The sequence below is a fragment of the Camellia sinensis genome, chromosome 4 (genome assembly GCF_055761805.1).
Source record: "Camellia sinensis isolate YWXY chromosome 4, ASM5576180v1, whole genome shotgun sequence".
Classification (NCBI taxonomy): Eukaryota; Viridiplantae; Streptophyta; class Magnoliopsida; order Ericales; family Theaceae; genus Camellia; species Camellia sinensis.
In genome coordinates, this window is record NC_138964.1 from 74,481,779 (window position 1) to 74,553,867 (window position 72,089).

At 42.6% G+C, this 72,089-nt stretch overlaps 1 protein-coding gene across 1 annotated transcript; it reads right to left on the reverse strand.

The window, feature by feature from the left end:
- Positions 1 to 22,182: 22,182 nt before the first annotated feature.
- On the reverse strand, positions 22,183 to 28,253 carry LOC114255913 (uncharacterized). Its single transcript, XM_082923370.1, has 2 exons — positions 27,572 to 28,253; positions 22,183 to 22,583 (listed from the first exon to the last, which is right to left on the reverse strand). Exons 1-2 carry the CDS (start codon positions 28,251 to 28,253, stop codon positions 22,183 to 22,185), a joined length of 1,083 nt encoding a protein of 360 aa, XP_082779496.1.
- Between the last annotated feature and the right edge of the window lie 43,836 nt (positions 28,254 to 72,089).

The window sequence follows — 72,089 nt, forward strand, 5'->3', positions numbered from 1 at the left end:
AGTGCGAACATACTCGCCGTCTCACGATCGGCAAGCGCGGAACTGATGAGCCGACTGGTAACCCTTTCTTCCACGATTGGGTTTCCGTGCCCGGCGATTTATGCCTGGGCTGCCTTGGTCTTCCTTAACTCGTGCTCAGCCACCTCCGCGCGAGCCTCTAAGCTTCGAATACGTTCCTCTTTCTTCTCCATTTCTCGGTGGGCAGCGCGCAACTGCATGCCGATTTCATAGGCAGTGGAAAGCCCCTTCACTGCCCCATGAATGCCCTCGCGAAATACTTCATAGTCTTGACGACCTACCATCGATTGCTGAACCTCAGGAGGGAAAATTTGTCGAGCAAACACGACCGCTACATTTCGGTCTTGCACGATCGAATCCACCTCTGTCATGGGTCTATTCCCCACAAACACCGCAAAGCTTAATGGGCACGGATTCGAGTCAGATCCCTTCTCAACTCGAGGTTAAGAAGACCTGCCCTGCGACTGCTTGTCCCGCTTGGGCGACCTGCTTCGACGTCGAGGAGACTAACGCCTCTCTTGATCCCTAGAACTCCTACCCCCGGCGTGCGAAGGGTCACCACCTCGATGCATGTCTCCACCCGGCTCAACTAGCGTTTTCGCTCCCCTCTGCTGTTAAAGAAAAGTCTGTTCGACATTCACACGATTCCTTCAAAAGATGGAGTCAGTTGTTTACTCTATTCATAAAAGTTGTACCCATAATCATTTATCCTTCATAGAGGCAACACCCTCGAGACAATTTGATTAATTGTGAAAACCTCAATTGCCCAGTAACGACTGGATAGACCCGCCGGCGCCCGAATGATCATGCCCAGCATGGGGCAAGGGCGGGATAGATTAATGAATCCATTCGGCTTAGGTGCCCCAGTCGGCTCACGAATCGACTTCAGAATGATCATGCCCGCCTGGGGCAAGGAATCTATTCGGCTTAGGTACCCCAGCTGGCTCTAAATCGATTTCAGAATGATCATGCCCGCCTGGGGCAAGGGCGGGATAGATTAATGAATCCATTTGGCTTAGGTGCCCCAGCCGGCTCATGAATCGATTTCAGAATGATCATGCCTGCCTGGGACAAGAACGGGATAGATTAATGAATCCATTCGGCTTAGGTGCCCCAATCGGCTCACGAGTCGACTTCAAAATGATCATGCCCCGCCTGGGGCAAGGAACTATTCGGCTTACATGCCCCAGCCCGCTCACGAATCAATTTCAGAAGGATCATGCTCCGCCTGGGGCAACAAATCTATTCGGCTTAGGTACCACAACCGGCTCGTGAATCGATTTCAGAATGATCATGCCCGCCTGGGGCAAGGGCGTGATAGATTAATGAATCCATTCGGCTTAGGTGCCCCAGCCGGCTCGTGAATCGATTTCAGAATGATCATGCCCGCTCGGGGTCAGACTCAAGTGGCTCAACGTCCATCTGCTCATAAGGAATTGGCAAGGCCAATGTCACCCCAGCGGCACCAAGGGCCTTGAGCCACCCGTGTTTGAACCCCCGATTCTCAAACCTAGGGACTTTATCTACGTATTCTTTGAAGGCGACACCTTTTCCTGCTTCGAATGCGGTAGAAGCCTCAGATTCTGCCTTTTCCTTGGCCGCCTTCAACTCTGCTAACTCAATCTCCATCTTGGTAAGCGCCTCCTCGGCTAGCCTAAGCGATTCTTTGCTCACGTTCGCCCTATCTTCGGCTTCAGAACGGTGCTGATCGGCAGACCGAGCCCTTTCCACTTCGGCTTCGGGTCGTGCAGTCTCCATAGCGGCCCTCATCATCTCAAACTCGGCCCTGCTCTTTTGATCGACCCCTTCCGACTGCAAACGGTTAATCCTCTCAAGGGCGTCGTGTAGGCGGCGGCCTAAGTCGGCGATCCTGCCGACTGTCTGCAAAACGAGTTGCAATCGTTAGATGCCATAGGCAACCAAAATCAAAACAAGTCAAAGTTCACCTACCAAAAGGGCCGACTGCGCAGATAGAGCTATGTCCACCAAATCCGGCACCGCATGAAAGGACGCCTTATTAGCTGGTAGGGAGACTGACGCTGCTAGGCTCAAGGCTACTACCGGGTCGGTAATGATGGATGCATCAGAAGGAATCGGCGTGTCTCTAAACTTTGGTTGAACAATAAAAGGAATAACCACGTCTGATTCTTCTAAGCAAGGCCTTTTGTCGGCAAGACTATCTTCTGAACCGGCCTCTCCCTCGGCGCTACGCTTCTTGCCCCGCTTTTCCGGAATCAACCGTTCATCAATGACCGGTTGTTCGACCTCTTTTGCCTTTTCGGCCTCAATAATCTTAGCCGGCTCTTCAATAACAGGTTCGGAAGACTCAACCAAGGCAGATCCAGAACGGGCGGCCTCGGACTTTTTCTGGGCGACCATACACTCTGCATTTTTCTTTCGAGCCATCTGCGTGAGGCTTTCCCCAGCCATTCCTTCAAAATAATCGCCGGGTAAATCTCCCAAACCTCCAAAAATATCTCCAAAAGAAAACTCGACCCGACCCGAAGTGGACGGCGAGATAGGCTAACTACGTCTGGCTGCCTCAAATGCCGAGTTTAGGGCCTCGTCAACCTCTTCGGCCTCCTCAGCGAACTCTCTGTCTGGTTCGGCGACTACCTCTACCACCGGCTCGACGTGTTGCCCCGAGTTAGAGGCTTTGAGACCAACATGTCTGAGACTCTTGAAGCTAGGGAAAATAAGAGCCGCAAGCTGTCGATTGCCGGATGGAATTGGAATATTGTCAGCGGCCGAAAAAGTAATGTAAGTAGGCTCGTATCGAAGGAGTATATGGGCCGCTCTCCCTTGCTTCTGTAAGTTCAGACGACCGAAGTATCCGAGTGCAGTCGCAACCTGCGAAAGGACCGTATCGTTGGCAGAAACCAGAATCTTCTTCAAATTACTGCCTGCAAAGGCAAGGGGTTAGACATAGGGGGAAAGCCGAGTAAAAGAAAAGTTCAGTAAAACACAAGGAGGCACACGGCAACCTGGTTCACCCCTCCGTCTGGGAATAGGGTCTAAGCGATCCTCACCTTCGCCAAATTCCCAATTCCCTCGGATATTGACCATTACGTCATCCACACACTTGCCAGAACTGGCGAGCATGGTTACCGAATGATGGTCAGTATCCTTGGCCCTAAGAAAGTACCGCCCAAGCTGACCGGAGGATTTGGCTAAAGCATAGCAGTGCCGAATGGCCGGAACCCCAAGGTCGATCCTGAGGTGCCGGTTCAACTCTACGATCTCCATTACGATCCGAAAAAAGTTCATGTTGAGCTGAGAAGGAATTAGACCCCAATAGCGGAGGACGTCCCTAAGGAATGGACGTATGGGAAAGCGGACCTCGCCCTCTGCAATGGATAAGAGAGGAAAGACGATTGAATTTTGATCCTCTCTCTCTATATCTACACTGTTGTCCGTCACTAGAGATAGATGAACATCGTCGGGGATGGAAAAGTGTCGCCGGAATCCGGAGACACGACCCTCAAAAAGGAGGTCTTTCAAGTGTTTGGCCATTTTCATGGGGAATAAAGGGTTCACCAAAATGAAAGTGATAAACAAAAAGTAAGATTGCAAAGAAAAGAGAAGAAGACTTACGAGGAACAAGGGAGACGAGGGAAGATGGAGAAGAGTTGCAGAGAATGCGAGTCAGAAAAGGGATATCTGCTGGCGTTCCAAGAGTCTCGAATACTCGACGAATTGTGCATTCGAAAGGACTGAAATTTCAAATCACAATAAATGCGAGACGTAAGGTTGAGGCGGGAAAGCGTAATGATGAACGAAAAGGTGTGCGCATCCTGACATCTATATTGGGGTACGCGAAGCCGCCTGACCTATTTTAACCTTTCCAATTCAAGACCAAACAAGCAGATTAACTTTCGTCAATGGGGAGTTCGGGGGGCAATTGTGGAGGCCGAATAATGGAAAGATCAGATGGTATGTATCTTTGGAAGACTGATATTAATCGGCTATATCCTACGAGAGCGGGGAGCCGAATAGAATATATGTGCCGAATAAAGTATAATTACTTAGGGCCGAATAAAGGAAAGGACAATGATTAAAAAGTAGGCCCTGGCCCCGATGATCAAGAAGAACAGGTATAAATACAGGAACAACGGTTATAGAAAGGTATGTAAGAATCACTTCACAAAGACTTAGAAAGTAAGCTATCCTAAGTGTCTGAACTAACTTATCCGTCGGAGTGCTAATTCCGGCACCCCCGACCGGAGTGATTGTATCTTTTCAAGTGACTAGCTGAGGATCGCTAACGTCTCCCAGTATCCAAAGGGTATTTCCAAACCATTTCCCCACAGTTATGAAGTGTTCATGGCTAATGGCTCTAAGGCCAAGGGAGATGGAGATTTTGTTTTTGAGGCCTAAGTTAAGGCTGGTCATGCCTAAACTTTTAGGGTCAGGTTTGGGTCATGACACCGGTACTCCTTATATTTTATCTCTTTTGTAATTTTAGTTCCTATATTTTTTATTGACTCAATTTTGACTAGTAATTTTAGACTTTGCGTCAATTTAGTCCAATTGGTAATATGGTTAGTGTTTTTTAAGATACATTATCACAAAATTTGTGAGATTAACTTATTGAGTTGAGTAAATTTATAATTTTACTTTTTAAAAAATAATTTTGCTTTTTAAAAATATGGTACATAACCCTTGTATGCATATTTCTTTTTTATAAAAAAAAAATACTATGAGTTATAATACATTGTATCAAATTAAAACAAAATTGTAAATTTAGTATCAAATCGAACCAATTAAATTAGAGGGGCTAAAATAACACATTGAATAAAGTATAGGAACTACCCCCATAATTTTGTCCAATATTAGGAGACGAGACAATTCGTGTGGGAAAAAATTACCATTCTAATTGCATATGGTCTTTAGTTGAATTTCATTATCATGGCTTGATAGCTAATCATAGGGAAATTCTACTTTCACACACTTAATTATCTCAGTGCATATTTTCTATCAGTACACACATTTATTAATTTGATTATTAATTAATTTTCTCAGTCCACATACTAAAAGTTACAATTATACCCTTCACTCATAATCATTGTATACATACCACTCAACCCTCATTTCCACACACTTATTGAATGACCCTGCTTCCAGATTTGTAGATCCATTGTAGACTCATGTGAAGACCATTCAAGACCACAGTGTGAAGTGAAGTGAAGACAAAGTCCTCCATTGAAGATCCTATTGAACATCCATTAAAAATATCATTAAAAACTCTCCAAAATATTGTTAAAAATGAGACATCTTTTCATTTTTTATTTTATTTACTATTTTGTTTTAGAGAAGAATCTGAGAAACTCTTTTGGTATGATGTAGTAAAATCGATATCATTAAACCTGAATTAGTGCCATGTCCAACATCCTTTTATGTAATTAATGATCATTATGATGTTCCAAAATTGCTGCATTATTGCATATACCTAAATCATTTGCCGTTTCATTTGCAAAGTTAGTCTCCTCAAATACCCACCATTTTATTCTTCTTACTCTAGATCCCTCAACACCGCGAGAAAAACCCATGTTGTTTCTATTCTAGCATCCGCCCCAGTGCATTCAATTGCCATTAAAAATATCTTTCCTTGCCATAAAATTCTTGTTTTTCTTAAAAAAAATAAATTTGTTTATGCTTTTCGGTTTGGAGATTTCGACACTGGTTTTTCTGAAATTATACATTTAATTGGAAACTTAAATTCTAAATAAAGGTAATTAGTTTGACAAATTTGTTGTGAAAAAAATAAAATAAAAATTTAGTAGTTGAGATTCGAATATAATGAAATCATTCGACAGTTGATATCCGAATATGATGAAATCATTCGGCACTGGTTATCTAACTGAAAACTGCGAAAGGAAGAAAAAAAAATATATGCGCAAAAAAACTAACATTTTCATCACTAATAGAGTATAAATCTAGATATTCAAAGCAATATAAGAGTTGTTATGAGATTGTTGCTTTGCAAGCAATAGAGAATAGATGTGTTGCAAGCAAAGTGACCACAATGGAAAACTTAGAGTTTATTTATTTAATTTTTTTTTTAACTCAAAAGGGGTAAATTGAGTTTTTTTTTTTTTTTTTTAAAAATGTATATAGAGAATATTTTCATATAATATTGTGGTTGTCCATTATAGTCATTTTAGTTTAGGATATAATTGCCATTAAAATAATATTTCATTAAGTGTGTGTACTGAGATAATTAGGTTTGTGAAAATAAAATTTCCGTAATCATATAACCTTGTCAAGTAACATATACTCCTTTGTAACCTTGCAAATTAATAAATTAAAAAAAAAAAAAATCCAGGTTATCACCAGACACGAGCTTGTCAAGATTATCACTGGACATGTGGCTATCTCTATATTATTTGACTAGTCTAACAAACAAATTGAGATTAGATCAATTTCATTAACAAAATGATATAGAAATTCACTTTTTAAACTTAGTTTCTAAATGAGATGATTGATTACCAATTAGAAATACATAAGAGAAAAATAATACATGAAAATGATTGATTAGTTAACCATTGAACTTAAAAAATAAAATCTAATTTTTTATTTAAATAACATTACTCATCCAATTCTGTTGCTTTCCTAGTCAACATTGTTATCTCTTTCGTCTCTAATCGCACTTCACACTTCACACTTCACTCACAATGACCTTCATGATCAATTGATCCTTAGCACTCTATGATTTCCCTAGTTTATTGCACATGTACAACGAGTTAGGGATTGCATGGTCTTATGAGAAATTTTAAGGGAACTAAAAGAGTGTAAATTTATACATCAAAGTGTACATTACACACTCTCTTATTAGTAAATGAATGAGACAGTTTCACATTTAACTTCATAAACAGCCAATAAGTATTAGAGTGCAATGTTCGGACGCTATAAAAGTGTATGAACAAATTTGCACTCAACTAAACATGGGTATTGTTAATTACTTGACATTTTTCTTTCGATTCCTTTTCTAATTTTATCTTGTCATAATATTGTTAACATCTAAAAATAAGCGTTGGCCACCAAACTGTTTTGTTTTTTGAAATGTAAATTTTGTTATAAAAAAAAAATAAAAAATTAAAAGACCACTTCATGTCGTTACTAAAATGTCTTCTAGAAAAGTGAAAAAACATGACCTTTAATGGCAATTTTTAAAATGTCGCTATAAACAAAATAATTTAATACAAAAATGGTTTACTTTTTGACATGAAAATTTTAACCTAAAAAAATATACTAATTCATTAATAATATCCAATTTGTCCCTAAAAATATAACAATGACACTTTATGCAATTAAGATATTTTGTACCTTAAAGGTGATTTTGTGTGTAAATTTTTGTCTGTAAAATCTCAATTTATTGTAAGGCCTAACCCTCATTTCTACCTAACCCAACCACTACCCTTCACACCCATCTTTAGTAAATACCACAGTCCCCTTCCTATATCCAACCGTCACCCTTGGTATTCTCTCTTACCATTCTCATCTTATCTTCATCCTTCTTAGGCCCACCACACCTTTCTCCGCCACTGCCCATTCCACTCTACTCTTATACAGTGCTTCATTTTTCCCGATAACCCTCTATATACCCATTCGCAATACCTTCAACAACCCGCTTTACACCCCACTACAATTACACAACCCTCTCCCAACCCCTTCATAATGTTCTTAACATGTTCTCTAACGTCCCTAGCAATCGCACAACCCCTAGCCCACTACATCTAGCTTTCAGAATTGCAACATTATGTAAAATTTTCTTCATCACTCAAGTGAAGAAATGTTCGCTCGAGTGGTCTCTGAGGTCTTCCAGTACTTTAGTTTGCAATCTATACTTCTGGGACTTCGCGTTCTATGCTCGAACAAATGTTTCATCACTCAAGTGGAGTTCTGCCTCTGATGTTCAAGCGCAGGTTCCATCGCCTGGTCTATCTGGGATTAGCACTTTAAAAAGTCATTTTGGGCCACTTTTCTTTGTTCTTTCCAAATTTCTCTCATTTCTCTCTCTCTCTCTCTCTCTCTCTCTCTCTCTCTCTCTCTTCAGCCATTGTTGAGCTCCAAGCTCATTAAACCCTAGATTTATTCTCCTTAGAGTGAGAATCTCACCCTAGTCCCTTGTGTAAAAATGAAGAGTATGAAGAGGGCTTCCTATTGATCTGAGCAGATCACGCATCCATCGGCATTGGGTTTTCGGGTCTCCTTCTCTCCTTGCTAGAGAGGAAGGGATTTTTTTGCTCCTCTTCAATATTTTTGTACAGATAGATGGCCGGTATATTTTTATTGCATAAATCTTTGGTTGAAAGCGATTTTTTTGAGATGCATGTAGAGAAATGTTAGGGTGTCTAACTCAAAAGAGATAACCCACGACTTAAAGTTGATTATTTAAGTTTTTCGCTATTAAAATTTGGTTATATCTTTTAAAATAAACAGCCCCAATTTTTGTTCATACCCTAGTTTTTATAAACTTTTAATTAGACATGGGGTTTTCTTCGATTGGCTTTTAATTCTTGAAATTGAATTGATGTTTTTTTGAATTAGGTATAAATGTGGGTTATTAAATGTAGTGAAAATAATCTTGAGCAATGGGTTCATGTATAGTAAATGGGTAGTGAGAATTGATATAATGTGTACGGAATTAAGTAGGTTGTGTGATTTGAAAAAAAAGGATTGATTTTGGAGTATGGGATATTTATGGAGAACACATTATGTTCTTGCAATAAGATAGATTTTTTCTTTAAATGTTATGTGTTGTTGACATAATTTAGTTTGAATTGAAATGATGGATTGTGGAATAAAGTTTGGAATGAGGGTCTGTTTCCTTCCAGCTCCTGACGGTAAAGCATGGTTCTTGAAAGAGGTTCAGCATTCCTTCCGAAGTAGTGCTCGGTAAAACGTATGGATTGTTGGGTTATGTAGAGGTTCTGCTTTCCTTTTGGCTAGCCACCGGTAAAGCATGGCACTTGAGAGAGGTTCCAATGTTCCTTCCAGAATATTTCCCGGTAAACTGTGTTAGTGTGGCTTGGTGAAACTGGTTATTGGCATGTGGATATGCATTGAGAATCTTATGATAATTCTGTTATGTAATTGTGAAAAGTGTTAGATGTAAAAGTTGAGGTGTGTAATATGGAATATTGTTGTTAGTGAATTAATTCTTATAACTCAAATATTTGAAATTTGTTGACTTATGTATGAGGCTAGTATTATGTGGACTATATTGAGATGAAGGGTTGTAGTAGAAATAAAAATGTGCAAATGAGATAAGATGGCAAATGAATCGAACTGAATAATTGTAATATGCGAAATGTGTTGTAGCGTGTAATTGTTTGGTGTTATGTGGATTAATGAGTGTGAAATATGGATTAGAGTTAGTGAATGATAAATAGGCTTAAAATCTTTATCTAAGGAAACAAGATTTAAGGGGATCATTGGATTGAATTTTTGCAAGATAAATAGTTAAAAAAGGGAGATTTATATGAAATGGCAGTTGAGGTTTTATGAAATGCAAATCTATTTATGTAATTTATTTTACATATAAAAGGACACACTATTTGTGTATGTATGACCTAATAGCATTCATGATCGCATATATCTACTGATCTTATTGTCAAGAGTCATCGTAAATCCATACTTGACCTAGTGTTCATCCCATGTTATTTAACCATTTTACAAGAATGAAGTCCGGTGTGACAGTTTGAAGATTATGAAGTCCTAGTTCATTAAGACTTCTTATTGTGTGAAGTGTAAATGAAGTGTTAGAAGACCGTAATAACAGTATTATTCTTCTATTGTATATAACTATTGTGTAATCTTTTATGTAAGCCTTGAGGCATGAATTGTGAACATTTGTGCAGGACATTTCCATCATTGTAATTATGAGAGAGAGAACCTTATTTATTCTATCTAACTCTTTTGCATTCTGTAATTATAATTTGGAAAGAGATGTTTGTAAGGAATTTGGTAATGTATCCAAGTAAAAAAATTTGGGGTGTGACAACTTGATATCAGAGTTAACTAGGTTTGAAAATCTTGAGCTCGTAGGAAGTGATTTTTACCACAATGGATTTGATTTCACTTGGTGAGGGGTTTTGCATGTAGAAAGTATGAGGTGTAGGAAATTATATGTTGCATTTGTGTGGGCATGGAGATAAGTTTCAGGGATAGCACTTGTAGCCAGTTAACTTGCTTCGAGATCTCATTGGAAACGCATCTGATCAACGTGGTTTCTGGTGAGAGTTCCATGGGAGTTCCGAGACAAGTGGTCATCCTTGTAAGCTTGGCTCGATTGTATGGTTGGATGTTTAAATTATTTATGTAGCTATGTGCTAGGCAGGTTTTGTAACTTGGTAGGAGTTAAGTAAGTGCTTAAGGAAAGGCAAGAGTTACATTTACCAAGTTTGGTGTTATGATTGATAGGATCTCAGCTCAAGGAAGTAAAGGTTATATCGGGACTAGAATTGTCGGTAGGCGCACAACAGGTCCAATAACACGCTCACCTGTAGCACTAGCTGTGGGCGATGAGTTTGCATATGAGATTGTAAGAGCCATAAGGGAGGCTACAACTCGCAATAAGGGGGCCGATTCTCGTGCCCTAAGGATCACTACGGAGTTCTTTCATTTTATTCCACTGAAGTTCACAGAAGGGTGTGAACCATTGGAGGTAGAGTGTTAGCTAGAGCAAATCACCAAGACTCTTGATATGCTTACACTCACGGATGAGGGGTTGAGAGTGGCATTAGCAAGTTTTCTACTAAAGAGAGATTTTGGGTATTTGTGGAAGTATGCAAGCCCCACTATAGACACCACCTGGGCTGCATTCATGGAGGCCTTTTGGGCCAAGTACTTTCCTTCTTTAGCTTGGGAAAGATTAAGGCAACAATTTGTTGAGTTGTCCCAAGGTACTACTCCTTTCGCATAGTTTGAATCGAGATTCACTAGTTTGTCTAGGTTGATGATATTCAATGGAAGGTTGTTAGGTGCATGCATAGGAATTATCACACATTGATAGAAGTAACGACTCATATGGAAGTCGCCAATGTTGAGGTCAGCTCAGACCTAAAGAAAGAGGCTATATTGGTGAGTCCTATGGTTCGAGAGTACGATATGCCTAACATGAGGCAGAGAAGAGTAGAATCCCAATCGCAAACATAGTTTCATTCCCTGTCTTTTCTTATTTTTTTAAATTCGTCCATTGAGAGGTCTAATGAGACTCAGGCTTCCTGGAGTTGGTCATAAAATAAAGGGCCACCATTTTGCTCAAAGTGTAATCAGCTAGATCATGTTAGACATCGTTGCCCTCAGCGTGATCAGAACCAATCACGGTAGGGGTAGAAATGTTATTGAAGAATAGTGGAGTGTTATGGTTGTTTTGGCATTGTAATGCTATGTAATTACATGTAAGGTCTTGTGCCTACTAATACTGTATTCATGTATTTCATTGGCTTGAATGTAGTAAACTTGACTTGTGAAACTACTTAAATTACAAAGTTATTGCTGTAAATATTAGTATCATTGCTAATGTGTTAGTGTTGTACAAGTTGACGTATGTAATGACATGTGAATTCTTCTCTAGTCGAGAGTTGTTATTAAGAATAATAATTGTGTATTGTTGCGAAGTAAGCCCAAGGGGTTTTGGGGACTGAGCCACCTTGATGTACGAGTAACAGTTTTATAACGGGTAGAGAGAATTTCTTGGTTGGGTATTGGGAGTGGTGATAGAGTTAGCCATGAATTGTGTTTGAGTCGGTGTGGATAAAGGTTTCGTTAGTGATCTCAACGGTCACGATAACAGGTGTAGAGTGCCTAATTATTATATAAAGTATAAAGGTCATTAGGTGTCCATTAGGAGTAGAGGTTAGGTAGTACGATTTCAAGAAAGAAATGAACTGAAAGGGCAGTCATATTGTAAATTAGTTTTTGGGAGTCTAGCATGGATTCCAGTGTTGTACAAGAATGTGGGCATTGAACCCCATGTAGGGGTGATTAGTGTCGGGAACTCATCGGTGTTTGAGTGCTAAGTGTTAACGGGTAATGATGTTCATTGTCTTGTGTCTAGAAGAGGATGACAAGTAGTCACCTCATAAGTTGTTTTTGCTTGGGGCAAGAAATTGTGTCGTTAAAGAATGCTTGGAAATGCGCTCTAAGGTGTTGAAATTAGATTGTGTGAGTGCGGTATTTAATGTGAATATGTGTGAAAATTCCTTGACTTGGTAGAAGAGAAATTTTGAAAATGAGAAATGTGATTGTTAATTGGTGATGACAAACCAAAGATTTATAAGTGTGCATGTACATTGATGTCCCTCAAGACGATTATTGCTTTTAAGAATTGCTGTTTTGGTAAATGTTAAGATTAATTGGTGGAATCACCCTGGCCATGATCATTGATCTTTGAGTGACGGTTGGTGGTCGCTAGTGGTCATGCCGAAAAGGGGATGTGGAAATGCAGTTTCTAATATTGTGGCCTTGGCTAGCATTGGAATTGAAATCACTGTTGTTGGTTCTTGAAAATTTTGTTGAGTCTGGAAATTTTGTTTTACATACGGTGTGAGTTGGAACGTTTCATGTTATGTTATGTTATTTAATTATTTATTTATTTTCACTTATAAAATTTTCTCTGTACTCAAAGTGGTATTTTCAAAACAAAGATAAATTTTTCGGTAAGCAACTAATTCCTTAATTTTTTAGAGTTGGCGTAAGTAATGCATCGAACCGAGGTTGATGATGGATAATTGAACATATTGTCTTGATGTGTTACTATTGTTTAAATATGTTATATCATAGTACAATTTGTGGGTCGAGTTTCTTTTGAATGGGAGAATTGAATGCGAGTTGGTTGTGAATGTGGGTTTATTCTTGAGTTTTGAGATATTAATTATCGGAAGTATTTGTGTTTTGTTTTGAGTGGGTTAACATAGTTAAAGTGATTGAACTAGTTTTTCCTTAGCAAATTCTATTTCTTTGTGAGAGCTCCTACGTTGTAGTGCATGATTGTTCTTGAATTCTGGAGTACTAATTGTCCAATGATTATTAGATGTTGAGTATACTGTGGAAGTAGGGGTGATGTGTCTTACGGGTATAGACGCTCTTCTTGATGAGTTTTAATTCCGTGAATCTGGGTATGTTGTCTGGTTCGTGGGGCTGTTAATAACCTCTGTTCGAATTTTGGTTCTAAAGTTGTTTGTTATGGGGGGATTCCATTTGTCTTGTCTATTGTTTATCTGTTATAGTCGGCGAGTCAAGGGTGACTCATTTTCTTTAACCTACTGTTCTTCAACTCGGAATCAAGAAGATATTATGGTATTGGTTTGGAATTTAGAAAGTTAGTCCGGGGATGAATTTAGGCCTCTAATTGTGGGTCCATCGTTGATGTTTTCTCTTTCTAAGTTGGGTATATTTTAAATTTCAGGGACTAAATTTTCTGAGAGGAGAGATTGTAACACTTAGTAAAATTTTCATCATCTCTTGAGCAAAGAAGGAGTAGTCTATAAGGTGTTCTAGTACTTTAGTCTGCAGCATGTACTAGGAGTTCACGTTCTACACTCTTGCGAAGGTTTCATTGGTCGAGCAGATTTCTGTCTCTGATGCTCGAGTGTAGGTTCCGTCGCTCGAGCGATCTGTTCAGGATCAACACTTTAAAAAGTCATTTTTGGGCCACTTCTCTTCATTCTTTTCAAATTTCTCTCTCTCTCTCTCTCTCTCTCTCTCTCTCTCTCTCTCCAACCATTGTTGACCTCCAAGCTCATTAAACCCCAAATTTCATCTTCTTAAAGTAAGAATCACACCCTAGTCCCTTCTAGAAAAATGAAGAGCAAGAATAGTTCGTGTTAATCTGAGCGGATCGCGATTCCATCAACGTTGGGTTTCCGAGTCTCTTTCTCTCCTTGCAAGAGTTAGGGATGTTTTTGTACCTCATCAATATTTTCATATAGATAGATAGATGACATGTTTTTATTGCATAAATCTTTAGTTGAAATTGATTTTCTTGAAACGCATGTAGGTAAATGTTAGGGTTTCTAACTTAAAAAAGATAACCCAGAATTTAAAGTTGATTATTGAAGTTTATGGCTATTGAAATCTGGTTATACCTTTTAAAATGAAAAGCCCAAATTTTTGTTCAAACCCTAGTCTTTTTTTTCAACTTTTAGTTAGAGATGGGGTTTTCTTCGATTGGATTTTAATTCTTCAAATTGAATTGATATTTGGTTGAATTGGGTATAAATGCTGGTTGTTAGATGAAGTGAAAATAATCTTGAGCAATGGATTCATGTATAGTAAATGGGTGGTGAGAATTGGCGTAATGTGTACGGAATTAAATGGGTTGTGCGATTTGAATAAAAATGAATTGATTTTGGAATATGGGATATTTATGGAGAACACATTATGTTCTTGCAATAAGACATATTTTTTCTATAAACCTATGTGTTGTTGACATAATTTTGTTTGAATTGAATTGATGAATTGTGGAATAAAGTTCCGAATAAGGGTCCGTTTCCTTCTAGCTTGTGACCAGTAAAGCGTGACATTTGAAAGAGATTTCATCTTCCTTCCGGAGTAGTGCCCGATAAAGCGTGTGTATTGTTGGGCTATATGGTGGTTTCATTTTCCTTCCGGCCAGCCACCGGTAAAGTGTGACTTTTGAAAGAGTTTCCAACGTTCTTTTTAGAGTATCGCACGGTGTAGACAACCCATTTTGACTACCCTTAAGACTTAGGCGCTTCACTTTGAACACTTGTTGATGAAATGTTATGTTGTGCAATCGTTCAAAATTTCAGCAAAATGATTCAGTTTCAAGCTTTAAAATCTAAACCTTGCAGCTCCTTTGGACTAAAATCTTATTTTTTTCTAGCCTAACCACTCAAAGAAGAGCTAGCCAACAAGTGGCCAACAGGCCATTTTCAGTTGGCCGGTCGTACCCATGTGCATGCCTTGCACCAACTGTTTGTTTACAGATATTTCCAACGTGAGAACCTATTTTTCTGTAAATACAAGGCTCCCCCCCCCCCTCTCATGGTTTGGGGTTACATAATTTTGCCAAGAGTCATAACTTGTCCAACACACTTCTCTCCTCTATTGAAATATACATGCACTATACATAAACCTTTTAAGCTTAAACTTGAGGCTTTTGTTGAGGTTCATGAAGATAATTTAAGATCCTAGAGTGTTAAGATTTTAGTTTGTCAGCCAAGAAGAAAATCCTCTCTTTAAAGGGCCAATCTTTGAACTCTTTAACCATCTTTTCTCCCACTTTTTATTGTATTTTCATAATGATTTCAGAGTGGTTTTTAGGCTTAAAATATGATTTAAAGTTACAAAAAGATGAGGGGTTAGCCACCCTTCCTTAGGCCTTGTTCCATAGCTTATTGCTTTGCCTTTTTTGTACTTTGTTTCTTTTGGTTTTGGCCAACGTTTTTTTGAGTTTAGGGGCTATTTAATGTGTTCATTAGTTTATACTTTGAATATTATAGTTGTGTTGTTGTAAGTCCTCATGGATTTGGTGTATAGGCCATAGCTTCCAATCCATTTGAGTTGATAGTCTTTTCTTTCATATTTTTTTTTATAGCTTTGAGGTACATATATTCACATCATTGTAATCATCCACCTTTTCGTTAGCACTCTGTTATCTTACTCCTTTCTTTATTTCTTTTGATTAAGAGTCGTATCAAACAAAAGAATACTGCTTAAGGCATAAGAAAGAGACCCCTCATGCTAAATGATTTAATCTCTTCGGAGGATCATTACCAGGGTATTACATTTCTCTTATTCTAAGCATCATCTCTTGTTTGACAAATCCCTTTATTGCCAGTGCATTACTTCTGAAGGACTAATTTTCTAGTTAGAGCCTTGAAAATCACAAAGGAAAGAGTCATTATAGTTCATTATCAAGTTCGGATTTGGATTCATTATTCCTCATTTCGGGTTTGACACCGAACTCATTATCACTTGTAAATGAGTTTGATTCTTCCTTTGTACTTTCCCCCATAGAAAAGTGCTTGAAACCTCGTTTCTTCAGTCAAGTAATGCTTGCTATTCTTTATTGCTTTAGACTTAGTGGATGTAGTCACCATCTTTGGACAAAAAGGAAGAAAATGGATAGGTAAGTAAAAATGCTAATAAAATTGGAGTAAAAATGGGTAAAAAGATAATAAAATCTGGTTAGGTTCAATCAGACGTTATGCTGAACCTATTGCATCTTGGATCATTGCATACTATTTCAATGATGCTCGATGATTCATAAAGCAAGTCCACCCCCTCCCTTGAGGTAACTCCATGATAGAGAAGAGGTATTGTTTATCTTTTGTTTCATTTATTAAGATCTTGTCCTATCATTTCTAAGATCATTACGCAACAAATTTGCGATGGTTGATGATTTCAGAATGGAATCTACTCATCCCTTGATCATCTTCATGATAGGGAAGGGCAAAGAGGATAAACATCTCTTTTAAACACTTTGTTTTGCTCTATTTCAGCTCTGTTGCAGCAGGCTATTCCCGAGAAGAAGTGGTCGGCCGGCCATCATTCTATGCGGCCGACCACTCTCTGAGGTCGGTCGGCCACCAATTTTTGTGCAAGCAATGGTATTTTTATGGTAGAGGAGAGCAGATCCTGAGGCCAAAACAGAACAATTTTCTGACTGCAAATAGAGCAGATTCTGGCAGCAAATAGAGAGGTTTCTGAAGGATGTTCTCAGTTGCGCACATGCGGTTCCTCTCCTCCCGTTCAAGTCCATTAGATTTGTAGATTTTAGATTCGTAAGTTGTAATTAATTAGTTGCTTCGGTTTCATTCAAATTTGTAATAATTAATTGATTAATTCATTCAATTGTGTTGTAATAATTAGTTAATTATGACATTCATTCGGACCCTCTTGTGCGAGGGCAAACTTGTAATATTTATATGTCTTTCAACCCCCATTTCTTTCTAACTTTTATTTATATACTTACCATGGTTGCATATATTGTCATGATTTCGTTTCATATCACTATTATGCTTTGTATCCATTTTTGCATGCATACATAAGGTTCAGTTCATCACTTTTCGTGAATATCATTATCATTTTCTACTTACTTGAATACTTGCGTTACCATATGCTCTAAATTAATCCATATGACATGTTAATAAGTAGAACCTATTAGTTGCATTCTTGTATGTGTTGCATTAATCACCTGCATATTAGAAATCATGCATTATTCTAACTATATTCTTCTCTTCGACTTGCTTCGGTTGAGTACTAGGTGAGCATTTTTGCTTTAGCATATTACATACGTGTTTGTGTTGCCATGTCAAGCATTCCACCATGAGGCTACATGCGTATTTGAAATACCTCTTTGAGTGCTTGTAGATGAAGGCTATTTCTCTTAAGCGAGAACGACTCCGATAATTGTATAACTCTTTTCAAAACAAACAAGAAATTAAAGCATTCCAAAGTGGGTGGCATAGTCTACACTTGCGTGCCTCACATAGTAAGTTAGCATAATAAACAGAATATGAGCATATACTGTCCATAAAAATCACATCATGATTAGTAGAGGCCGATCTTTGATTGGGTGAGTTGGGTGCTCAATTCACGACCTTCCACTCTCATGCCTAAGTTCCCGAGTTGAGACACTTAGGTTATAACAGACAAGTGGCCTTTGGCATGAGTCACTGATTTCCTAAATTTCCCAAAATATTTAGGTGGCGACTCTGAAATCTGGCAATGTAATCCATTTTTAGCATCTCTGATGATTAATAGATTTTCCAAGAGTTGTCGGATTTGGACTCTCATTCATTTTTTATGCTTCACATTGCATTTGTGAAACCAGATTCAAAACCACAAGAGTTCGAACTGTAGGGCTATCATATCCAAGGAGACTAAACGCCCTCGAGGAGCACGAAAAGCAAGCTACAGTTTCTGGCGACTCTGCTGGGGATATTTAGAGAACTTCACTTGGACTTCATGATATGACATTTTATTTGCAGATATATGTTCATTGCATTGCATTTGCATGGTGCTCTAAGTCACTGTGTTTACTATCTAATATCCCGGACAACTTGCCGGAGGCTTGCCAAAAGCTTGCCAGAAGACTGGCCGGACGTAGTCAATGTCACATTGGGAACACAACCCTTGGATCTAGGTTACTGCTGTACCGCTTGGTCCTCTTTTCACTTTTCAGTGTTAGGTGTGTGAGGTGTATTAGGTAACCTTGCTGAGGTACCCCTTTGACCAATTGGCTTAATGCATATAGTAAAGCTCTAGTGAGTGTTCCAACATAAGACAGGATGCTCATCCATATGCAGGATTTGTGAAACTACTCGCTTGAAGTAGTGAAACCCTAGATCATACCAAAATAAGGGCAGGGTAACCCTACCCCCTCATAGGGGTGTTTTGGCTCTCTTTACCTGGTATGTGCTCTATAGTGAAACTGTAGAAGGGTGCTTCATATCGAGGGTACATTTGATATCAGTTTATCGGAAAAAATTCAGTGGGAGTCCAATCCTATGGCTATGATCATATCTGTTCTAATAAAATCTTAGCTGAGGTGCTGTCCGATTTCTGATTGTTGCTTTTACTTTATTTGATTCGCTACGTAGTCTAAAAACATAGCTTTAGAAAGTTCTGATATTCCCCAAGTACTTTGGAGCCATGTCAGAAGACTCTGTAAGGTTGGAGATCTCGTTCGGGGATTGCTAGTGTTTGCCTCACTGTCACCAGTTGCAAGGCGAAGAAAGGTCAGGCGGGGTTCACCAGTTCAGTTATTTCAGCAATCACCCCTCAGCTCACCTATACTCAGTTCACCTTAAGCACAGTCACCAACTCCTAGAATGGCTCAGTATCCATTATCAGACTTGGATCAATTATTGATTCATCAGCAACAATCAGTCGACTCGCTCTAGCATGACATGGCCGGTCAAGCCTATGTCATGAATAGGTTGCAACATCAACAACATCATCCAGCTATGGCTTATGCTTCATATATACCTAACGTGGCTACTTCTATGCCCGGTACCAATGCCAATGCCACTGCTGCGCGAGATCTACCAGTTGAGTGTGTTCTAACTTTTTCCATCCAGGCGGACCCAATTCCAGTACAAATGTCTAGAGCTCTAGTTTACCAACTGAGGCACCTTTTGAATTCAAGGTTGACCTGACCATGCTTAAAGTCAGCAAACTTGAAAAACTATTCAAGAAGGCACATGGTGTTAACTCTATTCCGGATATAGAGGATGGATGTACTAAATCTACCGTTATTTTTCCAGAACGGTTCAAATTGCCGCATATTGATCGCTTCATTGGCTCGGTAGATCCAATGACGCATCTGCGCATTTTCCTTGATATCATATGACTAATGGGTTTGACCAGACCTCCAAAGTTGTCGCTCTTTGGCCGAACCATGTTAAGTATAGCTGCCATTTGGTATGCTAAATTGGAGGACTCTGTGAAACAAAGCTAGGAGGAGTTGGCCGAATCTTTTATTGCCTAATATTTCTACAACACGCAGATCGAGGTCACAATTTGTGATCTTGAGGCAACACGTCAGGAACCAAAGGAGGGCTTGTCAGAGTTTGTGACTAGATGGAGGGCCAAGGCAACGATTATGATAATAAAAAAAGGACCAAATCTAGATGGTTATCCGGAATCTTCACGGCAAGTTGCTTCAGAAAATGATAGTTCTCCCATTATTTACCTTCAATGAGCTTCATGAAATGGGTGTTCAAATTGAAGACACGGTGAAACAGGGTATCATATTATATGACAAGGAGTTGGCCAAGAGGCTTTTTACTCGCAGTTACAATGCTACCAGAGGTCGCACAGCTGCGAGGCCTTCAGAGGTGAGTGTTGTCATCACTACCAAAACCACCGACTCCTTTGCCAATATAAGCCCACAAACATCCAATCCTACCCAAAACCAAAGGACATTCAATCAGCTTCACATGATTCTATCTCAAGCTATGCAGGTGTTAATGAAAAGAGGGCATCTGAAACCCCTAGACCCTCGACCACTTCCAAACCCTCCCCCACCTAGGCATGATCGCACCAAGTATTTTGCCTTCCATCAATAACATGGCCATGAAACAGATAAGTGCTACCACCTATGTCATGAGATCCAGGATCTCATGGACAACAAAGTTATAGCTCCACCCCAAAGGCCAAACACCGTAACCAATCCACTACCCAACCATAACCAGGTATCGCCCCCACTACGCACCAACCACATCCATACACTACCCCTATCCTATGAGCCAAGCGCCTATATCACCCCCTCTCATATACCAAAGCCGGTGTTGTTGATCCTGATGGCATAGACTTGTGCATGATGAACACGTCCAACCTACAATCTGAGCCTCATAAACCTGTAGTCACAATGCCCCAAAGAAGATGAGGTTTCAACCTTGGAAGGAAGTGCCAGTCTGTCACTAAAAATTCTCAAGGAATTATCTGAGGGGAAATATGACCCGAGTCAATACATTGTTCCTCTTGCTCAACCCAAGCCAAAGGTAGTACTACCGAGCTCAGTTGATGTTAATGTGGTCAGAGAAGAAGGCGCAAGCCAAGGGTTAGATGATCTTTCAGATATCAAGGAAGAGTTGGACAACCTCCAATTCTTCAAAGAATAGGACCAATGCAATGTGCAGATCTGTTGGTTTGATCAAAGCCTATCAGTTGGTTTGGTCTAAGCCTGTCAGTTGATAATTGGGGATGGATGAGTAATGATGACAAAGAAGAGGAAACCAAAGTTTAGTCTGAGGGAAAGAAAGTTGTGGCAGCTATCGTAGCTGGGAAAGCTAAAGAGAAAAGGAAAGTGCCTAAGAGCAGTAGAACAAAAAAATAAACCCAGGAATTGGGTGTTGATGAAATTGCAGATGATAAACAGGAAACAGGAGAGGATCGAAGCTAGTCGGAAGACTACAATACCTTGTCCTGTGAGAGTGATTCAAATAGATCCAGACAGCTGTCTGTCGGTGAATAAAGGTAAATGGCGGGAAGTTAGCGATCTGCATCTTGCTCACATAGACGAAGATTGGGGAGATCACATCCCTGACGAGACTTGGTATGCCAAAGAGATAGATCACCTAACTAGGAGTGGATGGTATTTCAAACCTCCACACTTGAACCAAGTAGAACCTTTGGGATAGGACAAGGAGATTGAGAAATAGAAGGAGAAGAGATGGTTTTGAAATAGCTAAAAAAGATGACATTTCCATTTGGGGCCTCGTTATAGCTTCGCGAGTATATCGACAAGCAGTTTTGTCGGTGACGGATAAAGCCAAGTTATCCATTGATACAACACCAGAGCAGCTCATCTGCCTGATCTTCCCAGGTGGCACCAAGCCTATGCTCAGCTTTTATAATAAGGAACTGCCACCGGAAGGATAGGCTCACAACAAGCCACTGTACATATCTGTTGAGTGTAGAGGAAAACGGGTTCGAGTAGTTCTAGTGGACACCGGCTCGGCTAACAACGTATGTCCTTCTCACACCACCTATGCAATAGGCCTAACGCTAGTAGATTTCATCTCCACAACTCAGGTGGTCCGGGTGCACGACAATACGAGTAGGGAAATTATGAGGACGGAGAAAGTACACATCCAAGTGGGCCCTTCCGGGTATGACTTGAAGTTCCATGTACTCAATGTGCCGCTACCTTCAACTACTTCTAGAGAGGCCCTGGTTGCATTACATGAAGGCTGTTTCCTATACCCTCCATCAAATGTTGAAATACCATCATGAGGGAGGAGTTGCAACCGTTTTTGGAAACTCATCTATTCATCGACCACCAGAGGTTACTACACCTTTGCTGGAAATCAATCACGGTGAGAAGGATGTGTTTCTTTCGGGTTTCACTCTAGTAGAAGCCCAAGTGGTACAGACAATCCTAGCCAAGGACGAAGGCATGTATGTTAGTTAGTGGCGGAGCTAGGAATTTAATATAGGGGGGCACCTATTAATTATAATCTCAAAATTTTTCTTCTCCAATCAATAACAATAACATAATAATAATTTTTTGAGCTAATATTAAACATTAAAAATTAATATTCATTATAAAAAGTTTTTAATTTTAAACTTTTACAGTTGACCCCGACAAGTTTTCATCTTTGGAAATCTTTCCATGATAGTATCATTGTCAATGCCATCAAAAATATCTCTCTCAATGTAGACAACCAAGCTATCATTCATCTATTCATCATGCATTCGGTTCCACAACTGATTCTTTACAATATTCATAGCTGAAAATGCCCTCTCAACAGTAATAGTTGCAACAGGTAAGATTAATGCTAAAGTCGGGAGCAAATACACCAATGGATATACTTTGTCTCTTCTAGTCTCCACCATTTTCTTAGTAAGATCGACAATTCCATTCAACATTGAGAACTCACTACTAGATAACATGTCAATAATACATGTATCAAGTTGATCATTAAGTACCATGAGCTCCACTAAAGAAAATCCTTCGGGATAAAATTCAGCAAAATGAATTAACTTTTTCCTGTCAAAACTAGAGAAAGAGTTAGATGGATTCAAACATGCCACACAAAGTAACAACTCAATGTTTGACTCAGTGAAACGAGCATTTAGTTCTTGAAATTGCATATCAAAAACAGTGTAGAATAACACATCACAATAATGATGTAAGTCTGTAATTTCTTGAGCATTGTGCATTTTTGTCCCTCAATCTACAAACATATCATCCATTTGGGGAACATCAATTTCATGCTTTTCACAAAAAGAAAAAATATCATCAAGTAAAGAAGTCCACCTGTAGACTGCCCGAACTCACTCCACGCGCGAGGGCTCGAATTGGGTTCATGGCTACTACAGTTCGGACCCCTGCCATAGTTCTGAATCTAATCTCACTAAGTGCAATGTAAGACTGAGAAATCACTAAAGAGCCCAAATCCGACAATTGGTTTTGAAAAACAATCAATTTTGAGTCAGAAAGTGCCAAACATGGACTGCTTTGCCAGATTTTAGAGTCGCCACCTAAATGTTTTGTTTTGGGGAAATTGAGGAAACCCTGACTCGTGCCAAAAGCCACGTGTCCGTCATCACCAAAGTTGCCTCGGCTCGGGAACTTGGGTACGAGAGGGGAAGGTCCTGAAATGAGCACCCCCACTCGCCCGATCAAAGGATCGGTCTCTACTAAAATGATATGTTGTTTTGGAAAACACATGCATTCTTATCCCGGTTATTAATCTAATTTATTATGTGATGCGCACAGCATACAGGTATAGACTAAATTGCTCGATTTGGAACAAAGCATCTCATGTTTGTTTTTTGAAAGTGGTTTGAAGATGCCTTCAACCAATGCCTGTGGTTTGAAGATGATTTGGAACAAAACATCTCATACTTGCCAGTTCAAGCAATAATGCCTTCAACCATAGGCATTCATGCAATTAATCATTTAAGCAAATAGCCTCATGGCAAGCATGCTTTCATGGCAGTCACTTACACACATGCAAGGATGCTAAAGCATAAACACTTACAGTGTACTCTGAACCAAAACAAAAAACTAGTTAGAAATCATGCACGATCCTAGCTATGTTAAGATCTCTAATGCAACACATGCAAAAATGCAACTAAAATAGGCTCAGCTATCTAAGATGGCATATGAATGCAACACTTGATAACATGCTGTGAAACATGTATTCAAGTAAGTATTGAAATACAATACAGTTTGTATGATGCGCCGAACCCGGTGCATGCAAGGCAAATGAATGATGCATGCATGCAAAGCATAAGGTATGCTAATTGAAATATGCCCTAAACTAGCCATCAAAAGCTGATAAGTAAAAGGGAGAAAGAAATGGAGTTTGGAAGACATGCACACACACACGCACACTTACTACAACAATACGCCCTCTCGACGGAGAGTCCAAACGAATAGACAAAGCTATTCTAAGCTAAGCTAAGCTAACTAAGCTAACTAATCTAATTAAGCTAATTAGACTAATTATTACAAATCAATTGAATAACTAGCAAACCAATTACTAATTATTACAACACTTTAATTAATTAACAAATGAACTAGTCACGACATCTAACTAAGCATGTAAGATATGTAAACTAGGCTACCTTAGCTCTGCCTTGGACAATGGAGGATGCATGCTCTTGGTTGCCGCCTCGAAATGCCTTCCGGTTTGCTCTTGAGAGGCTCTGTTTGCAGGGTGTCTTTATGAAATTTCTGCTCCACCTTACCAAACCAACTCTGGGGAATCCACCAGTGGCCTGTCGGCCATGAGGAGTTGCTGCAGGCCACCTGCCGGCCAAGGGTGTGCACTACCGGCCAATGATGAAGCAGTGCCGGCCATCTGCAAGGCACTGCCGGCCATCTGCAAGGCATTGCCGGCCACTGGTGTGTTGCATCACCATTATGCAACATAGCACAAACTAGAGGAAAATGGAGGGTCTCCCAAGGACATGTGTGTATTGTACCACTCCTTATCATCTCAAAACATCAAAGGAGAGGCACCATTGGATCCAAAACCATCAATCAAGCCTGCAATGTGTGATGGCCAAGGATCCAACTTGCACAAATTCAATAAATGCATGACAAACAAGACTCTTGGACCATCACCTTATCATGGATGATCGAAGGCAATGTAGACGAAGGGGATTGGCTCATTTTCATCACTTTGAGTATGAAATGGACCAATCCACCTTATGTTCAATATAACGTCCGATTGAACACAATGCAATGCACACAAAACATGATTATCTTAGCATGTTTTACTTAGCTCAATTCTTGTTTACACATTTTAAGTTACCAAGTCATTCATTAACCAATTTGTCCAAAGGTGAAAATCCTCTTGAAGAGGAGGTTGACCAAGAGAATGGTTTAAGGCATGGGAGAAACCATGCCATTGACTAGGAGGAACCCTCAAAAGAGGGTTAAAGCCATTTAAGCACAAGTCTCAATCCCTTGCATTAAACTCAAAACTCAAGACTAATCAATGCCCAAAACAAATCAAAAGTGTAGAAATGAGGGAGATGGCATATTTTTCAGTGCTAAAGTGGCATGAAATACAAGACTCTAACATGCAAACACTTCATGTACAACATGCTAGAAGGCTTAAGCATTAAAACTAGTGAAGAGCTTTATACTAGAACTCTGCAAAATCAAAAACAAAGGACTAAACCAACCCTAGGCAGACCTCAAGAATGCCAAAACAGTGGCTAAAATAAGGTGAAATGATAGCATGAAAGGCAACAAATGCATGCTCATGCATTGGCTCAGAAACGAGGCATAAACGTACAACTCTCAAACACAATGAAGAAGTGATAAATGTGAGAGTGTGACAGAGGTACATGCTCTGAAATTACATGCTAAATGATGCTATGGCATGCAAACAACCCAAACAAAGCATGCAAAGGGCCTTAAAACTCAAGACTATGAAAGCCTACTATGCCATAGCTATACAAAGCAAGCCCCAAGAGGCCAAGACCACTCAAGACAGAGTTAAAGCATGCTAAAACATGAGTAAAAGCAAGCTGGAGTGTAGCCAAAATAAGCTAGAATGATAAGCCAAATCACCAAGTACACTAGGTTAATGAGCATGATTGCACTACAAGTGCAAAACCAATCAAGAGGTGACCCAACCAACCAAAACTAGAGTTAAATCATGTTAAATAATGGCCAAAAACATGCTGGAGTGGAGCCAATTCATGCTAGCATTATAGGCTAAGACATGAAGGATGTTAGGCTAGCAATTGGGATTTACACTACAAGTGCAAGATGCATGCAAGAGGTGACCAAACCAGCCAAAAATAGAGTTGTAATCATGGCAAATAAGCGGCAAAAACATGCTTAAACCGAGCTAAGACAAGTCACAAAAACATGTTACTTTGCAAGGCTAACTAGGCATAGCATGGAGAGACAAGGAGCGGAGGCCACCCCCTCCTATTTGAGACCTCAAAACAAGTTTTATACCACTGAAATTCCTCTGGAATTCAGTGGTTAAAGGGCCAAAAAAAGGTTGTTTGAAATGCCTTGAAAAATGGCTCAAAAGGTTTTACAAGCCAAGGAGCAAAGATGGGGAAACACCCCCTAGCCAAACAAGGCTTAAACCACCAATTTTAGGATTGAAAAATAGAGGCTTTTATAGTTCAATACCACCCCAAAAAACAGCCCCAAAGTAGTTGAAAACTATGGCAAAACTAGTATGCAAAACAAGCTAAGAGGGATAAATGATTACCTTTGAAGCATAGCACCAAAACAGCCACTTTCTTGGCTCAAATGGCCTTCCAACAGCCCAAAGATAAGTTCCAAAGGACCTCAGTCCAAAGATATACAACTTTGGTTAAGGAAGTGTATGCAAATATGTGAAGAAAAACCACTTTCAAGCACAATATAGCACAATATAGGGAGAGAGAATTTTGGAAAAAGAGAGAGTTTTCAGCTTTGAAAATTTGTAGAGAGAGAGAGGTTTTAGTGTGAGAAGCTCTCAAAATTTCTAACCCCCTCAAAATGAGAGATATAGCTCCATATATAGCAAAAACAAGAGCTTGGTCGAAAATATCTGAGCTGGCACATCTGGCACATTGTGAAAATAGCTAGAGGAGAAATATCTGCAAAAAATCTAAGTTTTATTCATTGTTGGCCGGCAGGGGATCAGTGATGGCGGGCACTACATCATTTCTGGCTGGAAAGGATCATTTTTGGCGGGCATATGGCCAGCATGCTCCATTTGTGGCCCGCACACTCCCATAGAGTCCGACAGCAAAAATTAGTCCCTGGTCCTGACTTCAACCATGCATAACTCCTTCATTTGTACTCCTTTTCAGGTCATTCTTGTGCCTAAACTGAAGGCCCAGAAGTCTTCTTTCCAATGGTGGAAGCATCACATTAAAATGCTAAGTATGCTAAGAGATATTCCTCTTTTAGTGAAGACTGCCCAGTTTCGGTCCAACCGGATTGATGCTTAACTTCAACCAGCCATATCTCCCTCATCCGGACACGGCTTGAGGAGATTCTTGAATGAAAAATGAATCTCCGGAAGTCTTCTTTCAAACGGTGGTGGCCTCATAGCTGAAATCCAAATGTACAAATGGATAGGCCTGATTTAGCGAGGATTACTTGACTCTCTCTCAACGGTTCATGCCCATCTTCTTCCCCAACTTGGTTTCTTCTCTATCCTCCAATTTTCCTCAACTCTAAACCTCTAAAAAATATGTTTTAAAGATCTTTTCAAAGATTTCACCTCTCTTTCATTCATTCCACTTTGTCCTTGCTCGGTTTACCGAAAAGCGCAATATTTAACAAGATATGTGCCTCGGAAAATATTTTGAAAGAGAGGGTTTTAAGATCTAAAATCTTTTTGATCCAAAAAATGAGGTGTGAGGTTTGGATTTGACGCTCTCCTTGCTAAAGAAATCAACCCTTGCATTGCACAACTTTCACCACGAAGTAAACCACCAGTAGCGCCCAAGTCTTAAGGGCGGTCAAAAATGGGGTGTCTACACCACCCACTCTCCCTCATCTTTTGGGGCCATACTTTAGAAATTTGAACGAAATTCATGGCATTAGCAATATCTTGATCTTTTCTTTGTAGTGCTTGCGATAACTCACTTGTAATAGGCAATATCATTTTCATCAAATGAAGGTTGAATACAAACTCAAATGATTGAATTGAGTCCAACAATACATTTGCTTCTGCTCGCTGTTCTGAATTTGAACCATCCTCTGAAATCATTTCAATCGCATCAATCACTATTGAAAACATACTAGCGAAGCTGACTAAAGCACGGTAGTGTGAACCACAACGTGTATCGCTAGCACGTTTAAGATTAGTTTCTTGATTTAATCCTTGCCCACTAGATAGCTCTCCAGTATTAAGTGCCTCAGCAACTTTTGCAGCTTGCTTCTCCCTAACAATATCCCGGTGTTTACATGGTGCTCCAACAACATTCACCACATTAGAAACCAAAGTGAAAAGTAAAGCTATTTGATAGTGATTCTTTCCCACGACTACAAGTGCTAATTGCAATTGATGAACAAAACAATGAACATAATATGCACAAGGATTCTCTTTTAGTATAAGTGTTTGAAAACCATTGAACTCACCTTGCATGTTACTGGCCCCATCGTATCCTTGACCTTGCAATCTGGAAATACTTAATCCAAGTCTAGAGAATAAATTTTCCATAGCTTGTTTGAGTGAGAGAGCATTCGTATTAGCAACATGCTTAATACCCAAAAAGTGTTCAATCACTTGGCCTTTCTTGTCGACATATCGTAATACAACTAACATTTGCTCCTTGATTGATATGTCATGGCTTCATCAATCAAAATAGAAAAAAATGCATCACCAAGATCTCTAATAATCACATTGATAGTTTCAAATGCGGCCACATTTACAATGTCTTTTTGAAAATCAAGAGCTGTCAACTTGAGATTTTATGGAGCATTGCTCAATGCAACCACTTTGACATCTTCATTATGATCAGTAAGAAACTTGAGAAGTTCAAGAAAATTTCCTTGGTTACTTGAATTTTGAGATTCATCATGCCCATGAAACGCAAGTCCTTGCCTTAGAAGAAATTTGACACAATCAACTGACGCATTCAAACGGGGTCAATACTCAATTGGAGCTTGATCAAATTGTTTGAAAAAAAATCATGAATATGTTGGTTTTGGTTTAACAAGTCTTGACATTTACTCAAAGCTTGATTATGAGCACTATTGGGACCTCCAACATGAGTCTAAATTTTTTCTTTTTTCTTCCAATTTGAGAAACCCTCACCAACAAAAGAATCACTACCAGATTGATCTCCAATATAGGATTTGAAAAGATAACAACATAAACAAAATGCTACATCTTTTGCTACGTTATACTCTAACTAATTAGGAAATTCACTAAACCAGGCCTAATTAAATCGCCGAAGTTTTTGTCCAAATGATTTTTGTGGAAAATTATGATCAAGAGGTTGACAAGGACCTTTTTGTAGATATTCCCTATGAATTTGGTCTTGATCATTAGCATTATAGTCCATAATCCGGGGTTGTAGTCCTGGATCTGCAGGAAGGTCTACTAAGTTGATTTCTATGCAACTTTGTTTTGTGGAAAAATAATTAACATCTTCTTCTTGAGGAAGACATGATTCCAACTTCGATTTTCTTTTGAAATACTTCTCCATGACTGTTTGAAAAAACAAAAAATCAAAATAAAAATTCATAATCAAAATCACAAACCCCAACAAATCAAAATCTCCAATTTTAATACAAATCAAAAAATTTAAATTTAGCACAAGTCAAAATTTCAAATTTTAGCACAAACTATAACAAATCAAAATCTCTAATTTAAATATTAATCACTGCAAATTAATATTTTTAATTTTAGCACAAATAAAATCCCTAATTTTAACACAAATAACAACAAACCAAAATCTCTAATTTTAATATAAATCAACACCAATTAAGATTCATAATTTTAGCATATCAAAATCTCTTATTTTAACATAAATAATAACAAATAAAAAAATTTTACAAATCAAAACTTGACAAATGACTATGAATTCATACTCATAATTTTTATTTAAAAATAAAAATAAATAAATAAAGTTACCTGTAAACAATGAAGAGAAGATGCCAAGGTTGTAGTGTGGTCCTAAATCTGTGTTGTGTGATCATAATCTAGTCAATCGTGAGTCGGTAAATTGCAAAACAGCAAAGGGAGACAAAGAAGACAGAGAAAATACGAAGACAGTTAACAAGTATTATGAATAAATAAATAAAAAAAATAAAGAATTTCATACACTTTTAGGGTTTTAGGGTTTTAACCTTACCGTAATTGGAGTTGTGTTCACTCATGAAAAAAAAAAAAAAAAAGTTGCATATCAGTGTTTGATTGGGATTCCCCCAAAAAAAAATTAGGATTGGTTTTCCAAAAAAAAAAAAAATATAGAAAACAAAAAGGTGGGTGCATGTGGTGTGTCAATGAGTGTGTTTGTATTATGTATAGAAAAGTGCTCTGTGTGTACTAGTAAGACACGCCCCCCCCCCCTGCCTCAAAAAAAAAAAATTGAAAAGTCAGGGGCCACGTGACCCCCCTTGCCCCAACGTCCCTCCACCACAAATGTTAGTGCTCAGTCCATTTATTTTATGAACAAATTGCGGCACATTCACGGGATGGGGCTTGGAAGAAGTGGAAGAAAAGGTTTTATGGTGCTAGCTGAGGTGCCACACAATCCACATGCCTTTAGGTTGGGCTATGTGCCCACCAAAGAAGACTGGAAAAGAAGGGGAGAAGAGTTTAGAGAAAAGGCCAATGCCAAGAGAGCTAGGAAACACTACGAGCTGGTCATAGGCCAATCTGGGAAACGTTGAATAGGCGCATTGTTAGAGAATGAGAGGATTTTCCCTTCTGCAGCTTTCTTGAGCCTTGGGTGGATTCCTTAATGAAAAAGCATTTCCTGGGTTTCGAAATCTTCTTTGACCATCAACTTCAAGACAGTGATGAACAACACTGGCCAGAGTAAAGACGATGAGTCAGATAACAGTAAGGCTAGAGTACAGGTAGCATTGACTGATCTCTTAACAGATCCTGAGACTAGTATGGAGAACACCTTTACAGTTTCTATGATCGGAGAAGAACCGATCGTGGACTTTGCCAGTTGCATTTTGAATGCGTCGAGGGCGCCAGGCCTCACTTGGCAGTTGGAGAAGGGCTTTATTGCTAGTTTTGAATCGAATGATGAGCCTGAGTCTGATTCCATTGAGTCTATTAAGTCAAACTCAGATTCGAGTTAGTCTGAGAAGTTTGAGTTTGGCACTTCCGGGGGTGGTAACCCGAATGCCAAAGTCCTGTCGAGGTCTGTAGCACGTCCGCGAGGGACCCCGCTACAGTTCGGACTCGATTTTGTGTCACGGTTCTTAATCTGAACCAAAAGAGTCCAAATCCGGCAAATCGTTTTGAGAAACAGATTTTTTGAAAAAAAGTGCCAAACATGGACTGCTTTGCCAGATACAGAGTCGCCACCTAAATATTTTCAAATGGGGGAATTTAGGAAACCTTGACTCGGTGCCAAAGGCCATGTGTCTGTCATCACCAAAGTTGCCTCGGCTCGGGAACTTGGGTACGATTGGGGAAGGTCAGCTATGAGCACCCCCTCTCGACCGATCCGAAGATCGGCCTCTACTAACCATGATATCCGTTTTTGAAAACATTATGTGTTCTTAAACCAATTATTAGCCTAGCATTACTATGTTATGTGCACGGCAAACAAGTATAGACTAGATTGCCTAATTTGGAAATAAGCATTGCGTATTCGTTTGTCTTGAAAAACATTTTGGAATTTGCTACTTGCAAGTAGGCTAAAATACGGATTTCAACGAGTTTTTCCAACTCAGACAATCCAACCTTCACCCACAGGCATCCAAACAGTTTATCACATAAGCATCTAGCCACATGGTAATCACACTGTCATGGCAACACTCGCACACATGCGGTATGCTAAAGCATAAATGTTTACCTAGTACTCCAAGCCAAAACAGAAACCAGCTAGTAATCACATGCATGATCCTAGTTCATGTTAAGATGGCTAATGCAACACATGCAAAAATGCAACTAAGATAGGCTCGGCTAATCTACGATGAGATGTGAAATGCTACAACTAACACGTATTCAATTTGGAATTGGAATGCAAATGCAGTTAGAATGATGCGCCGAGCCCGGTGCATGCAAGACAAATGTATGAATGCTCGCATGCATATCATAAGGTATGCTAATTTAAACATGCCCTAGTCTACCATCATAAGCGGGTAAAGGGAAGAAAGACGTGGGGTTGGAAGACATACACACACTCACGCACACTTATTACATAATTGCCCTCACTCGGAGGGTCCAAATAAAATATTACAGTCTGAATAATAAACACATTAATTATTACAAAATTTCTAATTAATTAACAGAATGAATGCAAAAAGAAAGGTGGCCACAGCCCCCGCCTCAGGATGCGCGAATGATGCATGCTCAAACCCGTCTCGCTCGGAAAGTTCGTACCATACCACTGCCGCCACTGTTTACACTGCCCTGCTTTTCTGAAAATTGCCAAAGTTCTGGGACAGGTCCCCTGAATACTGTGGAACACCATCTGCTGAAGGAAATGTCCACCGGCCATTGAAAATATCTATCGGCTGTTTATGAAGCTATCGGCCCAGGAAGGATTGCCGGTCGGCACTGAACACTGCCGGTCGGCAGAAAGTTCCTGCAGAATCTGGTTTTTGACAGCAACAAGGACAGACAGTGTATGGCATGGAATTTCAAGGAAGTGTATGCATGGCTACTCTCCCCAATCATGTAACGGACTCGAGGGAGCATGGCCCTTGGCCCTCGGGCTATCAATCGTCCATTTGATGCATGATAACCTAAGGAGCCAAGGTTGCAATTCAATGTACAAATGCATGCAACACACAAATGAGGACCAAAGGCCTATCATGCCAAAGTCAAGGGCCTCGGTGACCGAGGGTTGAGATGTGTTTTGTCACTTGAAGTACAAACACCCCTCACCCCTCACACTTGGTTTACACCCCAAACCAAGCAATGCTATGCATGTTATACAAACATGGCTCAAAATGTAACATGATATGAAGATGCAAAACATATCAAATATGATATAATCTATCATGTTAGGTATTGCAAAATGCTAGGCATGCAAGATGCAAATGCAATGCAAACATGGACGATTTAAGCAATAGGATCATCATGTTACAACACCTAATGAAGCAATCATGCAACAAACATGAGACAAGCATGCAATGGTGGACTTAAACCATAAATGGGCAGACCTCAATCCACCCCAAAACAGTGGCCAAAAGTGCCCAAAATGGTGGACAAACACTCATGCCAACACGCAAGCCAATGGACCTAAGGCTAAGGCACAAAAAGGGGGCACTTTACTTCCACTAACATGACCATTCATGGCATGAATTAGACAAGCAAAAATAGAATCCTAGCATGCAAAAATGGACTCCAAAACCCCCTGATATGGCAGCTTAAGTGGCTCCAATGAGATGCATGCACCAAAACTCATTTCTAGGCATAAAAGGGAACATCCTCAAAGCATGAAAGAGGTCACATATGCGAACATACAAACATGATTTATGGACTGAAATACGATCCTAAATGATGCCAAATCATGAGGATGGCCTAAGCTGCGCATGCTAGAGGCCAATATACTCAAGGCTTACAAGCCAAAACACAAAGAGATGACACCAAACATGGCAAGCATGACTGAAACAGATGGCCAACAGGCTTTAAACATGGTAAAGTAATGCCAATACCTTCATGAAATTAGGCTAACACATGCAAGAATCATGACCTAAACACAAGATACATTTCTAGGCCAAATAGAGGAATGTAAAGCAAGTATGTTAAGCATACAAAAGGGCACAAATCTGACCAAAAACAGAGATAACATGTGACCTAGAGACACCCAGAAACCTCTGAAATAGGGCCAAAATCAGTCAAGCATGCATGTTACCCTTTAAGCCAAAAGGCAAGGAAATGAGGCAATGAGGGGAGAGGGGTGTCCCTCCCCAATACAAGACTTCAAACCACCTTCCTCACCACTGAAAATCCACTGGTTTTCAATGGTGAGAAGACTAAGACACTCAAGCAAACAAAGTCTCACAAAGGAAACACCAAAAAGGCCAAATAAGGCCTAAGAGGGTGAGTTTGAACTCAAACCACAAAACACCCTTAATGAAAGTTCTTAAGCATGAAAATATAAGCTTTTTTTATGTTATGAACAAAGCCTAAATCAGCAAGAAAGATAAGTAAAAAACTAGTGGAAGTTTGGGGAAACTAAAGCAAGTGTCTCACCCTTGAAGAATCCATGAAGAACAGGTGATCCAGTCACTCTCTATTGATCAAAATCAGTCCAAAACCTCAACAAACAACCCTCAATGCCTCTCAATCTCGGAGCAAGGTGTAATGGTGTGTGTTTTAGTGCAAAAGTAAGGTCAAAATGCACTTTTAGGCTTCCAAACACACCCTAAGGATGAGAGAAAGGGAGATATATAGAGAGAGGGTGATATATCAGATGTATAGATATAGAAGCTCTGGTTTTTTGGTTCAAAAGCTCCAACCCTTAACAAAGGGAGAGGATCATTGCTTAAATAGGCAAAGGACCAAGACTAAACCTTCGTAAGGAAGCTAAAGGAAAGGGACAAAGGGTGCAAAGGAGCCTTGGCTTCAAGAAGCTTGGCCAAAGGGTTAAAGCTTCTAGAAGGAAATGGGGTTCAAAGGCTCACACCAACCAAAAACTGCACGGAGAGGAGTGATGGTGCATTCCAGCTAGCACAGCTGGCATGCACCATGCCTCAAGGGTGCAAAGGAGTCACACCGACCAGCAAAAGATGTCACCGGCTAAGTAAAGTGCCGGTTGGCAGAATATTGTGCCGACCGGCCATTGATTTTAGCAAACCATGGCCAGTGGCACCCCTAAACAGCCGGTGATGCTAGGGGAAGGCCGGTGGAATGTGGGGATGGCCAACAAGCCATTTCCCGCCCTTCAAGGCAAAGACACAAGTGTTTGGTGCCAAAACCAAACACGGAACAGTCAGGTCGAGAGATCCTGAGGCAAGGCGCGCAGCCAAGACTTCCGGGAACTCAAGACGAACACAAACATGGATAATCAGTGTTCAAACGGTGACATCCAAGTCTTGAAGACAGTCAAAAATGGGGTGTCTACAGTTGCCCCTCTTTGACAGAACTCGAAAGTCATAACAATGACGGGAGTGAATGTCAAAGCCCAGAGACAACCCATTTTTGACAAGGCCGAAGACTCAGACAAACATGCAAGGCAAACGAGGTATGCGCCTGAAGGCAGGGGCAAAATGCAAGACAATGTACAGAGCCAGACATAACTTATGATCATATAAAGAAAACTGTAACGAAGCATACATGTAACAGTTTTAAGCTAGCATACACCAAACTACACTACAATGCAGAAAGGATGTAAGAGAATTATGCAATTCTCGATACTTCTCACACGGAGGATACAAATACCTGCGCGGATCGTCTGGTTGCACCAACCCCAAATGAACCGTACATACAATATCGTGCCTGCAAAGAAGACAAACTTAACAGGTACAATATCGTTAGCAACATGCATAATAGTGTACTCGAAATGCGTGACAACGCAAAGCAAGTGGGAAGCATAACAATGCTGTGAAGGCACAGATACGTAAGTGGAGCACGCGGTCTACGCAGGCGACGAAATCGATCATAAGCATGCGGTCTACGCAAGTAATGAAATTGAATATGAGAATGCGGTCTACGCAAGTAGAACATGCGGTCTACGCAGGTAATGAAATTGAATGCAAACATGCGGTCTACGCAAGTTATGAATTTGATTAAACATGCGGTCTACGCAAGTAATGAATTTTGAACAAACATGCGGTCTACACAAACAAAACATGCGGTCCACGCAAGTTATGAATTTGATTAAACATGCGGTCTACGCAAGTTATGAATTTGAATGTAAACATGCGGTCTACGCAAGCAAAACATGCGGTCCACGCAAGTTTTGAATTTGAATGTAAACATGCGGTCTACGCAAGCAAAACATGCGGTCCACGCAAGTTATGAAATTGAATGCAAACATGCGGTCTACGCAAGCAAAACATGCGGTCCACGCAAGTAATGAAATTGAATGCAAACATGCGGTCTACGCAAGCAAAACATGCGGTCCACGCAAGTTATGAATTTGATTAAACATGCGGTCTACGCAAGCAAAACATGCGGTCTACGCAAGTTATGAATTTGAATGTAAACATGCGGTCTACGCAAGCAAAACATGCGGTCCACGCAAGTTATGAATTTGATTACACATGCGGTCTACGCAAGCAAAACATGTGGTCTACGCAAGTTATGAATTTGAATGTAAACATGCGGTCTACGCAAGCAAAACGTGCGGTCCACGCAAGTAATGAAATTGAATGCAAACATGCGGTCTACGCAAACAAAACATGCGGTCCACGCAAGTAGTGTGTATGAGAAGAGTTGAATGTACACATGTTAAGTAAAAAAAAAAATGTTATCCACGATGTGGGAATGTAAAGTACTGTAACACAGCATAATCGAAGCGATTTGTGGAAATCCTCAGGCCATGAAAAGGATACGGGAAGGGACGTTCTTCGTACGTATCAAGCATCGCTCGCAGAAGTTGTGGCCTAAGGTCAACTCGAAGATCCATGTTTCCAAAGTATGCTTTCTCGCATTGTTTCAAGTGATGAAGATTCCAAACCATGTAGTTGACCCGAACAAAGGCGCAGAAGGTGCGTTGATCGCAAGGGGAGTTTTACTGCTATCAATTCCGACACTTTGCTACCCTGCCATTCTATGCTTTACTTTCCTTTTTACTGGTAGTTTAAGCACATTGTACTGCCTCAGGCTGGTTTTGTTCTTTCTCAAAAATACACATTTTACAAAAGACGTGATGGGGATGAAACAACCATTTTGTTCAAAAGATGTTGTGTTTGTAAATTTTCTATGCATCGCATCGCAAGGTAACACCCCACAATGTGAACGAAATTGAACTTGTTTTGAATATTGAGTAATTGCATCGTAATAATCAGGTAGTGAACCGACTTACAACTCGATAAGCAAAAACAAAGGCACGATATAATCAAACATGTGTGAGCACAACTCGATAAACAAATCAAAGACTTAAGGAGAGTGAAATACAACTCGATAAGCAAATGTACAATAACCTAATAAGCAGACAGGTGTAACTCTGCAAGAATCGGTCACCGAGGGGAGATTGGAGGTGGTAGAGTTCCCCAACCCCTAGCATAAACAGCTCAGGGAACAAGGAGGAAGACCATCGGCCAGGGGGAGAGGCCATCGGCCAGAAGAAATGTCCATCGGCCAGAAACTTGTTCAGTCGGCAAAAACGTTATGGCCGGTCCGCACAATATTTGGCTGGCCGGCCATGAATGAAGGAATCACCAGAATGTTGACACCTGTCCTCCACCCAACCTTATCTCCTATAAAAAAAACCTCAGCATCGTAGTTTTTCTCAATTCCACACTGATTTGCTCTAATGGAAGAGTTTTTTGCTCAAAGTCTTACAGCTTGGATTGCTAGCTTGGATGGCTCGGAAAAGTTGAACTTCTGGGGTTTCGGCATAAATGCACTATTAACTCTGGGTCGTACCCCGTTGCACTTTCCGTTTCTCCATGCTGCGGCAAGGTTTTGGAATCCGGTGACACATGTCTTTAGCTTCGCTGGGCAAGAGATATGTCCTACCTTCGAAGATTTTCGAGCCTTAATGGAGTCCGAGCGCGACGAGGAGCTCCTTAATTTTGGCCATGCCCAATCCTTAGGGCAAATGTGTGGACTTAGTATGCGTGACGCTCGGTCTCTGATTTGTGACGGGATGCTGGATGTTCCGAGTTTGATCTATCGGTTTTCTGATGCTGGTGATCGCAACAACCATCGTTGGCAGGGCTTCCGACGACACACCCTCTGTTGGTGCCTGCTATCTTATTTCTTATTTGTCTCAGGTTCCGGAGGGTCTAGTGTCCGGCTAACCGAGGTTGCCCAGGGCTTGAAGGAGGGCAAGAGCTGTATTGCCATGATTCTGGCTAAGACGTTGATGGGCATAGACACCTTTTATCGTCGTGAGACGACTAGATTAGCAGCGAGTCCACTACTACTACAGGTAATATTTCCCACCCAATCTCACATATGTATCGCTCACATCACTCGGCCCTCAAGCTCGGTTTTTTCTCATAAAAACCCTATTCTCACTTTTCTCTTATCATACATCTCTCTATTCTTTATTCTCTCATTTTTCATCCCTTCCCAGGTACGGTTGATGGACAAACTGCAGGTTGTGGACTCTTGCCCAGCGTATTCAGCTCGCGACTACTTCTTCCGGCACCGTCTAGTCAATGCCCTTGATGAGGGATGGTGGTTCGCTTGGATGTGTCGCTTGTCCGCACACCGTATTGCTTGGCGGTGTCCTTGGCTGAGCCTTCCGGCAATGAGTTACAGTATGTTCTGGCAGACTGGGATTCAATTGATTGGTCTCACTCACTGTGTATTCTACTTCCCATTTCGGATTCGACGCCAATTCAGCCTTGATCAGACCTGCCCGCCAGAGGGGATAGAGTATCCTGCCGCATTTCCAGCCCGAGGCGCACAGCTTGCTCGGCAGGCCATCGCGTGGAGGATGAGAGAACTCCTGGCCCCCGCTCCCACTTTCAGTTATACTTTGTCTGACGAGTGCGTGGATTGGCTCAATGAAGAGGCACATATTGGGCCCAGTTTGGCATCAGAGGCTTCGTCCAGCTCTGGGAGGGGGCGCAGGAGCACCTGACTTGACTATGCCCCGGATTTATTGCTTTATTAGTATTTTCAAGTTTTCTTTATGAATGTAATAAAAAGCAACTTCGATTGTATGCAAGAGCAGGAGAACTCTGTTTTTAAATCAATGAAATTGAAGGTTGTGTTACCGAAAATTTTCTGTTTTGGTCCAAAAATGATCTTAGCTGTAAAAAGATTAATTTGAACAAAGTCGGCTTTTATTAAAACTTTTCAAAAACATCTTCGATATGGATCAGAACTGGACATGCTTGAGATCTGTCACTGAGATGCACAACCCCAGATCCCTGCAACTGGAAAGTTGCCCCTAGTCTGAAGAGTACCGCGGCACTGCATAGCAACAGAAAGTTGCCCCTAGTCTGAGTAGCACTGCCCTGGAGATTCCAATGGATGCTGATAGACAAAGATGACTGAGATGATCGAATGGATAAAATTGATCGGGGAAAAGTTTATGGCTGAACTTCAGGATGAAGTTGCCTACGTATCCCAAAGATGGGAATCAAGCCTTACGTAGTTCAGGCTTAGGTTCACTCGGGTATTTTCACTCTCCTTTTGCGCTCTAACTTTTGCCAAAGTCGCCCTTTACGGGTTTTCAACCTTGCGAGCTCAGTTTTTATATTTTCTAATTTTTTGTGCTCTAACTTTTTCCTAGGTCGCCCTTTCGGGTTTTCGGCCTAGCGAGCCTCTCAAGGGTAGTATTTCTTTAACTTGTCCATGTTGATCGGTTGGGAGAATTCCAGGTCATCTAGGTCCACTATTGTGCCGACCGGCCATTGATTTTAGGAAACCATGGCCAGTGGCGCCCCTAAATAGTCGGTGATGCTAGGGGAAGGCCGGTGGAATGTGGGGATGGCCAACAAGCCATTTCCCGCCCTTCAAGGCAAAGACACAAGTGTTTGGTGCCAAAACCAAACACGGAACAGTCAAGTCGAGAGATCCTGAGGCAAGGCGCGCAGCCAAGACTTCCGAGAACTCAAGACGAACACAAACATGGATAATCACCGAGTGTTCAAACGGTGACGTCCAAGTCTTCAAGACGGTCAAAAATGGGGTGTCTACAAGGTCTTCTATTAGGTTTTCTTTTGAGTCAAGTATAACAGAGGACCCAGACTTTATCAATGGGAATGCAGTAACTTTACTTACTTCTCTGTGCCTTTAGTTTGCTGTACTGATATTGATTTTCAAAATTTTGACTTAAACGAAGAGGAAGAAATCCCCTGGGCTTTGAAAAATTTGATTGACCAAGAGGAGGAAAGGCATGTCGAACCTTGCATAGATGAAATCATTACAATTAATATAGGTATTGGGAAGGCTCCACACTTAGTCCAGATCGAGTCCATGTTGCCATCGGAGGAACGCAAATGCTTAGTGGCTTTATTAAAAGAATTGAAAGATGTTTTTGTATGGTCCTATGAAGACATGCCTGGAATCGATCTTGTGATTGTACAGCACCGGATCCCTCTTGAGCTCGAGGCTTGGCCAGTCAAGCAGAAACTTCACAGAATTTGTCCAGATTGGGCTCTAAAAATTAAGAAGGAAGTCCCCAAGTAGATCAATGCTGGATTGTTGATGGTATCTGAGTATCCGACTTGGTTGCGCGACATTCTTCCAGTTCCAAAGAAAGACAACAGAATTAGAGTTTGCATCGTCTTCTAGGATTTGAATAAGGCTAGTCCTAAGAACGACTTTCTACTACTGTACATTGATAAGTTGGTAGACTTATCAAAACAGGATATCACGAGTTCGAGTCAAGCTCTCTAAGCTCCCCAGCAGAGTCGCCAAAAACTGTGGACGCGCCCACGTGGGGCCCTCGCTACAGTTCGGGCTCTATTTGTCACGGTTCTAAATCTGAACCAAAGAGTCCAAATCTAGCAAATCGTTTTGAGAAAACAGATTTTTAGAAAAAGAAGTGCCAAACATGGACTGCTTTGCCAGATACAGAGTCGCCACCTAAATATTTTATTTTGGAAAATTTAGGAAACCCTGACTCGGTGACAAAGGCCACATGTCCGTCATCACCAAAGTTGCCTCGGCTCGGGAACTTGGGTACGATTGGGGAAGGTCAGCTATGAGCACCCCCTCTCGCCCGATCAAAGATCGGCCTCTACTAACCGTGATATCTTGTTTTGAAAGCATTATGTGTTCTTATTCCAGTTATTAGCCTAGAATTACTATGTTATGCGCACAACAAACAAGTATAGACCAAATCGCCTAAATTGGAACGAAACGTTTCATGTTTATTTTGAAAATGGTTTGCTACTCGCAAGTAGGCTAAAATGCAGGTTTTGCCACCCTCAAGTAGGCTTTTAGAAAAAATGGTTTTGCCACTACTAAGTGGGCTTAAAACTCACAGTTTTAATGAATTATCCCAATTTAAGCGATTCGACCTCCATCCACAGGCATTCAAGCAGTTATATCACATAAGCAGCTAGCCTCATGGTAATCTTGCAATTATGGCAACACTCACACGCATGCGGCATGCTAAAGCATAAAAGCTCACCTAGTACTCCAAGCCAAAACGGAAACCAGTTAGTAATCACATGCATGATCCTAGTTCATATTTGAAACGGCTAATGCAACACATGCAAAGATGCAATCCAAACAGGCTCGGCTATCCTAAACATGGCATGTGAAATGCTGCAACTAACAACTACTCAACTTGGAATTGAAATACGAGTGCAGTTAGCATGATGTACCGAGCCTGGTGCATGTAAGACAAATGTATGGATGCACGCATGCTAAGCATAAGGTATGCTAATTTAAATATGCCCTAGTCTACCATCATAAGCGGGTAAATAAAAGGGAAGAAAGACGTGGGGTTGGAAGACATGCACACACTCACGCACACTTATTACACAATTGCCCTCACTCGGAGGGTTCGAAAGAATAATACAGTCCGAATAACAAATCAACTATCCTAGCTAATTAATTATTACAGACCCTTAATTAATTAACAAAATAAATGCAGAAAGAAGGTGGCCGCAGTCGTGCCTCGGAATGCGCAAATGATGTATGTTCGAACCCGTCTCGCCCGAAAAGTCCGTACCATACCATTGCTGCCTCTGTTTTCACTGCCTTGCTTCTCAGAAAAATTCCAAAGTTCTGGGACAGGTTCCTTGCACACTGCAGAATACCATCGGCAAGGGGAAATTCCCACCGGCAGTGTATAACTTCCATCGGCTGCTGATTGAGTCATCGGCCATTCACCAATGGCCGGTCGGCACTGAATTCTGCCGGTCGGCAGAAACTTCCTGCAGAAGACAATTTTTTCAGCAACAGAGGACAGACAGCATATGGCATGAGATTTCAGGCACATGTAAGCATGGTCATGTTTCCCATCATGTATTGAACTCAGGGAGGCATGGCCCTCGATCCTTGAGCCATCAATTGTGCATGATAGCCTAAGAGATCAAGCTTGCCATTTGATGTAAAGATGCATGCAACACACAAATGAGGACCAAGGCCTTATCACGTCAAAGTCAAAGGCCCCGGTGACCGAGAGTTAAGGCACGTTGCATCACTTATAGTATGAACGCTCCTTAACCCTCACACTTGGTTTGACACCCCAAGCCAAGTAATGCAATACATGTTATGCTCACATGGCTCAAAATGCAACATGATACTAATTATGCAAGGCATGCCAAATGCCATGCAACTACTATGGCAAATATGCAATGCTAGGAATGCAAGATGCAAATGCAATGCAAACATGGACAATTTAAGCAATAGGATCATCATGTTACAACACCTAATGAAACAATCATGCAACAAACATGAAACAAGCATGCAATGGTGGCTTAAAATGGTAAAGGGCAGACCTTAATTCGCCTCAAAACAGTACCAAAAAGTGTCCAAAATGATGGACAAACTCTCATGCCAACATGCGAGCCAACGGACCTAAGGCTAAGGCACAAAAAGGGGCATTTTACTTCTACCAATATGACCAATCGTGGCATGAATTAGACAAGTAAAAAAAGAATTTTAGCATGCAAAAATGGACTCCAAAACCCACTAATATGGCAATTTAAATGGCTCCAATGAGATGCATGCACCAAAGCTCATTTCAAGGCATAAAAGGGCATATCCTCAAAGCATGAAAGGGGTCACATATGCAAGCATACAAGCATGGCTTATGGACTGAAATACAACCCTAAATGATGCCAAATCATGAAGATGGTCCAAGCTACGCATGCTAGAGGCCAATATGCTCAAGGCTCACAAGCCAAAACACAAAGAGAGGACACCAAACATGGAAAGCATGACTGAAACAAATGGCCAACAGACCTTAAACATGGTGAAATAATGCCAGTACCTTCATGAAATTAGGCTAACACATGCAAGAATCATGGCCTAAACACAAGATGCATTTCTAGGCCAAATAGAGGAATGTAAAGCAAGTATGTTAAGCATGCAAAAGGGCACAAATCCAACCCAAAACAGAGATAATATGTGACCTGAGGACACCCAAAAAGCTCTGAAATGGGGCCAAAATCAATCAAGCATACATGTTGCCCTTTTAGCCAAAAGGCAAGGAAATGAGGCAATGAAGGGAGAGGGGTGTCCCTCCCCTATACAAAACTTCAAACCACCTTTCTCACCACTGAAAATCCACTGGTTTTCAATGGTGAGAAGACCACAACACTCAAGCAATCAAAGCCTCACAAAGGAGGCACCAAAAGGGCCAAATAAGGCCTAAGAGGGTGAGTTTGAACTCAAACCACAAAAGACCCTTAATGAAAGTTCTTAAGCATGAAAATATAAGCCTTTTTTATGTTATGCACAAAAACTAAATCAGCAAGAAAGATAGGTAAAAAACTAGTGCAAGTTTGGGGAAACTAAAGCAAAGTGATTACCCTTGAAGAAGCTTTGAAGAACAGTTGGTCCAGCCCTCTTCTCTTGATCAAAATCAGTCCAAAAGCTCAAGAATCAACCCTCGAAGCCTTTCAATCTCGGAGCAAGGTGTAATGGTGTGTGTTTCAGTGCAAAAGTAAGGCCAAAATGCACTTTTGGGCTTCCAAACACACCCTAAGGATGAGAGAGAGAGAGATATAGAGAGAGAGGGTGATATACCAGGTATATAGATATAAAAGCTCTGGTTTTTTGGTTCAAAAGCTCTAACCCTAAACAATGGAGGAGGAGGGCTCCATATATAGACTAAGCAAATGGTTCTTGGCTTCTCCAAGAAGCCAAGTGAAAGGGGCAAAGGGTGCAAAGGAGTCTAGGCTTCTTGGAGAAGCTAAAACAGCTGGCAAAGCTTCTCCAAGAAGCTTAGCCAAGGGTTCATCCTTCCAGAAGGAACCAAGGGGTTCAAAGGCTCATACCAGCCAAAACCGCACGGGGAGGGGTGATGGTGCATTCCAGTTGGCACAGCTGGTATGCACCATGCCTTAAGGGTGCAAAGGAGTCACACCGGCGAGAAAAAGATGTCACCGGCAAAACAAAGTGCCGGTCGGCAGTATATCATGCCGACCGGCCATTTATTTTAAGAAACCATGGCCGGTGGCACTCTTAAACAGCCGGTGATGCTAGGGCAAGGCCGGTGGAATGTGGGGATGGCCAACAAGTCATTCCCCGCCCTTCGAGGCAAAAACACAAGTGTTTGGTGCCAAAACCAAACACGGAAGAGTCGAGTTCGGAGATCCTGAGGCAAGGCGCACAGCCGAGACCTCGGGGAGCTCCAAACGAACACAAACATGGATAATCACCGAGTGTTCAAACGGTGACGTCCAAGTCTTGAGGACGGTCGAAAATGGGGTGTCTACAGTTGCCCCTCTTTGACAAAACTCGAAAGTCATAACAATGACGGGAGTAAATGTCAAAGCCCAAAGACGACCCATTTTTGACAAGTCCGAAGACTCAGACAAACATGCAAGACAATCAAGATATGCGCCCGAAGGCAGGGGCAAAATGCAGGACAATGCACGGAGCCGGACATAACTTGTGATCATGCAAAGAAAGCTGTAATGAAGCATACATGCGACAATTTTAAGCTAGCGTACACCAAACTACATGAAAATGCAGAAAGGATGTAAGAGAATTATGTAGTTCTCAATACGTCTCACTCGGAGGATACAATACATGTACGGCTCGTCTGGTTGTACCAACCTCAAATGAACCGTACATACAATATCGTGCCTGTAAAGAAAACAGACTCAACTGGTACAATATCGTTAGCAACATGCATAATAGTGTACTCAAAATGCGTGACAACGCAAGGCAAATGGGAAGCATAACGATGCTGTGAAGACACAGACATGTAAGTGGAGCACGCGGTCTACGCAGGAAACGAAATTGATCATGAGCATGCGGTCTACGCAAGTAATGAAATTGAACATAAGGATGTGGTCTACGTAAGTAGAACATGCGGTCTACGCATGTAATGATATGCGGTCCACGTAGGCAAAACATACGGTCTACGCAAGTGACGAAATTTGAACAAGCATGCGGTCTATGCAAGTAAGTCATGCGGTCTACGCAAGCAAAACATGTGGTCTACGCAAGTAATGAAATTTGAACAAGCATGCGGTTTACGCAAGTAAGTCATGCGGTCTACGCAAGCAAAACATGCGGTCTACGCAAGTAATGAATTTTTGAACAAGCATACAGTCTACGCAGGCGAGTCACACGGTCTACGCAGGTAATGAAATTTGAATAATCATGTGGTCTACGCAAGCAAAACATGCGGTCTACGCAAGTAATGAAATTGAATAATCATGCGGTCTACGCAGGCAAGTCATGCGGTCTACGCAAGTAATGAAATTTGAACAATCATGCGGTCTACGCAAGCAAACATGTGGTCTACGCAAGTAATGAAATTGAATAATCATGCGGTCTACGCAGGCAAAACATGCAGTCTACGCAAGTAATGAAATTGAATGATCATGCGGTCTACGCAAGCAAAACATGCGGTCTACGCAAACAAAACATGCGGTCTACGCAAGTAATGAAATTAACATGCGGTCTACGCAAGTAACGTAACTAACATGCGGTCTACGCAAGCAAAACATGCGGTCTACGCAAGTAATGAAGTTGAATAATCAGGTGGTCTATGCAGGCAAGACATGCGGTCTACGCAAGTAATGAAATTTGAACAAGCATGCGGTCTATGCAGGCAAGACATGCGGTCTACGCAAGTAATGAAATTGAGCAAGCATGCGGTCTACGCAGGCAAGACATGCGGTCTACGCTAGTAATGAAATTGAATAATCATGCGGTCTACGTAGGCAAGACATGCGGTCTACGCAAGTGATGAAATTGAGAAGAGTTGAATGTACACATGCAAGTAAAACATGTTACTCACGATGCTGGAATGTAAAGTGTTGTAACACAGCATAATCGAAACGGTTTTGTGGAATTCACAAGATATGAAAAGGATACGGGATGGGACGTCCTCCGTATGAATTGAGCATCGCCCGCAGAAGTTGTGGCCTGAGGTCAACTCGAAGGTTCACGTTTCAAAAGTGTGCTTTCCCGTATTGTCTCGAGTGATGAAGGCGTTAAACCATGTAGTTAACCCAAACGAAGGTGCGGAAGGTGTGTTGACCGCAAAGGGGAGTTTTATTGGTATCAGTTCCGACACTTTGCTACCCTGCCATTCTACGTTTTACGTTCCTTTTTACTGGTAGTTTAAGCACATTGTACTGCCTCGGGCAGGTTTTAGTTCTTTCTCAAAATTTCATATTTTGCAAAACGCATGACGGGAATGAAACAACCATTTTGTTCAAAAGATGTTGCATTTGTAAATGTTCTATGCGTCGCATCGCAAGGTACCACACCACAAAGTGAACGAAATTGAACCTGTTTTGAACACTGAGTATTTGCATCGTAATAATCAGGTAGTGAACCAACTTACAACTCGATAGGCAAAACAAAGACACAATATAACCAAACAAGTGTGAGTACAACTCTATAAACAAATCAAAAGCTCAAAGAGAGTGAAATACAACTCGATAAGCAAATGTACAATAACTTGACAAGCGGACAGGTGAGACTCCGCAAGAATCGATCACCGGGAGAGGGATCAGAGGTGGTGAAGTTCCCCAATGCCTAGCATAAACAGCTCTGGGAACCAGGAGGAAGCCCACCGGCTAGGGGTAGAGGCGATCGGCCTCAAGGAATGGCCACCGGCCAAAAGTTTGTTCGGTCGGCAAAATATAATGGTCGGTCGACAAAACATTTGGCCGGCCGGCTCTGAATGAGGGGATCACCAGAATGTTGACACCGGTCCTCCACCCAACCTTGTCTCCTACAAAAGACCCCAGCTTCGTAGTTTTTCTCAATTCCACACTGATTTGGCCTAATGGAAGAGTTTCTTGCTCAAAATCTCACATCTTGGATTGCTAGCTTGGATGGCTCGGAAAAGTTGAATTTCTGGGGTTTCGGCATAAATGCACTATTCACTCTGGGTCGTACCCCATTGCACCTCCCGTTTCTTCATGCCGCGGTAAGGTTTTGAAATCCGGTGACGCATGTCTTTAGCTTCGCTGGGCAAGAGATATGTCCTACTTTTGAAGATTTCCGAGCCTTAATGGAGTCCGAGCGCGACGAGGAGCTCCTGCCCCAACTTAATTTTGGCCATGCCCAATCCTTAGGGCGAATGTGTGGACTCAGCATGCGTGACGCTCGGTCTCTGATTTGTGACGAGATGCTGGATATTCCGAGTTTGATCTATCGATTTTCTGATGCTGGTGATCGCAACAACCACCACTGGCAAGGCTTCCGGCGACATGCCCTCTGTTTGTGCATGCTATCTCATTTTCTATTTGTCTCCGGCTCTGGAGGGTCTAGTGTCCGGCTGACCGAGGTTGCCCAAGGCTTGAAGGAGGGCAAGAGCTGTATTGCCATGATTCTGGCTGAGACATTGATGGGCTTAAATGCCTTTTATCGTCATGAGACGACCAGATTAGCGGGGAGTCCACTACTACTACAGGTAACGTTTCCCACCCAATCTTACATATGCATTGCTCACATCACTCGGCCCTCAAGCTCGGTCTTTTCTCACAAAACCCTATTCTCGCTTTTCTCTCCTCGTACATCTCTCTATTCTTTATTCTCTCATTTTTCATCCCTCCCCAAGTATAGTTGATGGACAAACTGCAGGTTGTGGACTCTTGCCCAGCATATTCAGCTCGCGGCTACTTCTTCCGGCACCGTCTAGTCAATGCCCTTGATGAGGGATGGTGGTTCGCTTGGATGTGCCGCTTGTCCGCAGACCTTATTGCTTGGCGGTGCCCTTGGCTGAGCCTTCCGGCAATGAGTTACAGTATGTTCCGGCAGACTGGGATTCAATTGATTGGTCTTACTCACTGTGTATTCTACTTCCCATTTCGGATTCGATGCTAGTTCGGCCATGACCAGACCTGCCCACCAGAAGGGATAGAGTATCCTGCTGCATTCCCAGCCCGAGGTGTACAGCTTGCTTGGCAGGCCACCGCGTGGAGGATGAGAGAAGTCCTGGCCCCCTCTCTTACTTTCAGTTGCACTTTGTCTGACGAGTGCTTGGATTGGCTTAATGAGGAGGCACAGGTCGGGCCCATCTTGGCATCAGAGGCTTCGACCAGCTCTGGGAGGGGGCGCAGGAACGCCTGATTTGACTGTGCCCCGGATTTACTGCTTTATTAGTATTTTTAAATTTCTTTATGAATGTAATAAAAAGCAACTTCGATTGTATGAAAGAGCAAGAGGACTTTGTTTTGAAATTAATGAAATTGAAGGTTGTGGTACTGAAAATTTTCCGCTTTGGTCCAAAAATGGTCAAAGTTGTAAAAAGATTATTTTGAACAAAGTCAGCTTTTGTTAAAACTTTTCAAAAACATTTTCGATGTGGATCAGAACTAGACACGCCTGAGATCTGTCACTGGGATGCACAACCCCGAATTTCTGCAACTGGAAAGTTGCCCCTAGTCTGAAGAGCACTGCACCGGAGATCATAACCGAACCCTTGAGTGCTGAATAGACACAGATGAGCCAGATGATCAAATGGACAAAGTCGATCGGGGAAAAGGGTTATGGCTAAACTCCAGGATGAAGTTGCCTACGTATCCCAAGGATGGGAATCAAGCCTTACGTAGTTCAGGCTCAGGTTCACTCGAGTATTTTAACTCTCCTTTTACGCTCTAACATTTGCCAAGGTCACCCTTTGCGGGTTTTCAACCTTGCGAGCTCAGTTTTTATATTTTCCAATTTTCTATGCTCTAACTTTTGCCTAGGTCACCCTTTCGAGTTTTCGGCCTAGCGAGCCTCTCAAGGGTAATATTTCTTCAACTTGTCCATGTTGATCGGTTGGGAAAATTCCAGGCCATCTAGGTCCATTAGAACCGCAGCTCCACCTGACCAGATAGCTTTGATGATGTAAGGACCAGTCCAATTAGGTCTGAACTTGCCCCTTGGGTCGTGGATAGGAGCTCGGTTGTCCTTGAGCACCAAATCTCCTTCCTTTAGATTCCTGGACTTAACTTTCTTGTCGAAAGCCCAGGCAATTCTGTGCTGATAACCTTGAACATGGTACAGTGCCTTTAGTCTTCTCTCATCAAAGAGCATAAGTTCCTCAAACCTGCTCTATTGCCAATCCGCTTCGGCTATTTGACACTCAGCCAATACTCGTAATGACGGAACCTCAACTTCGATAGGTAGAACGGCCTCCATCCCATAAACTAATGAATACGGAGTCGCTCCAGTAGAAGTTCTAATTGAAGTCCTGTAGCCCCACAGAGCAAACGGCAGCTTATCTGGCCAATCCCGATAGGTTTCCACCATCTTCCGCAGTATATTCTTGATGTTCTTATTGGCGGCCTCAACTACTCCATTGGTTTGCGGCCGGTATGCGGATGACTTATGAAAAGCCACGTTATATTTCTCCAGCAAGTCAATCACTTCCTTCTTAAAGTGGGAATCATTATCTGAAATTATCTCGTTTGGGACCCTGTAGCGACAGATGATGTTGTTCCTGATAAACTTTGCAACGTGCGACGCCTTCAACACGGCATATGATTGGGCCTCGACCCACTTTGTAAAGTAATCTATCGCGACTAGGATAAACTCATGCCCATTCGATCCCTTCGGAGTAACAGCCCCGATCACATCAATTTCCCAAACTGAAAATGGCCATGGTGAAGTCATGTTGTACAGCTTCGATGGCGGGATATTCATGCGATTCGCATGGATTTGACATTTGTGGCATCGCCGAACAAAGCCGATGCAGTCCTCTTCCATGGTAGACCAGTAGTAGCCCTGTTTGAGGATCTTTCTGGCCAGCATTACCCTGTTCATATGTGCCCCACACTCTCCTCCATGGATGGCCTCCATCAGGCGATTCGATTCTTCGGCTTCAACACAGAGTTTGTGCATTCCCAGATGGCCTCTCTTATACAGCTTACCCCCGCAGATGATGAACTGAACAACCATTCTTCTAATTGCCCTTTTATCCTTGGCATTTGCCCCTGGTGGATACGCCTCCTTCTCCAAGAAGTTCCAAATATCGTAATACCAGGGGTTGTCGTCCTGAGCTTCATCTATGGCGGAAATTGACTCATAGGCTGGCGCAAATTTCTGGTCGATGATGATTGGACGCATCCGGACTCCGGACGGGATGTCTATCATGGAAGACAGAGTTGCTAGTGAATCTGCGAACCTGTTGTTCTCTCTCACTAGGTGAGTGAAATTTAGCCTCTCAAACCGAGGAATTAACAAATTCAAGGTCTGGTGGTAAATTATCATCTTCTCCCCTTTGACTTTCCAGTCTCCTCTTGCTTGAGACACAACAAGGTTCGAGTCCCCAATGACATCCAACCGCCTTGCCCCTAGTTCTAGGGCTGCTTCTAGGCCGGCAATACATGCCTCATATTCTGCTTCATTGTTCGAGACTTTGAACCGGAGCTTGAATGCTAAGGGGATACGGGAATCGTCAAGCGCTATCAGCAACACTCCTATCCCATACCCGTACTGGTTTGACGCTCCGTCAAAGTACATCGTCCAAGTTTCATCTTCGATGTGTAGAATGGCTTCATCTGGGAATAGGTACTCAACCGCTTCATCCCCCTCAACCGGGTGGTCGGCAAGGAACTCCGCTACCGCTCTTCCTTTTACTGACTTGCGTGTTACATATTTTAGATCAAATTCAGAAAACAACAACAGCCAACGAGCTAGCCTACCCGTCAGCGCTGGTTTCTCGAAAAGATATTTGATGGGATCCAAGCGTGAAACCAACATTACAGAGTGAGCTAACAGGTTGTGCCACAGTTTTCTGGTAGCCCATACCAAGGCCAAACAAGCCTTCTCCAACGGCGTATAGCAAGTCTCATACTCAAGCATCTTCTTGCTCAGATAGTAAATGGCTCTCTCCACCTTGTCCTCTGACTCTTGCGCGAACATGCAGCCCATGGTAGTCTCAGTCACTGAAAGGTATAATATCAACGGTTTCTCCGGCTCTGGTGGCGACAACACGGGCGGGTTCTGTAAATATTCTTTGATCTGTTCGAAAGCTGCTTGATATCGGCCGTCCCATTGGAATTTCTTTCCTTTCTTCAGGAGACCAAAAAGTGGTTCACAAGTCAAGGTTAGTTTTGAGATAAACCGTCTTATGAATTGCACTTTACCCAGAAAGCCTCGCACGTCCTTTTCAGTCATTAGTGGTGGCATTTCTAAGATGGCCTTGATTTTGGAAGGGTCGACTTCGATGCCCCTTTGTGTAATCAGAAACCCTAGTATTTTTCCCGCTGTAACACCGAATGTACACTTCGGAGGATTCAACCACAGCCGAAACTCTCTGATCCTTTGAAAGAACTTTTGTAAGGCGGTGTAGTGGCCCTCTCTTTCTTTGGACTTGACGATCATGTCGTTCACGTACACCTCCACCTCTATGTGGATCATATCGTGCAGTATTGTGGTCGCTGCCCGTTGATAAGTAGCTCCAGCATTCTTCAACCCAAACGGCATTACTCTGTAGCAATATGTACCCCACGGGGTAGTGAATGCAGTCGTCTCCCGGTCTTCCGGTGCCATTACTATCTGATTATAGCCTGAGAAGCCATCCATGATCGAGAGCAAGGCGTGCCCCGCCGTGAAATCTACCAGTTCGTCAATGTGTGGCAAGGGAAAGTCGTCCTTCGGACTAGCCTTGTTCAAATCTCTGAAGTCTACACATACCCGAATTCTGCCATCCTTCTTCGGCACCGGGACAATGTTGGCCAACCAAGTCGGGTATTCGGATACCAGCAAGAAGCCTGCATTGATTTGCTTGGTGACCTCTTCCTTGATTTTAATGGCCCAATCAGGGCGGATCCTTCTGAGCTTCTGCTTGATGGGTCGGGCTTCGGGGTCGAGAGGGATCCGGTGCTGTACAATCTCAGGATCGATTCCAGGCATGTCTTCGTAGGACCACGCAAAAACGTCTTTGAAATCTTTTAATAAAGCGACTAAGCGCTCGCGTTCCTCCGAAGACAACGTGGACCCGATCTGGACCAGCTGCGGGTACTTCTCAGTACCAACATTCACAGTAGTGATTTCATCCATTAAGGGTTTAACAAATCTTTCCTGCTCTTGATCAATTAATCGTTGCAAAACCGGAGGAATTTCTTCCTCGTCGTTTTCATCAAAATTTTGAAAATCCTGATTTAAGCAATAAATCAAAGGCACAGAAAAATACTCAGAAACCACATCCACATCATTCTCATTAGATACTTGCAAGCCGTCCGATTCTTCTGTTACAACAGACTCAAAAGAGAAAGAAAATGACGACCTAGACAGGACTGTGACATCCGGGTTATCACCCCCAGGAATACCGGACTCAGACTCAGTCGAGCTGGAACCTGATTCCAACTCACAGGACTCGGTGGAATCAGATTCCGGCTCACTACCTGACCCGGTGCTGCTGGACAAAAGTCCTTCCTCGTACTGGCAAATGAGAGAGGGTGCAATGGATGCATCCAAAATAGTTGATGGTAGGCCCGCAGCCGTTTCATTCCCGATCATGCATACCGAGGAGTTATCCCCCAAGCACTTCTGTTCGATCGGAGGATCTGAAAGTAGACATGCCAGCGCTACCCCCATTTCGTTTTCAGCGTCCTCAGACTGCACTTCCTTACTTTGCTCAGCCTCGGCTAATGGGTCTGTCTGCTCTTCGGCGATGTCATCCTCAGGTAACTGTAAATCAAAGAAGATCTCGAACCCCGGTACGCGCTTCTTCTCCGCGTTCAGCCACGGCTCTGGGAAGCCACCGAACGGAAAGTCCTCCCCCTCCCGGACGAAGCGTCCATTTAGGGTACCCTGAATGGGCCGGTGCATTAAGTCAAAGGGCTTCCCCATCTGTTTCGCTCTGGCTCTCCCGGCCATTTCCTTTCCTTTCCTTACCCTGTCCTCTTCGGTGGGTAGATAACCCAATCCAAAGGTATGAGGGTTGTGTGGCACTTCGGCCAATGCTGCGACGCCCTTCCGGCCGCTTTTCCCCAATCCCATCCCGGGGATGTGCTGGAGCTTGTTCATGAGATAGACTGCTTGAGCACTGACATATACCCCTTCATTAGCCGCCATAATGTCCTGTACAACCCGAGCCTCAGCCAAGGTAAAACCGGATATGAACACATCTTCCATACCGTGCTCGATTTCTAGAACAGGCGTAGATACCTCTGGCGGCGGATGAATTGATGAGTTTCCAAAAACAATGGCTACTCCCTTCCCATAGGGGTATTTCACCACTTGATGTAGGGTGGAGGAGACCGCCTTTACCTGATGCAGCCAAGGCCGCCCCAAAAGCAGGTTGAACGTTGCAGGAACCTCCAAGACATGGAAATCTATCTCATGCAGTCCCAGCCCAACCTTTGTTTGAATCTTAACTGTTCCCATTACTTCCCGGCTCGTGTTATCATATGCCCGGATCACCTGGGCCGTTGGCACAAAATCCGCGATTTTCAAACCGATCGCGTAGCCTGTTCTTGCCGGACAGACATTAATGGCGGACCCTGTGTCGACAAGCACTACGGGTATCCATTTATCTCTGCACTCCACAGAGATGTAGAGTGGCTTGTTATGGTTCGCACCCTCGGGTGGCAGTTCTTTGTCAGAGAAGGTCAGCATCGGGGGAGTTCCTCCCGAAAAGACTAGGCCCACCAGTTGTTCTGGCGTGGTGTCTATAGAAAGCTTGGCTTTGTCCATGGCTGAAAGGACAGCCTGCCTATGTACTCGAGAAGCCTTAAGCAGCCCCCAGATAGAGATGTCTGCTTGTATCTTATTCAATTGTCTCAGTACGGCCTCATCCTCGAGTTGCTTTTCCTTTTGCTTTTCTGCCTCCCTATCTTTTCCAGACGCCTCTGGTTGATCTAGGTGTGGAGGCTTAAAATACCGTCCACTCCTAGTCATGTGATCGACTTCGCCGATATACCAGGTATCATCTGGTTGGTTACTTCCCCAATCCTCGTCTGTGTGGGAAAGGCATAGGTCATCGTCCTCCCACCACATTCCATCCACAGCCGACAGGCACCTGTCTGGTTCTGGCATGACTGTTCTCGTACTCGCAGTACCTTCTATCCCTATGCTCGCGGCATTTTCCATTTCTGTGCTTGCGGCGGTCTCAACCCCCACGTGGGCTTTTGCCTTCCTGGTTCTCTCGGAATCTTCGAATCTTTCCTGTTCTGACTATGTCAATGCGGTTGATTGTTCAATAATCCCTGTACTCAAAATGCTCCAATCCCGAGCAAAATTCTTGACACCGGCTCTCTCCGGCGATGTACTCTGTTCTTCGACCCTCCCAACTGTTACTGACATTCCTGCCCCTGCCGGGCCTTGTCCTGATTGAAGCTCTCCTACCACGTCTGGCTGATCGTCCAACCATTCCATGGCCTCCGTTGATTCCTCATAATCGAACCAGTTGACGGCTGAGTCTCCTGGATCTTGGTTACTATAAAACTGGAGTTTGGCGAGGTCCTCTTCCACAGCCGTTAGATCATCCGTTCCCTATCCTAGACTGTCCCCTTGGATCGCACACAGCTCTCCTCCTACTGGAAATTCCACATTTGGTCTATTCTGGTCTATTGGCGAAATGTAGTCACTCGGACTATAAGCATTCCCGACATTACTCCCAGATTCCGCAGACTCTGGCTCGACAACCCCCTTCTCCTTTGGAGTCTTCTCTCTCCTGCTCTCGATGGTCACTACCGCTGGCTTGGGTTCGGTTATGGAGACGTCCATCATGCACAGATTGGTGCAATCGGGAAGGAAAACCTCCGGCTTAGGCAGGTGGGAAGGGGTGATGTAGATGCTAGGATCGTAAGGCACGACCCCAGCTTGGATGAAGTTGACTCTTTTGGGTGGTGGAGTTTGGTTATGCGTGGGGAGAGGGTTTGTAGTAATGTTGGGTTTCTCGGGAGGCAAAATCACCCCGTTATCGATGAGATCTTGAATCTCATGACGCAATCGAAAGCACACGTCGGTGTCATGACCGTGCTGTTGGTGAAATGCACAATACTTGGCTGGATTGTGGGCAGCGGGGAGTCTTTCTGGTAAGGGCCACGGCTCTAGGGGCTTCAGAAGCCCTTTTCTGATTAGAACCCCCAAAGCTTTGGACAGGGGCATATAAAGCGGAGCGAAGGTTCTGGTGTTTTTGGGAGGGTATTTGGCTGTTTGTGGATTGCTTCCGGACGCACCGGAGAATGGTGCTGCTGCCGTAGTTCTGGGGGGATGGTTGGTGGTGACCATACTCACTTCGGAGGTCCTGGTAGTTGTAGCGCCACTCGGGCCTGCATTAGTATTACGATTGAAAGTTCTGCGGGGTTGCTCCCGGTCATTATCAATCAAGCCTTGTTTTAAGGCGTCCTCAATCTGCACTCCCATTTCATGGAGATCAGAAAAGGTAGGGAAGGGGAGTACAATCATCTTTTGCATCAACTTCGGCTGAAGATTGCGCACAATCATCCGAATCTGGTCTTTGTCTGTGGGCCTTAAGGTCATCATCGAAGCCTTAGCCCGCCATCTGGTTACGAATTCTGAGAAGCTCTGTTTGGGTTCTTACCTCGTCGTCTCGAGATCTCGGGTCGTAATCTTGATTTGTGTATTGTATGAGTACTACAAGACGATGGCCTCAGCCATCTCATCCCAACTTCTCTTGACGTCATCCTCTAGTTTGGCATACCATATGGCCGCTACACCCGACAGGGTCTAGCCAAATAGAGACAGCTTCTGCAGTCTAGTGAGGCCCATTGGACTTAGGATATCCAAAAACAACCTTAGGTGCACCATGGGGTCTCCAGACCCATCAAATCGATCAATGTGTGGCATCTTGAATCTGTCAGGCAGTGTCACGGCAGCGTCGGTATCCCCATCTTCGATGTCAGGGATGGTCTTGACTCCCTGGGATCTTTTGAACAACTTTTCAAGCTTGTTCAACTTTAGAGCTGTGGGATCAGTCTCAAACTCAAAGGGAGAGTCTGGCAGGTTGGTGGGTGTCTTTGATAGTTGAGGATGGATTTGGGGGAGGATCGGGGGTGGAGGTGGTCCTGTGGGAAGTTCTGTATCATTCTGAGCATTGGTCGTCTCCTCGAGGTTTGGAATTCCTGGTGGGGAGGAACTTGTTGCGAAGCAGAGGCTCCGGCTTGCTATTGTAACCTCATGATTAACTCTGCTTGTTCATTCATAATTGTGGCTTGCTGTTTGGCAAACTCTGCCTGCTGAACAGCATCCTGCTGCATCATTTTCATGCTCTCTTGGAGTTGGCGCACCATCTCCTCTAAGCTAGCCATACTATTTTGCTCTGGTTGAATTACTGGTATATGTTCCCTCTCTGTAGGTGAAACAGGACCCTGATCCCTACTGAACTCAGGTGGGGTAGATAAGGCCCTCTGAACTGACTGTTGAACTGATGCTCTCTGCCTAGCTGTCCTCCGTCTAGTAACCGGGGGTAGGGAGTGGTACACTGGTTGTCCGTCTACCAGATCCTCAGATCAATGGAGCCGACGACCTCTAATCCAGAGTGCTTGGGGATTATCTACCGGGTTGGAAGCAATGGTGCTAAACTACCTAGTAAAAAGATAAATAAAGCAGTAAATAAACAAACAATCGAACGGCATAACAGCATAAAAATAAACACATACAACGCACAGTTGGGTATTCATACTACACAGTTGGTAAGCCGAACACACTGTTTCTCGATACTGACCACTGTTCCCCAGAATCACTGTTCCCAAAACTGAACCCGATACCCGCAGATAACTGATTCTCATAAACTGATACTGATGCCCTCAGGTCAAATACTCGATCTTGCAAACTATCGTGCACGCCCCTGTAGAGATACATTCTAAAAGCACATAGCAAGTAAAGAGAGTCAAAACACCGCTATGTTGGGGTAGGGTTTCCCTGTCCTATTTTGTCAGGAGCTAGGGTTTCACTATGCACGCAGCAGTTTTCAAACAACCTAACATCGGGTAAGCAACCTGTCCTAATTTGGAATGGTCACTATGGATCCGAATATGCACTAGGTCGAATGGTCGAAAAGGGTGCCCCGGAAAAACCGGGGTTTGTGTTCCCATACTGTCAGAGCCCATAACCGGTCAGCCTTATGGTCATGTCTTGACAAGACAAGCCTCCGGCAAACCGTTCAGGAATGGCAGATGGCAAACACGGTGTCCTAGGCGCACCAATGCACATGCAATGCAAAGAAACACATAAGTGAAATCAAAACAGGCTATCACGAGTTCGAGTCAAGCTCTCTAAGCTCCCCAGCAGAGTCGCCAGAAATTGTGGACGCGCCCGCGTGGGGCCCTCGCTACAGTTTGGACTCTATTTGTCACGGTTCTTAATCTGAACCAAAGAGTCCAAATCTAGCAAATCGTTTTGAGAAAACAGATTTTTAGAAAAAGAAGTGCCAAACATGGACTGCTTTGCCAGATACAGAGTCACCACCTAAATATTTTACTTTGGGAAATTTAGGAAACCCTGACTCGGTGCCAAAGGCCACGTGTCCATCATCACCAAAGTTGCCTCGGCTCGGGAACTTGGGTACGATTGGGGAAGGTCAGCTATGAGCACCCCCTCTCGCCCGACCAAAGATCGGCCTCTACTAACCGTGATATCTTGTTTTGAAAGCATTATGTGTTCTTATTCCAGTTATTAGCCTAGAATTACTATGTTATGCGCATAGCAAACAAGTATAGACCAAATCACCTAAATTGGAACGAAACGTTTCATATTTATTTTGAAAATGGTTTGCTACTCGCAAGTAGGCTAAAATGCAGGTTTTTCCACCCTCAAGTGGGCTTTTAGAAAAAATGGTTTTGCCACTACCAAGTGGGCTTAAAACTCGTAGTTTTAATGAATTATCCCAATTTAAGCGATTCGACCTCCATCCACAGGCATTCAAGCAGTTATATCACATAAGCAGCTAGCCTCATGGTAATCTTGCAATTATGGCAACACTCACACGCATGCGGCATGCTAAAGCATAAAAGCTCACCTAGTACTCCAAGCCAAAACGGAAACCAGTTAGTAATCACATGCATGATCCTAGTTCATATTTGAAACGGCTAATGCAACACATGCAAAGATGCAATCCAAACAGGCTCGGCTATCCTAAACATGGCATGTGAAATGCTGCAACTAACAAATACTCAACTTGGAATTGAAATACGAGTGCAGTTAGCATGATGTACCGAGCCTGGTGCATGTAAGACAAATGTATGGATGCACGCATGCTAAGCATAAGGTATGCTAATTTAAATATGCCCTAGTCTACCATCATAAGCGGGTAAATAAAAGGGAAGAAACACGTGGGGTTGGACGACATGCACACACTCACGCACACTTATTACACAATTGCCCTAACTCGGAGGGTCCGAAAGAATAATACAATCCGAATAACAAATCAACTATCCTAGCTAATTAATTATTACAGACCCTTAATTAATTAACAAAATAAATGCAGAAAGAAGGTGGCCGCAGTCGTGCCTCGGAATGCGCGAATGATGCATGTTCGAACCCGTCTCGCCCGGAAAGTCCGTACCATACAATTGCTGCCTCTGTTTTCACTGCCTTGCTTCTCTGAAAAATTCCAAAGTTCTGGGACAGGTTCCTTGCACACTGCAGAATACCATCGGCAGGGGGAAATTCCCACCGGCAGTGTATAACTTCCATCGGCTGCTGATTGAGTCATCGGCCATTCACTAATGGCCGGTCGGCCCTGAATTCTGCCGGTCGGCAGAAACTTCCTGCAGAAGACAGTTTTGTCTGCAACAGAGGACAGACAGCATATGGCATGAGATTTCAGGCACATGTAAGCATGGTCATGTTCCCCATCATGTATTGAACTTAGGGAGGCATGGCCCTCGATCCTCGAGCCATCAATTGTGCATGATAGCCCAAGAGATCAAGCTTGCCATTTGATGTAAAGATGCATGCAACACGCAAATGAGGACCAAGGCCTTATCACGTTAAAGTCAAAGGCCCCGATGACCGAGAGTTAAGGCACGTTGCATCACTTATAGTATGAACGCTCCTTAACCCTCACACTTGGTTTGACACCCCAAACCAAGTAATGCAATGCATGTTATGCTCACATGGCTCAAAATGCAACATGATACTAATTATGCAAGGCATGCCAAATGCCATGCAACTACTATGGCAAATATGCAATGCTAGGCATGCAAGATGCAAATGCAATGCAAACATAGACAATTTAAGCAATAGGATCATCATGTTACAACACCTAATGAAGCAATCATGCAACAAACATGAAACAAGCATGCAATGGTGGCTTAAAATGGTAAAGGGGTAGACCTTAATTCGCCTCAAAACAGTACCAAAAAGTGCCCAAAATGATGGACAAACTCTCATGCCAACATGCGAGCCAACGGACCTAAGGCTAAGGCACAAAAAGGGGCATTTTACTTCTACCAATATGACCAATCATGGCATGAATTAGACAAGTAAAAAAAGAATTTTAGCATGCAAAAATGGACTCCAAAACCCACTGATATGGCAATTTAAATGGCTCCAATGAGATGCATGCAACAAAGCTCATTTCAAGGCATAAAAGGGCATATCCTCAAAGCATGAAAGTGGTCACATATGCAAGCATACAAGCATGACTTATGGACTGAAATACGACCCTAAATGATGCTAAATCATGAAGATGGTCCAAGCTACGCATGCTAGAGGCCAATATGCTCAAGGCTCACAAGCCAAAACACAAAGAGAGGACACCAAACATGGCAAGCATGACTGAAACAAATGGCCAACAGACCTTAAACATGGTGAAATAATGCCAGTACCTTCATGAAATTAGGCTAACACATGCAAGAATCATGGCCTAAACACAAGATGCATTTCTAGGCCAAATAGAGGAATGTAAAGCAAGTATGCTAAGCATGCAAAAGGGCACAAATCCAACCAAAACCAGAGATAATATGTGACCTAAGGACACCCAAAAAGCTCTGAAATGGGGCCAAAATCAATCAAGCATACATGTTGCCCTTTTAGCCAAAAGGCAAGGAAATGAGGCAATGAAGGGAGAGGGGTGTCCCTCCCCTATACAAAACTTCAAACCACCTTCCTCACCACTGAAAATCCACTAGTTTTCAATGGTGAGAAGAAAAAAACTCTCAAGCAATCAAAGCCTCACAAAGGAGGCACCAAAAGGGCCAAATAAGGCCTAAGAGAGTGAGTTTGAACTCAAATGACAAAAGACCCTTAATGAAAGTTCTTAAGCATGAAAATATAAGCCTTTTTTATGTTATGCATAAAAACTAAATCAGCAAGCAAGATAGGTAAAAAACTAGTGCAAGTTTGGGGAAACTAAAGCAAAGTGATTACCCTTGAAGATCCTTTGAAGAACAGTTGGTCCAGCCCTCTTCTCTTGATCAAAATTAGTCCAAAAGCTCAAGAATCAACCCTCCAAGCCTCTCAATCTCGGAGCAATGTGTAATGGTGTGTGTTTTAGTGCAAAAGTATGGCCAAAATGCACTTTTGGGCTTCCAAACACACCCTAAGGATGAGAGAGAGAGAGATATAGAGAGAGAGGGTGATATACCAGATATATAGATATAAAAGCTCTGGTTTTTTGGTTCAAAAGCTCTAACCCTAAACAATGGAGGAGGAGGGCTCTATATATAGACTAAGCAAATGGTTCTTGGCTTCTCCAAGAAGCCAAGTGAAAGGGGCAATGGGTTCAAAGGAGTCTAGGCTTCTTGGAGAAGCTAAAACAGCTGGCAAAGCTTCTCCAAGAAGCTTAGCCAAGGGTTCATCCTTCTAGAAGGAACCAAGGGATTCAAAGGCTCATACCAGCCAAAACCGCACGGGGAGGGGTGATGGTGCATTCCAGCTGGCACAGCTGGTATGCACCATGCCTCGAGGGTGCAAAGGAGTCACACCAGCCAGAAAAAGAAGTCACCGGCAAAACAAAGTGCCGGTTGGCAGTATATCATGCCGACCGGCCATTTATTTTAAGAAACCATGGCCGGTGGCACTCCTAAACAGCCGGTGATGCTAAAGGAAGGCCGGTGGAATGTGGGGATGGCCAACAAGTCATTCCCCGCCCTTCAAGGCAAAAACACAAGTGTTTGGTGCCAAAACCAAACACGGAAGAGTCGAGTTCAGAGATCCTGAGGCAAGGCGCGCAGCCGAGACCTCGGGGAGCTCCAAACGAACACAAACATGGATAATCACCGAGTGTTCAAATGGTGACGTCCAAGTCTTGAGGACGGTCAAAAATGGGGTGTCTACAACATCACACTGTTTTGCGCATTACATTGTTTCATTTGCGCTATCTTGCGCATCCCACCTGCACTTGCATCGCATTGTATTACATTCGCGCTGCCCTGCGTAGTCTACCTGGACTTGTTAGTGCATTGTGTTGTTACGCACTTTAACCTGCATTGTCATACATTCCAATAACTTGCATTGCCATGCATTTCCTTACATGCGTTATCATGCATACCACCTGCATTGTCGTGCACTCTTCGCTTGCGTCGACACGCATGTTTCACTTCCACCTCATTGTCATGCATTCTTCACCTGCGTCGACATGAATGTTTCGCTTCCACTTGCATTGTCATGCACTCTTCACTTGCGTCGACACGCATGTTTCGCTTCCATTTTCATTGCCATGCATTTATCTATCTTGCATTGTCATGCATATCTCATTTGCATTGTCATGCATTTCTCTACTGCATCATCTAGTATGTATATTGCATTGTAGTTTGCATGCATTTACTACATTATCCATCTATGGTTTGCGCCTTTCCATGCTGAGCTTGGTCTGGTATGTGCCCATACTTTTCACATTGAAGCATGGTTATGATATTATGTGTACGCACCTAGTGTTGAGGGTGACGACACCGTTTCCATGTTAAACGTGGTTTGTGTGTGTCCATGCCTTTCCTAGGCAAGATTTGGTTTGGCCGCGCGCCTTATCCACTCCATCCACTGCATTTTTAGCTAGCATGTATATTGCATTATACATAGCACATATTGCATGCATTTACTGCATCACCTCCATCTATCACTTGCGCCTTTCCATGTTGAGCTTGGTCTGGTATGTGCCCTTACTTTTCACGTTGAATCATGGTTATGATATTATGTGTATGCACCTAGTGTTGAGGGTGACAACACCATTTCCCTGTTAAACGTGATTTGTTTGTGTCCATGCCTTTCCTAGGCAAGATACGGTTTGGCCGCGCGCCTTATCCAGTCCATTCATTGCATTTGGCTATTACATTGCATTGCATATAGAATATATATTACATTGTAGTTTGCATGCATTTACTGCATTATCCATCTATGGCTTGCGCCTTTCCATGTTGAGCTTGGTCTGGTATGTGCCCATACTTTTCACGTTGAAGCGTGGTTATGATATTATGTGTACGCACCAAGTGTTGAGGGTGACGGCACCATTTCCGTGTTAAACGTGGTTTGTTTGTGTCCATGCCATTCCTAGGCAAGATACGGTTTGACCGCGCGCCTTATCCATTGCATTCATTGCATTATAGTGTGCTGCTTCCAACATTTAGGATCACGATCTTTCCTCAGCAGGTCATTCCTCACTTATATCATGCCACCCAATTACTTGTATTTTGTGTTCCGTCTGCACACACATAGTTCTGCATGTGTACGCGCCTATTCCACTGATGGGATTGTGGTTTGAGGGTGTCGGCACCTTTTCTATGGTAGACGGAGTTTTATGTTGTATCCCCATCCTCTTCATGATATTTGTGTGGCTTTGTACTGCTTGTGGTTTGATCATCTCAAATGCATTGCATATCATTTGCATTGTTTCAATGCATTATATATTATTACATTGTTTTGTAATATCGTATATCATTTTGCATCTTATACCCGCATTGTTATGCGTCACACCTAGGTTGCATTGTCTTGTATCCATACCACATTGTTATGCGTCGCCCTTAGGTTGCATTGTCATGCACACTTCACTCGCGTTGTCACGCAGTTTTAGATTGCATTGTTATGCATATTGCTAAGGATATTGTGCCTGTTAAGTTTCTTTCTTTTACAGGCACGATATTGTATGTACGGTTCATTTGTGGCTGGCGTGACCAAACGAGCCGGACAGGTATTGTATTCTCCGTGTGAGATGTAGCGAGAATTGCATAATTCCCTTACATCCTTTCTGCATTATAATGTAGTTTGGTTTCTGCTAGCTTAAAACTGTCACATGTTATGCTTCATTACAGCCTTCTTTGCATCATCACAAGTTATGCTCAGCTTTGTACATTGTCTTGCATTTTGTCCCTGCCCTCGGGCGCATATCTTTGTGTGTAGCTTGTATGCTTTTTCTAAGTCTTCGACCTTGTCAAAAATGGGTCGCCTCTGGGCTTTGACATTCACTCCTGTCATTGTTATGACTTTCGAGTTCCGTCAAAGAGGGGCAACTGTAGACACCACATTTTTTACCGTCCTCAAGACTTGGACGTCATCGTTTGAACACTCGATGATTGTCCATGTTCGTGTTCGTCTTGAGTTCTCGGAGTTTTCGGCCGCCCGCCTTGCCTCGAGACCTCTCGACTTGTTTATTTTGTGCTTGGTTGTAGACTAAACACTTGTGTGATTGCTTCTAAGGGCAGGGAATGGCTTGTTGGCCATCCCCATACCACACCGGCCCTGTTTTTTTGCTACCAGCCAAAGGTGCTCGCCTGTCGGCATTGTTTTTGGTCGGCCGGCCATTGTTTTGATCAATCGGCCACTTTTTCTGGCCGAGACCTTTTCTTGGGGAGGCTTGACCCTTCTGAACCTTTGGTTTAGCTTCTTGTGGGAGGCTTGACCCTTTTGAACCTTTGTTTTAGTTTCTTGAGGAAGCTTGGACCTTTTGAACCTTTTTTTAGCTTCTTGAGGAAGCTTTAACCTTTTGACCCTTTTAGCTTCTCCAAGAAGCTTGACCCTTTTTAGCTTCTCCAAGAAGCTTGACCCTTTGCTCCAAGCTTCTAAGAGAAGCTTGAACCTTTCTTAGCTTCTTAAGGAAGCTTGACCACTTTGCTCTAGCTTCCTCAAGAAGCTTGACCCTTTTTGCTTTGGCTTCTAAGAGAAGCTTGGCCCTTTTGCTCAAGCTTCTAAGAGAAGCTTGGACCTTTGTTCTTCTATAAGAGAAACCCTCTCCCTCATTAGCAAAGGTTTAGATTTTTTGACCAAGGCATACATACACCTATCTCCATACATCTCTCTATTTAGGTCCCAAAAGTGATAGGTTCTTGGCCCCTTTGCACTACACGTCTTAGCCTAACCTCTCCATCATTCATCTAAGCACCTTGGAGCTTATTTTTAGAGGCTGAGAAGCCACTTTCTTTGTCCAGAAGCTGTTGTCTTTCTTGGCTACAAGGGTAACACTCTTATCCCCCCTTTGGTCCTTTTTTTGCTTCATATCTTAGCTATATTTGCAGGCATATCTGGGCTTTGGCGTAAACTGAAAAAAGTCTTATTTTGAGCTTCTTAACAAGTTTGTTTAAGGTTATTTTTCCGTTGAGGGTCATGTACCCCCTTGCATGCTTGTTTTCATCTTGTTTTGAGCCATGCACTAAGGCCTTTGTATTGTGCTTTGTTTGGCCTTTTAGCCACTGAAATCTAGTGGATTTTCAATGGCTAGCATGCTATTTTGAGCATCAAAATCAGAGAGGGGTGACCCTTTCACCCCTTGTCTTGTTTACTAGCTTTCCTGGCCTTACAAACGAGCCCCTACTTGCATGTTTTCAAGCCATATTTTAGGCCATTTTTGATGAGTTTTACGACCTGCATGAGCTCTGTCTAGAGCTGTTTTTTCCATATTAGGTGTCCCTCTTGCATGTGTAGAGTAACCCTCTTCATGGCCTTTCAAAGGAGGCTTTACTTGCATGCTTCCTAGCCTCATTTCAGGCCCTTTTCAGTGAGTTTTAGGGCCTTCATGACCTCTTTCTAGAGGTGGTTTTGTCATATTGAATGTCCCTCTTGCATGTGTAGAGTAACCCGTTGCATAGCCTTTCAAAGGAGCACCTCATTCTAGCATGCGTTGACTGAGTTCTAGTGGGTTTTTAGTCATATTTTGGCATGCCATGTTTCTATTTTTGGCTGGTTTGGTAGTCCTTCACATGCTTCATATAGTTGTAGTGTAAGTCATGGTTCACTAGCTTATTTTGCAAGATGTTTTGGCCGCCTTTCCTAGCATATTTTGGCCTTGCCTTAAACTGATTTTGTACATGTTTTGGACTGCCTTAGCTCTGTTTTTGGGTCTCATGGTCGAATGATGCTTGTTTTGCATCCCTGTAGTTCAACATCCATGGTTAACTTTGAGTTTTGAGGTCCATCGCATGCATATACTGAGGTGTTTTCATGTTTTGGGGCCATTGCACATCATATTTTAGAGCTTATATTCATGCCATATTCCCATGATTTCCACTCTTTAAGTGCATTAGAGAGTCGGGCTTGTATGCCTCATTTACCGACCATTGCATGGGCTTCATTTGAATGCATTCTGAGCCATCGTTTTAGACCAATTTCCCACTACCTTGGACCATCCTAGGGTCTGTTCGGGGTTGGTTTTTCCATTTGTGCGTTGCTTTGTGTACCTCTAGTGTAACGCACTTCACTAGTTTCGGTATTCGGGCTATCTAGCATGCATCGTGTGAAGTGTTTGCATGATTCGGGACCATTGTGCATCATATTTCAGAGCTGGATCATGTGCCATTCTATGCCATATTTCATCCTTTGCCATGCTTTGTTAGAGTTGCATGTTGTACCATAGGATCGATTCTTTGCATTCATGCATGTTTGCATGTATTTCGGTTGTCTCATTTTCATCATATGGCCACTGATTTTGGCATGCTTGAGAGCTACCCATGTTAGTGTAAGGCCATCTCACCATGTTGTTGCATGCTATACATGTCCACATGTTTAGGTTGTATGCCTATTGCGTATTACATGTTAACATGTTCATGTTGCATTAGATTTGTCGCACACTTGAGTTATTTGCATGCTTGCTTACTTGCCTAGGTTGCATTGCATTGTGTGTGCATCTCTTGCCTATTGATCAATCATGATAGAGGTTGGGGCCCTTCATGTGTTTTGTGCATTTCATTCCATATTGAATTGCACACTTGACTCTTTGGCCATCATGCATGGAAATGCGTGATTGGTGGCCCGAGAGTCGAGTACCATACCCCCTTGAGTCTTAAACATGATAGGAAGGGTGGTTATGCATACATTGCTTTGAAAATGCATTGCCATGCTCTGTTTGCCCTCTACTGCTGTCAAACAGAATTCTGCAGGAAGAGATGGCCGGTCGGCCATCTTCAGTGCCGGCCGACTATCCATTGTTGGCCGAGAGCCTCACAACTAGTCGATGACCACCTTTCCATGGCCGGTGACCATTCCTCTTGGCTGGTGACCTCCCATAGTGTTCAGGGAGTGTTCCAGAACCGACCTTGGGACTCCTGCAATTTTTAGAGGCATAAAGCAGTACAAACAGAGGCAACTGCGGCATGGCGATGGATTTTCGAGCGAAGCCAAGCATGCATACATTCATCCCTCTACCCGAGGCTATTTTACTACTTTCAGTTGGAATAATTCGTCGAAACCCATTTTTCAAAACAAACGGATGTACGATGCTTTGTTCCAACTTGGGCAATCCAGTCTATACTTGTTTTGCTGTGCGCATCATGTAGTAATTCTAGGCTAATAAACCCGAATAAGAGCACATAATGTTTTCAAAAAATCGATATCATGGTTAGTAGAGGCCGATCTTTGATCGGGCGAGCGGGGGTGCTCATAGCTGACCTTCCCCAATCGTACCCAAGTTCCCGAGCTGAGGGAACTTTGGTGATGACGAACGCGTGGCCTTAGACAACGAGTCAGGGTTTCCTAAATTTTCTCAAAATAAACATTTAGGTGGCGACTCTGTATCAGGCAAAGCAGTCCATGTTTGGCACTTCTTTCTAAAAAATCTATTTTTTAAAAACGATTTGCCGGGTTTGGACTCTTTGGTGATTTATCTGTCTTGCATTGCACTTTGCAAGATCAGATTAAGAACCGTGACAATTTGAGTCCGAACTGTAGTGAGCCCCAATGAAAAAAACGGGATTCCCCTCCCGAGACATTCGGGGACGTCTACAGTTTCTGGCAACTCTGCTGGGGAGTTGGAGAACTTGACTCGAACTCATGTTATCTTGTTTTGATTACACTTATGTGTTTCTTTGAATTACATTTGCATTGGTGCGCCAACGACACCGTGTTTGCCATCTGCTATTCCTAAACGGTTTGCCGGAGGCTCGCTTTGAGAAGTGTGCCATAAGGCTAACCGGTTACGGGCTCTGCCACGATGGGAACACAAACCTCAGTTTTTACCGGGGCACCCTTTTTGACCATTTGACCTAGTGCATATCGGAATCCATAGTGACCATTCCAAACTAGGACATGTTGCTTACCCAATTGTAGGTTGTTTGAAACCGCTGCGTGCGTAGTGAAACCCTAGCTCCTGACAAAATAGGATAGGGAAACCCTACCCCAACATAGGGGTGTTTTGGCTCTCATTTGCTTGTTTTGTGCTTTTAAAGTGTGTCTCTACAGGGAATGAATGTATCAGTTCACAAGTCTGAGTATCAGGCCCGCGGGCATCAGTATTTGGTGGAATCAGTTTTACCTGAGGGTATCAGTTTACAGGCAGAATTTTGGGCAGAATTCAATGGAGCGCACAGTCATTCAACTTTGCTCATATTAAGTTTGGTGAAATCAGACTGAGGTGCTGTCTGTTTTCTCTCTTGCTAAGTAGTCTTGGAACCATAGCTCCAGAAGGGTCTGATATCCCTCGGGTACTCTGGACCTGTGTTATTACGTGATCAGGAGATGAACCACTTACTGTCGGTGCTCAGTTTACTCCAGATGTGATGGATGACACGCACTATTTTGAGCATTTGTGAATGCTGTTTATTCTACTTTCTAACTTGGGTATTGCGTCTGTCTTGTCGTATCAAGTCAGTCCTGTTGAGTCTGTCCCATTGTATAGAGTCAATCTTTTCATACTGAGTCAGTTGGGTCTGTCTTGTTGTATCGAGTCAGTCTTGTTTTGTTAGAGTTGGGTGATTCCGGGGATGTTACCTCGGATGTCACTATTTTGTTTTGTGTTTGTCTCTTTGCTTTCTTTTTGAGTCTGTTTCTGCCGTGGAGCCAGTTACATCAGAAGATCTAGATGAAACAACCGTAATTTTCACACTCTCGTGTTTGCCTCTGCCTTGCGCCAGTTGTTCCAGAATCTTGAATGAAACGGTAGTGCATTTCACCTGCTCTTCTGTGCCTTCAAATCATTGCATTGACCTAAGTATTTCAAAACTTTTTGAACATTGCGGTGAAAAGGAAGAGGAAGGAATTCCTCGGGTTTTGCAAAATTTGATCAAATTGAGAGAAAGAGAGGCATGCCAAGCCCTTAATGAATGGAATCGTGCTTGTCGGTATGAGTACTGAGAAGGACCCTGGCTTGATCCAGATTGGTTCTGCACTGTCTTCAGCGCGAGCGATTAGTGGCTTTCTCAAATATTTTCAAAAAATGTTTTGCGCGGTCCTGCGAAGGCCTGTGTGGAATCGCTCTTGAGATTGTGCAGCTTAGGATTGCTCTCAACCTTGAGACTTGACCCCCTTTTGCTTTCAAACAGTTGAACTTGCGTTCAGAATGCTCAAACGGTCAACCACAATGTGAGACTTGTATGGCCAGATTTGAAGCGGCCCACGAACTAGGGGCAAGAAAAGATCAAAAAGATTAGATCTCATCGAAAGAAGCTTGTGAAGCTAGATAAGAAACACCCCTCGAACTAGGGGCAAAAATGTCAGATTTGCTCGAAGAGTGAAAGATGAGTCATTCCTGCAAACCAATGAAGACTGGCAAGAGTACCAAATCCCAGAAGGGAGGAAAGAAGAAGGTATTAGTAAAGAACAACTGAGTTCCTATCCGCAACACTAAGGGGCAAATTCAGCCCTCCATTGGATGGACTCCTGCATCGCCAGCAAACAGCAGCCATTCTCCTAGATTCAGATGACTTCAGGATCTCAAAACCACTTGACATGGACAAAGCTACAATTTTACCCTTGAGAGGCTCGCTGGGCCGAAAACCCGGAAGGGCGACCCAGACAAAAGTTATAGCAAAGAAAAGAACAAGAAAAGAAGAAAAGAAAAGAAAAAAAAAAGAAAAAGAGAAGAAATGAAAAAAGAAAAGAAAAACATAGCTCGCAAGGTTGAAAACCCGGAAGGGCGGCCTTGGCAAAAGTTAGAGCGCAAAAGGAGAGGTTAAATAACCGAGTGTACCTTAAACCCTGAACTACGTAAGGCTTGATTCCCATGTTTGGGATACGTAGGCAACTTCATCCTGAAGTCCAGCCACAAACACTTCCAAATCGATTATGTCCATGTAATGGTTTTGATCATCTTTGCCTTCTCTGTATCCGAGAATTTGGTTGTGTTCGTCACTCTGAGGACTGACTACAATGCGCCGCAATGCCATTCGGACAAGGGGCAACTTTCCGTTGCCATACAGTGTGTTGCGGTGCTATTCAAACAAGGGAGAACTTTCCATTGCCGTGCAGTGCCATTTCAACAAGGGGCAATTTTCCGTTGTTATGGATCTGAGGTTGTGCATCTCAACAGTAAGTTCTGTGCTCGTTGAGCAGTGGCTGTTTGCCAAAACAGTTTTTGACAATTTTTACTGAGGTTGACTAATTTTCTTGAAAATTATTCCATTTTTCCAAAATTGAACCTTTTCTTGGACCCAAAAAGGAAAATTTTCAATGCTCATAGCCTAACTTGTATGCTTTTAAATCAGAAAATCGAACAAGTATGTTAATTTAACTCTCATATTGGTCAAAATTGTTTTAGAAGAAAAAAAAATAAAAAAAATAAAAAAAAAATTGGTCAAAATGATGAACTAGGGGTACAGTTGAGTCAGGCTTCCTATCTTTCCCCCGTTGTCAATACATTTGCCGGAAAGGGCACCCTATTCACCAAGAAGGGCATAGCGGAAGCTAATAGAAAAGGGCTAAAAGCTCTCTTATCCTCCAAACAACGAGATATCAAACCAGGTGCGAAGCATGAATTGGAATGGATCAAGATATTCCACTCCCTTATCTGGACAGATCTGATCACGTCCAAACTTCCCAGGGGAGCATCGTCAACCAATGTCAGCTGCAGATTTGCTACACACCCAGTTGTAGCACAACCTCTCTGTGGGAGAAACTCACTGTTGTGAGCAAGAATAAAAATCTGGTAGAATACCAAGGGCAAGAGCCCACAACTTCTTGCTTATCCATCAACCACCTAGGGGAGGGATAAAAAAATGAGAGATTGAAGAATAGAGAGATGTGCGTTGAGAGAAAAAGTGAGGAAAGGGCTTTTTCAGAAAACTAGAGATTGAGTGCCAAGTGATGTGAGAATCACAAGTGAAAAAGGGCAGGAAACAATACCTAGTGAAACAGGCTCCCTGTGCACGTCTGAGGGTCCTGTCTTTTTGTTTTATCTCGATTCTTGTTTTGAGTCGTCTCGAGTGTTACTTGATGTGTTTAGGTTGTTTACCTTTTGTTTTCCGTTGTTGAGTCGTAGTGCACTGTGTTCAGTCGTAGGCTCAATACTCGGTTAAGAACTCATCTCCCAATTTCAAAAATAAAATTGTTTTGTGCTCCGAGTGTCGTGTCATTCTCCACATTTGGGCAAAACAAGATTCTTTCTTTCATAAACCGCAAGGGTTCAACCCAGGTCATGAGAGAACAGTAGAACAAGGACCCATCTGAAGCTATATAGGTTCCGGGTTGCAAAGCAAAAGAAAAGAGGGAAAATTTGGAGCATTTTAGCATGTTTCAACTTTAGCAAATTTCGAGACTGCATTCCAGGTGCATCTTGTCAGGCCTCGCCTTTCTCTGGAGTATGAGTGTATCTTGACCCCAAGCTTAAGCTTGCTTCAAGTCAGAATGACAGTCCAAGCAGCATATGTGGTTTTAACATGCAGATGTTATCTCTTGCCAATAAACAGGGTGTACCCTTTTCGAGCTGACTGTGTTGCAAAGCCCTTTGAGAGATAAATCGGAGGCACCAGAGTACATGTTTGATGCCCCTCTATTGCATAGAATGTGCACTTTTATATACACTTCTGTTGCATGCGTGCCACGCATCGTTATGATTCATGCATAGAATATGTTTGCTTTCGATTCCGCATAGAATATGCTTTGCTTTCAATATTGCATAGAATATGCTTTCCATGTTGCATAGAAAATGCCCCCTTACTTGCACAGAAGATGCATTTTATCGTACTTCTTTTGTGCACCTTCTCTCGCACTGTCTTGTGCATTATCACATTTCATAGCATTCGCACTGTCTTGTGCACTCGCGTTGTCTAACGCATTGCGCTGTCTAGCGCATCGCACTATCTTGTGCATCCGCACTATCTTGTGCACTCGCGTTGTCTAACGCATCGCGCTATCTAGCGCATCGCACTATCTGGTGCACTCGCACTGTCTAGCGCATCGCACTATCTTGTGCATTCGCACTATCTTCTGCACTCGCGTTGTCTAACGCATCGCGCTGTCTACTGCATCGCACTATCTTCTGCATCCGCATTGTCTTATGCGCTCGGGTTGTCTAATGTATCGCGTTGTCTAGCGCATCGCACTGTCTTGTGCATCCGCACTGTCTTGTGCACTCGCGTTGTCTAACGCATCACGCTGTCTAGCACATCACACTATCTGGTGCAATCGCACTGCCTTGTGTACTCGCTTTGTCTAACGCATCGCGTTGTCTAGCGCATCGCACTATCTTGTGCATTCGCACTATCTTGTTCACTCACGCTGTCTAGCGCATCGCACTATCTTGTGTATTCGCATTGTCTTGTGCACTCGCACTGTCTAGTGCATCGCACTATCTTGTGCATTCGCACTGTCTTGTGCACTCGCGTTGTCTAACGCATCGCGCTGTCTAGCGCATCGCACTATCTTGTGCATTCGCACTGTCTTGTGCACTCGCATTGTCTAACACATCACGCTCTCTTGCGCATCGCACTGTTTTGTGCACCTTACATTGTATCGTATCATTCGCGCTATTTTGTGCACCTCAATCACATTGTTTTGTGCATTACATTTCAATCGCGCTATTTTGCGTACCACAATCGCACTGTTTTGTGCACCTTACTTGCCATGTGCATGCATATTATCGCGCTATTTTGTGCATCGGGCTATATTGCACCCCTCATCTGCACTTGTTAGTGCATTGCATTTTCATTCGCGTTGTTTTGCGCATCACACTGTTTTGTGCATTACATTGTCTTATTTGCG

Excerpts from the sequence above, each read along its gene's own strand:
- LOC114255913 (XM_082923370.1), bottom strand. The coding sequence starts at position 28,253 with ATGTTAGTTGTATTACGATATGTCGACAAGAAAGGCCAAGTGATTGAA. Across the intron at positions 22,584-27,571 it reads AATGATATTGCCTATTACAA|AACTAAATGCTCGTTTCACT; the intron begins GTGAGTTATCGC and ends TGCAATTTCAAG.